The 51,980-nt window shown below is 39.3% G+C and overlaps 5 protein-coding genes and 1 long non-coding RNA gene across 7 annotated transcripts; 3 read left to right on the top strand and 3 right to left on the bottom strand.

Annotated features, from left to right (window-relative positions):
* The first annotated feature begins 2,122 nt into the window (after positions 1–2,122).
* Positions 2,123–6,689, top strand: LOC122664116 (RNA polymerase sigma factor sigE, chloroplastic/mitochondrial). The gene is made up of 6 exons (XM_043859820.1): positions 2,123–2,443; positions 2,936–3,700; positions 3,815–3,961; positions 4,391–4,627; positions 5,444–5,707; positions 6,288–6,689. The coding sequence occupies exons 2-6, from the start codon at positions 2,996–2,998 to the stop codon at positions 6,483–6,485; spliced, it is 1,551 nt and encodes a 516-aa protein (XP_043715755.1). The 5' UTR covers positions 2,123–2,443; positions 2,936–2,995; the 3' UTR covers positions 6,486–6,689.
* LOC122664118 lies at positions 5,737–6,383 on the bottom strand. Its single transcript, XR_006333291.1, has 2 exons — positions 6,248–6,383; positions 5,737–5,844 (listed from the first exon to the last, which is right to left on the bottom strand). It is a non-coding gene; the product is annotated as an uncharacterized LOC122664118 (long non-coding RNA).
* A 2,012-nt stretch (positions 6,690–8,701) lies between the features above and the next one.
* Positions 8,702–10,162, bottom strand: LOC122666068 (transcription factor TRY-like). The gene is made up of 3 exons (XM_043862179.1): positions 10,110–10,162; positions 9,868–9,955; positions 8,702–8,816 (listed from the first exon to the last, which is right to left on the bottom strand). The coding sequence occupies exons 1-3, from the start codon at positions 10,159–10,161 to the stop codon at positions 8,702–8,704; spliced, it is 255 nt and encodes an 84-aa protein (XP_043718114.1). The 5' UTR covers position 10,162.
* Positions 10,163–18,768: 8,606 nt separating this feature from the next.
* Positions 18,769–20,778, top strand: LOC122664834 (bidirectional sugar transporter SWEET3). Its single transcript, XM_043860839.1, has 6 exons — positions 18,769–18,827; positions 18,922–18,958; positions 19,051–19,273; positions 19,625–19,786; positions 20,079–20,198; positions 20,605–20,778. Exons 1-6 carry the CDS (start codon positions 18,791–18,793, stop codon positions 20,776–20,778), a joined length of 753 nt encoding a protein of 250 aa, XP_043716774.1. The 5' UTR covers positions 18,769–18,790.
* A 2,657-nt stretch (positions 20,779–23,435) lies between these two features.
* Positions 23,436–29,070, top strand: LOC122664193 (rhodanese-like domain-containing protein 4, chloroplastic). 2 transcript variants are annotated; one of them, XM_043859908.1, is made up of 8 exons: positions 23,436–24,267; positions 25,573–25,675; positions 25,786–25,872; positions 26,681–26,755; positions 26,843–26,917; positions 27,562–27,642; positions 28,142–28,209; positions 28,330–28,415. In XM_043859908.1, the coding sequence occupies exons 1-7, from the start codon at positions 23,615–23,617 to the stop codon at positions 28,172–28,174; spliced, it is 1,107 nt and encodes a 368-aa protein (XP_043715843.1). In that variant the 5' UTR covers positions 23,436–23,614; the 3' UTR covers positions 28,175–28,209; positions 28,330–28,415. The 2 variants fall into 2 exon arrangements, with proteins under 2 accessions (XP_043715843.1, XP_043715842.1); XM_043859907.1 differs by lacking the exon at positions 28,142–28,209 and adding an exon at positions 28,725–29,070 and having other exon boundaries at positions 23,437–24,267; positions 28,330–28,542.
* Positions 29,071–43,485: 14,415 nt separating this feature from the next.
* LOC122664264 (probable polygalacturonase) lies at positions 43,486–48,714 on the bottom strand. The gene is made up of 5 exons (XM_043860010.1): positions 48,259–48,714; positions 46,106–46,226; positions 45,477–45,651; positions 45,219–45,289; positions 43,486–44,171 (listed from the first exon to the last, which is right to left on the bottom strand). The coding sequence occupies exons 1-5, from the start codon at positions 48,592–48,594 to the stop codon at positions 43,531–43,533; spliced, it is 1,344 nt and encodes a 447-aa protein (XP_043715945.1). The 5' UTR covers positions 48,595–48,714; the 3' UTR covers positions 43,486–43,530.
* Positions 48,715–51,980: the final 3,266 nt, after the last annotated feature.

Genomic DNA, 51,980 nt, shown 5'->3' with positions numbered 1-51,980 from the left:
AACGGATGCGGTCCTTTTAAAGTACTAATAAACCCATTGCTAACTTTTCATTTCAAGGATCTGGCTTCTCTCCGGGAGCCCAATGGGGCATCCAAGGGCTGGGCTATGCCGCTCATATCCCGGCGTGCTTTGAGACCGCCATCGAAATGTGTGTGGCACACCCAATGGCTGGATGCCCCCCTAGGCATTCCCTAGGGAGGAGCTCAATCCTCATTTCACAACTAAACATTCTAATAAGGGCATCGAGCTCCTCTCTAGGGAGCCTAATGCCCAGAGAGCGCCTAGGGAAGCATCCAACGATTGGACTGTGCCGCACACATTCCGATGTGCCTGCTGTCACTCCCTGGGTGTTGGGTTCCTTGGAAAGGAGCCGGATCCCCAATAAGGTCTTACCTAGGGTTTCAAGAATGGAGATTCGGAAATCGTCCCACAACAATCACTGATTCCGATTTCTAACTATTTGATACATCCAATTATTGGATAAAAACAATAGAATCATTAGTATATTCCTCGAATTTATCGATTCTAAGGATTTTTCGGATCGATTCAGGCCAAATTGTCACTGACTATCTTTGTCATCGATTACGCATTTTAAAACTTGGGCTTACCCTCCATCTCAATTTTTTTAGACCAAAATGCTGCCAAGCGAGGTTTACAAATGCTACATCAACTATTTTGTCACATCAAGTGGGTGGTAGGGTTCTGTATACCCACTTCAATTGTAATGTGGTAGCTAATTTTGTACTAACTCCACACCTTGAAGAGCTGATCCGAAATGATGGTACTGAGATGGCATGAGTTGGCCTCCCCAGATCATCCCTAAATATCAAACCTATTTCTCTCTTGTTGCATCCTTGCTTTAGGGTTGTTGCATTACAATTTACCTTTATAAAACCCAAGATAAAAATAATCTACTGAACCCCACACATGGGGGAGAGGGAGCATAATAGAAGGGACTCTTTGCTAGGAGCTTAACAGTACTACAAGAATGCAGATTCAGCCACTGACATTATCTCCCCTGGAGACCAATCTTTAGTGCCAAAAACATAATCGTTTTGAGTGCGCCAGAGATACTAGCAAATGAATAAACTCAAGATAGGTTGTTTGGATGAATTTCTTATCTTTACAAAACAGACTATCACAGCTCTACAACCAACTGTAAAAAAGAAGGATTCTAATCTTATAGTGGAGAATAAGTCAAAATACTTTCAAATCATACCGCTCACATCCCATAAGAATATGATTCACGTTGCCACATCTTCTACAGTTTGCATCTTCTTAGATTCTTCTAGATTGGAGGCCCTCACCCGTTGGATAAGTTGAAGAATTGCCTTTCTCTTATCCGGCTGGATAAGAAGTTGAAGAAGATTCATACGCCAAGACCTATTCAATGGATTTGACTAATGACAGTTTACATCCAAATAGGTTTGCGAGTGCTGAATTTGTAATTGTGCAAAGATGGAATTGCCCAAGCCGATCTTAATTCTAGTCCATTCCCTTCCAAACACTAATATTACAAACAATATATATATTCAGACTCATGTATAGATCTTGCAGAATGATGCTTACGGTTTATTTTTATCATTTCCCGTCCCTTGTTTTAATATCATAGATACGATATCGATCATGTATCGATATCTATGTTGACCTCGATCAATTCAATACCAATACCTAAAACCATGGATATGTAGGCTGATTCTGACCAATTTGTCATTGATCTTGACTGATTTCGATCTCATCCAAATTGGAATCAACTAGGAACGATTCAAATCCCAATTCCGGGGTTTTTAAGCCATATTCTTTCCTCACCTCACCATACCATGGGCGAAGGAAAAATCTGGTCGCCTCTGTCTCTCTTCTTATTATTCCTCGGGGGTGAGGTCCTTTCTCAAACATTTATTCATGGATTTATTTGTAAAATTTGTCTTCCGAAGACGGAAACCACCCACGTGTGAATAACCTCTTCCACGAATTGTATTTTAAAAACAGAAAAAAAAGAAGACAAATATCTGTCCCACCACTCTGAACGCGCCACGATACGATTTGCGATTTTGTGAGGTGCGCGAGAGAGAGAAAAACACAGCGACGGCCAGATCGTTTCTGCTCCTCTGCTCGCCACGTTCTCCAGGCTTGCTGGTTACTGCAGTGACTGTACGAGGACTTACGTGTTCGCTCCTTAGCCCTTCTCTCTACAGTTCCAGAGTTCCCGAACCGTCGATTTCCAGGGAAGAGTGGTTGTGGACAACGTAATTCCTGAGTTTTATGAACTCTCTATAAATTTATTTTTTCTGTAACTTCTCCGAATTCTTTGTTCTTGCATCCAGATACTCTCTGTAATTTCCTCAATCAACTGCGAATCCATCCTGGACACCAGAACAGTTTAAAGCTCATCAACTAGAGCGTCAGATCGATTCGTTTTCCTCTCTCTCTTTCTCCCTAACAGGTAACCATCATCGCTTTTAATTTATACAATCTTTTGATGAAATAATATATAGTTTTGCAAACCGAGTTGTCGAACTGATTTCTGTCTATCTGGACAATCTAAATTCCAGATAATGGATTATACCACAGCATCAGTCATGGGTTTCTGACGATTTTAGGTTCTAATTGGTAGCTCTGGGTAGGTATAACAGAGTGATGGACTAAAGTGGTTTCACCCTGAATGTGGATGATAAAGTTCGATTTAAAATCCGAGTGTTTCCATCTTGTATTGATTCTTCATCTCTTTCCCTATTCTGAACAAGAAACTCAAATGACTTTGGACTGGATAATCCCCAATTCTAAACAAACCTAGAGGTGGTTGGCTCATGTTGGTCTTTCTTTCTCACACTGATGATGAAGGATTGTCAAATATTCAGTAGAAGAAATAAATTTACTGAACCTATTTTTGTCCAAACCTGACATTCAATGTCTGAATGAACAATGATGTTTGCAGGATTAGAACGGTCAGATAAACCCTCATCCTCCACTTTCACTTTTGCCTACACATCTTGGCATGGGAGTTGTGACTGTTTCCAGTTCAGCTTCTCGCACAACACTAGGCCTGAGCGCAAGTTTCTCAACCCACAGGACGCAATCAAATAGACCATTGTTCTTGGCCTTCAAAACTGATAAAACAAAGAACACAGCTTTGGTTGCACCACAGGAATCCATCCCAATTCCCATTGACACTCCGGGAAAGCAACAGAAGAGACGAAGAAGAAGCAACAAGCCTCCAAAGAGAGTAAAAGCTGTGTCTACTGACGAAGCTTCTCTTTGTACCATAGACTTGGATTACAATGAAGCCGCGGCCAAACTTGAAAATATATACAAGCTTACCGCCCCTGCCAGTGTTTCTGATGTAGAAGATATTGATCATGTGGTTCGGAGGCATCGTCAAACAAGGAAGAAGCTGGGAGAAGGTGATAAGAAAGATGGCAAGGAATCAAATAGTTATGTGGTGAGGAACACTAAAAAGAAGGAGAAGCGGTTGAGTCTTGATAAGAGGATCACATTGAGAAGAAAGAAGGAGGAAGAGTTAGTTCCTTTGAGCCAGGCAAAGAAAGATACTAAGGACAAGATTGGAGATGTTGAGAAACTTGTTAGGGAGTATTCTATCTCCACTGATTTCGTAAGCTTGGATTGGAAGAAGATGAAGATACCACCAGTTCTTCCTTCTTCTGAGCATGCTTGTCTGTTCAAGTTTATGCAACCTATGAAGGTGAGCTTTCCATTTTGTCCTCCTTTAAGTCCTATGGTAATGCAATATGTGTCTAGGTTCTGTAATTTGGTACTGAATCCTTTGTTGCTATTTATTTTTGCCTTATTATTGCAGGCACTCCTTCAATTGAAGGAGAGCATCCATGGAGATTTGGGAAGAGAATCTACTGATGCTGAATTAGCTGAGGCAACGAATATGACTGTAGCTAAAATGAGAAGATGCATTGAAGTCGGTCAAGCAGCCCGAAGCAAGCTCATCAAGGTAACCCTTGCTCTGTATCTCTTATTCCCTTTCTATATGCGATACTGAGTGCTATAAGTGTATAATAGACTTCTAGATCTTCTGGCATATTTCTTTCGTTCTTTTTTTTTTTTTTCTAAAGTAAATTAAAATTGTTAATGGGATGTATTCCCCATATGTGTTTGTGTGCATCTTGGTGTTGAACTAGTAGCTCAATTGGTCACTCTGTAGTTTCAGTTCAAATTATAGTATCCACACTACGTAAAAGAGGGATGGCCTATTTTGTTTCTTCAATGGATTGAAATACCATGAAGATTCCTTGTCTATTTTCTGATGCCTCAAACTGATATAGGACCTCTGGTTTAACATAATTACATTTTTTATTCGGGGCTTTGGTGGCAGAGATCATGTAACAGAAACATTAATAGTCAATATCAAAATTTGTTGCAGCACAATCTGCGCCTCGTTCTATTTGTAATTAACAAGTACTTTCAAGAGATAGCCGATGGGCCGAAATTTCAAGACCTCTGTCAAGCAGGAGTGAAGGGTCTCATCACTGCCATTGATCGCTTTGAACCGAAAAGGAGGTTTAGATTATCCACATATGCACTGTTCTGGATCAGGCATGCTATCATCCGTTCCATGACCATGTCAAGCTTCACACGTGTTCCTTTTGGACTTGAATCGGTATGCTTAATTTTACTCTGAATTTCTCTTTGCATAACTATTTCATTTTCTTTGCAACTGAACACCATATGTTAGCATGCATTCTTGGGGTTTTACCACTAGGTCCGTTTAGTTACAAATGCAGTAAATGAAAGTGATGTAAAATCAACAAACTTATTCCACTGTACTTCCAACTTTACACCCCATTGAAAAGTTTCCCTTTACCAATTTACCTTCTATGGCAAAGTTAATTTAATTTCACTTTAGGATGCAAATTTTATTCCACTTATCTTCTCTTCTAACCAGCAGGCATAGATAGTTGCCTGGAGTCATGTTTGAAGAATTTATCTCTAAATCTCTTAGACAAATCTAAATGCATTTAATCATAAATTATTTATATTAGTTTTTTGGTTTTCTTGAGAAAATATTTTGCTATGAACAGTATGTGTCCTATTTTCTTCTTAGTTTCTGTGCAAGCCTGTACCATATACATGAACTGGGAAGTTTTGTAGACTAATCTGTGACTTTGAGTAATGGTATGCTACATTATGATTTTCCCTGCCATTTGTTTAAACTGAAAGTATTTCAGAGGAATTGCCTTGAAGGAATAAGGGAACTGTAGAGGTCCCTAGAAACTATAAACTATTCTAAATGAAATGCAATACCAAATCTTGGAAAACAACTGCATTTTTATTTTTTTGGATAAATGGAGCCTAAAATTGTCCTTCAAAATCCAAACTGTATTGATATCTTTGCTTCTCATGAGACCTAGTCTTCATGAGATGGACAATTCTGGTGAACAGAGATAGAGGTAACATTAAATATTTATTCGTGCAGATTCGACTAGAGATTCAACGGGCCAAACTAGAATTGTTGTTTGAGCACGAGAGGCTTCCAACAGATGAAGAGGTAATAAAGAAAGTAGGAATCTCACCTGAGCGATATTATGAAGTCATGAAGGCTTCAAAACCCATCTACTCTCTCCATGCAAGGCATGTTACCACACAAGAAGAGTTCATCAATCGCATTACTGATATTGATGGGGTGGGAGGTGATAAACGGAGGCAACCTGCTCTTCTCAGGCTTGCTATTGATGATGTGGTAATTTTCTTTCTTATTAACCTTGTCTCTGATTTTGACAATAATTTTGTAGAAATCATTGCTTTTTGTTAGAGTAGTTTTTTCTTTCAATGTCATGGTTAGGAAATCCTAAAAACTAGACTGATGTCCAACCTCTCCTCTGCCTTGATTGGGTAATAACTGAAAGGCATATGATTTGGTCCATCCTGAGATTACCAACAGTCCATTCTCTTTGCTCTTAATCCATTTATCTTAGTAGCTACACCAAATTTTCTCATTTTGCTCTTGAATGGACAATTAAGATTGAAAACTGCTGACATTGTTGTCTGATGATCTACTTCATTCGTGAGTAGTACGTGGTTTCTTATGTTCGTGCTTGGTGCAGTAATATTCTGCTGCATCTCTGGCTTGCTTTTATTTGAAAACAAACATTTTGTGGGGGTGTAAAACCACACCTGGGAGTGTTTGTTTCCAGAAGGACCATTAGCTTGCATCTTAGGGTGTAGAATATTATGCTGCAGTATTTAAACAGTCACCGATTTTACTGTTTCTAATTCATACCTCTAACATAATGCATGCTTTCTGCTTATCCGTTTCCCAGCTTGATTCTCTCAAGCCCAAGGAGAGCTTGGTGATCAGGCAGAGATATGGTCTTGATGGGAAAGGTGATAGGACACTGGGAGAGATAGCAGGGAACCTGAATATTTCAAGAGAGATGGTCCGGAAGCATGAAGTAAAAGCTCTTATGAAGCTGAAGCACCCAGCTCGAATGGACTATCTTCGCAGATATATTTACTGAGAGTGACTGGAAACTAAGATTTTCCCTCTTTAAAGCATCGAACTGCATTACATTTTGCGTATCCTTGATGTTCTCTGCCCCATTCAGTTCCCAGTTCATCTCTCTTCTCCATTGTATAATTCCTGTATACCGAAGATTCTGTATCATAGTCCCATTCTCACATTTACTACATGAACAAATAGATCTGATACCATATAATATATAAGAACGAAAATGCTTGTACATGACCATATATATGATGCCTTGTTAATAAGGAAAATCTCATTATACACTTATATAATATAAGTGTACCCATTGACATCTTGAGACATCTTGCCATATCCTGTGCTGATTCTTAGGAAGTTTTCAATTTTTTAAATTCAATTTCATCCCCCTATGTCGAGCAGAGACTTGTGGGTCTTCCAACAATATTGATATGTAAAACAATGCTCCGATAAGCAGGGTTTTAAAAATCAAATTCGATCGGCCAGAATTCCCCCTTGATCCGGCTCAGGTCAATTCCAAATGGAAAAACCAAGATGCCTGGAAGGTATCGATTCCAGACCAATCCAGGTTGAAATCGACACCACACTGCCAGGCATGGTTTTTTTTCCTGTAAAATTTCATTTTGTTTTATCACTTTATATACATACTGATATGTCACAAAACTACTGCCCAATGGGAGGCCGATACGTGTATCAAGGACGAGCTGAGGTCATGGAGAATGAGCATGAGCTATCCCTATCTAAAAGGGCGAGACCAATGCGTACACCTGATCTCAAGGGTCATACGCACAAGGTCGGACATGGTCGAATAGTGAGAAGTCGTCAGGCCTAGCCTCCCTAAAAGTACCACCAGACCGGGACCATTACCACCCTATGCAGAGCAAGGACGACCTATTCAGGATGACCCGAATACTACACTCTACGAAGAAAGAACATGCCACGGGCCCTGGTGCCCCGCAATCATCGCTCATATGCCACCTAATAAGGCGCAAGAGGATCAAGGGATTAACCTTATCCTTAGAATTACTCCTAAATTCTCTCACTCCATGCCCAGGACTCTCCTTTCTTAATAGGACATGATTCTACCCGCAATGCTTTGGTCATCGCCTATAAATAACAGGGTAAATTCCTTTCATGATCATCTAATTTCTTTTATTCTTATCTGTTGCTAAGAGTTCTGACTTAGGCATCGGAGTGGAGAAACCGGCTGAGCCCGACCCTCTCTTGCTAATGCCATATTGCAGGAATAGCTCGCTCCAACACAGTTCTTGACGCAACACATACTATATTATTTTTTTCAGCCATTTCATGCCATGTCATCTCATTTCTTCCTTTCTTCTCTCCTGTTTTGCTTTTTTTTATATTAATGTTTGTCGTAAATCATATCAAGATAAGATATGGGTATAACACAAAATACCATGATAAGAAATTAAATGGGCCAGATGCACAAACCCATATACTAAAAAAAAAAAATTTTAAATTGTCTACCCAATGATAATAAAAGCAAAACAAAAGAGAAGAAACGATGAAGATAAAGGGTAATTTATTTGTTTTTTTTTTTTCCCTGAGAGAGAGAGGGAGAGCATTTCTCTCTTCTCTCTCCTCTCTCTTCTGCTACTTTGGCAAGTCAATTAATGTATGTCCTTGGAAAATCGTTCCTTTTCTTTTTTTTTGACAAATAGAGAGGATGGGTACGGGATCATTCTTATCACCCCTTAAGGCCTGAAATCCTTCCATTCTGGATATGATATCTGCTGGTAGAGCTAAGAACAATAAGCTCTAAATGCTGCCAACCAGAATGTGAAATGAATGTCACATCTCTAATATCCTGACTTGGGCTGGGCTGGGTATTATCCCTCACATCATTACTACTGATCATCAAGCTCACAACAATCAGTTTAGCTTTAGGGAGGAATTTTCTGGAAGAGCCGAAGAAGATAAACAGAACCCTACAAAGGATACGGATAACCCCTCCAACCCCAAAAAAAAAAAAAAAAAAAAAACCTATAAATCAAGAAGGTTGACTTGTCGGTTCAAGAAATTATACGAAGGGTTCACACACACACACACTAGAAAAGATAATGTGATTGCGAATATGCAATTTCCGCGTTCCACAGACAAGATTACAATGGGGCTCTTAAAACAAAACAAAACCAAAAAACAAGAAGGAAAAAAACTAAGAATGAATAGAAAGAAGCAAAGATAAGGAAAAATGAAGGAGGAGGGCCCAAATTAAGTAGCTTTTTGAAGTCTGAGACTCGCAAAACCTTCACCTTTTCTCATTATCCAAAATCTCTCTATTTCTTCGGCTGTCCGTCCTGGAATACGCCCTGCTATCAAATGCCACCTTCACCCAACCAAAACAAAACATTACCATTCAATCATACATTCATCTAATCTCTACTACTTCATTCAAACAACTTAAAACAAAGCTAGTTAGAGAGAGAGAGAGAGAGAGAGAGAGAGAGATGGCCCTGATGTTTTTTTGTGGATGGCTTCTGTTCCAAGTATTACACCATTACCTCTAAGGTCGGAATCGAATCCGATCATTATCCTCTTAGGATCCCTATCCGGTATGGTTGTCCGATTCTTCTCGTAGAGGAACGGAAATGATGATCTAACCCCCCCCCCCCCACCAAAACACACTGCCTGAGTGTGATTAAATCGTCATTTCCACCCCTGATGGCCTGATGGGTTTTTTCTTTTTATTTTTTTTGTTTTGTTTTGTTATTCACTTCTGGGTTTTCTGTTTTTTTCCAAGTATTAAATCATGACCTCTAAGGTCTGATCCAAAGGGTGTTAATAAAATTAGGTAGGTGAGGTATAGTTAGCCACGTGACAAACATAGCATCAACGAAATGACCATGTTCTTGTAAGTTACTATGTGCTGTCCTTATCTTCTATAATTAATTTCATAGTTCATATATATATATACTCCTCCTTCTAATGAGTACATTAAACCTAATTAACCCACTAGTAAGGAGGAAAATTATCTCTTTTAGTTCCCTCAGTCCCTCTAATAAGGGGGGTGGACCTCATCTGGGCAGGGGTAGAGTGGTCATTAAGCCCCTTTTTTAGGGGGACTGGAAACTGGAGGGGATAAAGATCAGGATTGGATGCCAGTGTTATCTCAGATCTTAATTTATCCCCTCCAGTTCCCTTCCTAGCCCAGTTTCCCAATAAATCTAACAAAGGGGGTACAATAACCACCCTACTCCACCCTACTTATTAGAGGCATTGGGAAACTGGAGGAGATAATTTTCCTGTGTTATCTCCTCTCTTTCAGGGTACTAGTGCGAACAAGTGCAGTCAAAGACTCATAACTGAACCCTTAAAAACAAAAATGTGAAAAATAATAGATTCAATATCAAAATTGTTTGGTCAGAAGTTGCTCTTACTTGTCTCCGACGAGTCTGTACATCCTATAGATGAGATCTTCTTCTTGTTCTGTCATTTTTATAACTTCCCACTCAATGCTACTCACTTCTGTCCCAATACAACCACAAAAAAAACACAGAGAAAGAACAGAAGGGGGAGAAAAAGAAACACGAAAACCCATTAAAGTTTAGCTCAGGAAATTAAAGCAAGAAAAGAAAAGGAATATAATTAAGAATGGCAGATTAGACTGGAAAAAACTGACCTTCAGAGTCATTGTCGACTGTCTTGGCTTGTTTTCGGCGACGTTTGTCCATGTATTTCGGCAGAGAGAAAGAGAGAGAGTAGAGATTGGAGAGTAGTCTGGTAGAAACTCTGGTAGAAATCCTAAGATGTGGATACTTGTAGGTGGAGTAGGGAGTACTGTGATTATTCCCTTTAAGGTTTCATGGTACAAGTCACAAGAGGATTTGTAAAGGTTGAGAATTGGGACTTAAGAGTTCTCCCAAATTGGCAAAACCCCTCAAAGAGAGGGTTGGAACTTGGAAGAGCTACAGAAACAACAAACAGAGGGAAGCTGCGTGGGAGTAGCAGTGGCCACAGACTGCTTCTGTCAAACCAAAAAGAGGTGAAATTTTGTCACTTCCATTTTAACTTATAATTATCCAAATCTGCCCATGAAATACTTCTTTGTTTTTTTCATTCTCAATAAATGCTCTCATTACTTCTTCTCACTAATTCTTTAATGATGTATTTTCATTATTATTTTTTTAACTTTATTTATCAAATAATTTAATTACATATTATTCGCCTAATTAATTTAACTTTTATATTTCATTTAGCATTCACATGGACACCTTCAATCATATAATGCACAATCTCTAAAATTTCTCATTAAAATACTGGATCAAATAGAGCATCAAATTATTTTAATACATAATTAGATTAAGGATAGAGGTTTCTTGCAATGCTAGAGTGAAGAACATCGTCAATGAGAGGGCGGGAGACGAACCATCCAATAGGAGTTCACATATTTATTGAGAGAGAGTGTGTGTGTCAATGTAGACTCCATGGGTTATCATGTAGTGTAAGGGCATGTGGATTCATTAGCCTTTAAGTATCTTGAATTTAGGGTTCTCTCATGAAATGACCTCTTTGCCCTTTATTTATGAAACCACTCCATCACCCTTCATGGATGCATTTCCCTATTTTTTTTCTTGGTAAAAAACGGTGCATTCTCCTTATGTGGCTTGCACAAGAACCCTCTCCCTAATATTAATATATGGTTAATTACATGGAGATTAATTCTATTAATAATCATGTAATATATACTTTAACAAGTATTTTAAAAGTATATTTAAACATAACAATAAGAGATAATTCATTACATTGTCTCTCACATCACACCAATTAAGATTAAAAAAAAAAAGATTTTATCAAAAGAGAGCTCACATAAAGAAGAGAGAGTGTGTCATTGTGCATCTCACGAGGTCAGAATGTGAGATAAGAACCCCATAATGTGGATATGGGGATTTTTTTAATAAACAAATTTAGAATAAAAAATGCCACCCATGTGATGTGGTGTGTACTTATGCCTAGACACAATCGGGAGCGAAATGATCACCTGACCCCATGGAAAGGGAAGGGTGTGTCGGTCATTCACACCTGGCTGTGTCTAGGCCCAAGTGCACGCCACAGCACACGATCAGGTGACATTCTTTTTTTCAAAAATTTATTTTTAAGAGTTTTTTTTTGGGGGAGGGGGGGGGGGGAGGGAAGGGTAAAGGACAAGACATTTAGGTACGAGAGAAATTTCCTTAGAGAGAAGGGATCTTTTAGAGTAACAGTTGAGAAGTATGGAACGACAGTTACTACCAAACAGGCACTAAAAAATTGGGTTGACTTGTAGTTGTCGTCATTTCCAATTTTCCATGTATAATATTATCCATATACTAAGTTCTTAAAATGCCCCCAAAAAAAATCCTTTGGATTTATTGATCCCTTACCCTACAAATAGTAAAGTTAGAAAGATAATTTATCCTCTTTTGTCTATATCTGTTATAATAATTTAATTTTCTCAGATTCTTAATGGAAATAATTAAATTTCAGATTTTAAAAAAAAGTACAACTTGTTTGAATGGAATAAAAAATTTTAATTTCAAGTGACTAGATTGTGGATTCCCATTAAGTCAGATTGAAGTCCCCTTTCCTGGAATCAAAACCCTTGAAAAAATAAAATAGTACTAACAAAAATTTAAGGAAGACAAAAAAAAAAAAAAAAGAAAAAGGAATTTGTGGGGTTCAGTGATGACTAAGGTGTATTCACCGTAATCATCTTGTGGAATTATTTAATTCTGCAAATTTGAAGTCCTGAATTAATGGCTCTTAGCCCTTGCAATCCATCTTTCTCCTTCACTCCCTGATGACCAGATCTGACTAAAACCCAATTGTGAATACTAAAATCCTGCTCATACCTAAATGCTGAATCCTTACTATGGAGGTTTTATACTTTTGAACATGTCACTTGTTGCAGATATGAGGCCATGAGGGTCTGAAACCTAGAGATTGTTGCTCTGTCCATGAGTTAGGTTCAGTTTTCTGTCTGGGGACGGTCTTCCTTCAGCCACGGTCAAAGGACCGAGGCCTTTGGATGGGCATGAGAAGGGATCGTACAAGACCTAAGGCGGTATTATCGACTTCGTCCAATAAGAAGATAGTAACTTCATAATTTTCTTACATTTCTTGCTCCTTTGTAAGATGTTTTTTAATCAGTCCTAATTGGCTTGGGTCTAAGTTGTGAGTATATCACTGAAATCCCAAAATACATAGACGTTAAAATGTCATTTTCTCTACTTTGTTTTGTTTGGATTCATATTAACCAATCCTATTAAGTTGGGATAAGGTTGAGTTTGTCTTATCCCTTTCTTGCATTCAAGCAAGTCTAAAATAATAAGTACAAACCTTTAATCTAAGGTTTTTTATCCTCTCAAGTGTACCTCACTTGAGAATCCAACCATACATTCAACACTTAAAAAGATAAAAAGACGTCATTGCCCATGTTATCACTCATAAGAGAATATGATAGAACTAAAGAATCTATCTAAAATTTGTAATTATCATATCTGACAAGATTTGAAGTTAGTTATACCATTATGACCAAGAAGTTTCCAATGTCCTTCTCCAGTACTTGTAAATTTCCAATTTCATTCCCCTCCCGCCTCCCCCCTTTATTCATCTTGCCTTGTATGCCGATTTTTCTGAAACTTTGTTCCAGCGTTAATAAATTCTTTTTATAAAAAAAAAATATTTGTAAAGGTGCATGGTAATTTTTCATCAACAAAAGGATAATTATTTACTGAAAATGTGAGCTGCAATTCAATGTTAATGCCCTGTGGTGTCCTTCACCACTTGAAGATATAGGGATTAATGAGACAGCAACTTTATAAGTCGGAATGAATACAAGTTGGATAAATTCATATATAGTTGCAATTCAGAAGAAGCCTGGTAGTAACTAGTAAGAGCACCCTTAATTTCCCTTAAGAGGACCTGCAATAAAGTTGCAGCAATTCTCTCAGCTCTTGTCCAATAATGATGAGAGATTACAGATTTATATGGGGCCAGACCTCTCCAATCCCCGCTCCCGCTCCCGCTCCCGCTCATCCTCATCTCTATTTTCTTCTCATTTAATATGGGTAGGTCATTGCATGGTTGGACAGACAGAAAAAGGTATGAAATATGATGGTGACCTCACATTAAGTGTGGATAGGACACATCACTCAAGCTCACCTAAATTTTGCCATAGTTGCCATAGTGAAAATTAAGATCACTCGTAGACGAGCTCAATTTAAAATTTAAAATTTAAAATCAAAAATGTCCGGTAACTATTTACCAATTATTGGATTGGTATAAAAACCACATGGCACTCAACCCCAAGCTGTAGAGGATCCTAAATTTATATTCTAGGTGTAGAATGCATTCTGAAACGACACAATAGAGAAGAATTTGATTTCAATATACATGTTGTTGACCCATAATTTATTTCGAGAATCCATACAAAACACAACCCAAATGCTATCAAACTGTATCAAATTAACATACTAAATAGGTGGAGATTGGATTAGATTTTATATCCTAATCTAACTCTTACTCTCTTTTCTTATTTGTATTAGATTCTTGGCTATCGGGGCATTGCATGTATAAATACATTATCAAAATTTCTCTAGGATTGTTAGGATTGATAGAGAGAGAGAGAGAGAGACAGAGAGAGAGAGCAATACAATTATATTTTATCTTCTCAAATCAGAGTTGAGTGAGTTTTCAAATGTAATTTCTGGATGTACAATTCTATATATGACCTAAGATAGTTAAAGCTCAAATCCGCACACTACATATGCAAGTGTCATTTTGGGGTTTCCAATCAGCCAAACTGAAACTTAGAACCACTCGATGGAAAGGTAGGTTAAGACTTTAGATAAGGTTAGCCAGTTAGTCTTCTTACTCAACCTAACTATTTAGTTGTGTGTGAGAGAGACAGAGAGACAGAGAGAAAGAGAGAACCCCCACGGAATGGGCTTTGGTCAAAACCGAAACTTCATTTGAAAGCCAGGAAGAAAGGTTGGTAGAACAGACGGCAATTAGGTTAGATTAGAGAGCTCCAGGTTCCAAGACAGTATTTCCTCGTCTCAGTAACTCAATTAGACTCATATAGATAGATAGGATAAGTCCGGATAAGGGTTTTGGTCATTTATGATTCATTAATGCTTGTTTTTGTTTTAATTTAATTTATGGGGAAACAGAGCGGATTAATTAATAAGACTCCGTCATATTTGACAAATAGAAGTTGGCGACCCCTAGCTTTTAAGGATTGGTAATAGTGTTTAATTTATTAATTATGACACTTTATCTCCCAAATTCTTTAGGCTTTTTCATTTTTTTTTAATATATATATATAATAATGTGGTTCATGACTAGCTTTGTGTTTTGGCAGATTTTTGTGGTTTCACCCCTTTCCAAACAACACACCATGGATCAAGGTATCGGTATCATACTACCCCTATCATCCGATACATATTGGTATCATCGGAGACTGATATTGATATCAATATCGATAGATAGATAGTATCATCCGATATGCAATTAATGACCCAGAAAAAAGGGCACCAGAATATAAATGAGGCAACCAAACATTTATGGGACAAAAACCCAAATCATTGTTATCTTCGTTCTACCAACAGTTTTCCCATCGGTTTCAGAGAATTTAAAAAAAAAAAAGGGTCATCACTCATCACTCACTCATCAGTGATGGGAACTGGATAATCCAGTCTGGCCCACTTATCGTATTGGGCCTCCAATGCGTCTACTTCATAGGCTTGGTCCAGGCATGGGAACTGGATAATCCAGTCTGGATCCAATATTGGGCTTGGGCCGCTATATAAAGCTTGGTTGCATTTTGTTAGGTACCAAGGCCCAACTCTAACCCAGCTAACCTTTATCTCACTCTAAACCCAGACCGTCTGGGTTGAGCTTAATTCTATGTTCCTAACCTGGCCGATGAACCCTATCCTTAAAAATCAAACCAGGCAAAATCAAGAAGAAATAGAAGGGCACTATAGTGTCTCCAATTCTCAATCTATGGACGCTCATTTTCGATTAGTTAGATTGGGGAAAATAACCATCAATTAGCTAATAGGGTAATAATGACATATTAAATGAGAAGAATAACAACAACAATATTTTTAGGACTGAATTTTCCTTAAGCCGCGATGAAGGAGGAATTCCTTCACCGCTATCATCATCGCCCCGCTTGCGGGGTATTTGATGCAAAAAATAAATAAAAATAAATGAGTGTGGGTGGGAATAGGATCCCCATATCCCATGACTCATCCATGTTACAAACCAGAAGGGTGTCACTTGGAAATTAACTATCCATTTCGATAGACAAACAGATTTAACATGGTTCGGTTTTACAAAACCTACGTCGTCTACTACGATGGTAAGATATATAATTGAGGAGTATAATTTACTCCATACATGAAATGAAGAGGAGTATCGCCTACCAAGCCTGCACTCTGCTTGGATATGTTGGCGATTGATATATGAATTTTTATCACCCCAAGTACAGTACACCTCAAGTGCACCAAAAAAAGTACATCTGACGGTGCACCTTAAAGTACTTTTGTTTAAAACACTCCCCAAGTGCATGTGCACCGTCAGATGTACCGTTTTGGTGAACTTGACAGTGTACTGTACTTGAGGGGATAAAGGTCCTTGATATATATATCTTCTTATACTTATAGAGATTATCTTGTGCCATTACTTTGGTGTCACTTGGACCAAAAAGAACTATTAATGGAGATTAACTTCGACCACTTTGCTTCCTAATTGAAAGCTTGATCATAACTCAGCTACAACCATTAATTCCATATCTAAAACTTTTAATAGAAAAGGAAAACTTGTTGATTGTTTACCAAAATCAGTTGTAACATAAGATTCCACTTTTTCATTTTTATTATATACGTGCATCTAAAAAAAAAATGATTTATTTACTTAAATAATATATATGGAAAAAACTATTTTACATGAATTTATTTGAGAAGGGCTTCGTAAATGAACCAGTTTTATTGTGCCATGTGGACGATTGATGTGCTATTCTAATTGTTGGATAGAGAGGGCATAGTTTAGATTAGTTCTTCAAAGCTCTACTTTCCCACTTGGCCAAGTCCATTTTGAGTCAAACTTGATATGTGGGAAGAATAATCTTCTTTTTTTTTTTTGATAATGGAATTTTATTAACGTTGGAACAATGTTCCAGACGAGTCACAGAACAACTACAACTGAAGGTGGGAAGAATAACCTCAAAATGTGGGCCTCCTTTAATTGATCACGTGGCAGCTTTTTAGGGTATTTTAACATTTTAATAATATTTATAGGAAAAGACTGGGTACACTGTCGGTTTACCTTAAGCTTGCACCCTTTGTTTCTATGTCCCCTTTCTCCTTTGAAATGACCTCTCTACCCCTCCTATATGATGCTCCATCCCGCACCCCTAAACAGCCCTAATATCTACCATTAGGTATATTTATTTTGTGGATTAGAATAGAACCATGCAAGGATCTCCTACTATAATATTAAACTTAGGTTTGATAGATTGGGCCATGAGCAATGTAAAGCTATGAAAACCAATTAAATTCAAATTTTAAAAACAAAATGGTTAATCAAATTTATAATCTATCGAATATAAAACAAAGTATCAATACAAGAAGGAATATATGATCATTCCATTAACAAAAAAAACAGGAATATATGATCAATCTAAAATCTGTCTAATCTATGAAACAATGGAAATTAACAAATCATCCTTCTGTGGTGCACAGCTAGATGACCAAAATCTAACTATGCAGAAAAACTTTTGCCTTCATATGTGACACACTAATCATCTATCCTTAAAAATCTCTTCTCATGTAACATATTTATCCCTGACAGTATCTTCCCACGAATCTAACTCCTCTCAGGTTTCCTGCCCGGCCAGGTTTGTAGGTTCCTTTCATAGGGAGGGCGAAAATGACGACTTCACCCCCTGCCCGAACACACTGCCCGGGTGGGGTGAGGTCGTCATTTCCGCCCTCCCTATGAGAGAAACTTATGAACCTGACCGGACATGGAACCTGAGAGGAGAAAAATTCCTTCCGCATATACCCAAATACACTTACTGTGTTCTTGACCAATACCAATCAAAAGACTTGCGGGTTAGACTGGTCTGACCCTACCTGATCAATCATAAATGTGCCCAGAATCTGTTCCAATGAGACAAATTCTAGCCAATCTTACACATCATAAAGGTAGAGAAACAGTAAACAAGAACTGGAGGAGATAATTTTCCCAAGCCGTCCATTGTGATATTGTAATATATATACTACTTCATCTTTTCATCTAATTTTACTCTGTTTGTGTAAGTGTGGGAAGAGATGTTTCTTTATACTCTATAGTAGAATAGTAGACTTAAGACTGGTTGGAGACTTTCCCTAATCCACCAAAATATCCATATATATATATTGAGAGAGAAGGGTTTTGCAAATTGCAATCCACTTGGACCATCACCATCACAGTATCATATTAATTATATTATCTATTATTTCTATCTTACAAGTCACAATAATTAGAGTTAGATAAGGCATCAGAAACCCTAAATGCTGGGAACAGATAAATACATAATTTTGTGAATATGGGAAAACCCAACAGCACAAGAAAGAGTTCCTCTTCCTTTTAGTTTTTTGATGTTTTAGTTAATTTTAAACCACAAAATAGCATTTTAGAGTGTGTTGGAAGCATATTTTGATTCCCAAGATGGAAAATGATTCTACTCTTGACTCCAAGTGTCACAGTCATTTATAAGAAAGAGAATAAAAAGAAGAATTGCACTATTCGGCTAAGAGATGTATCACAAGTGGATAGGATTAGTGGAAGTCTTCACAAGCTATGTGACATGTTCCACTAACCAAAGAACAAAAACAGTAAGGAATTCCTTATGTTTTGTGTCTCCCTCTTCTATCTTGTTTTGTCTTTTTTTTTATTAATGTTGAGTTAATAATCCCACATCAGCTGTGGGTGTTCTGACTATCAAGTATAAGAGCCACAAAAAGGCCATCCCACTTTGAATCAATTGGTTTTAAGATGGAAGCTTAATATGGTATCAGTTGGGCCTCTATCGATGATGGGTCCTACTCCACCCAGGAAGACAGAGCCCAGAAAAGGCCTGCAAGTAAAAATAATCTCACATCGGCTATAGATTGTTATTAAACCAAATGATTTCCTTCCACAAGTTAACCCTCTCTCTCTCTCTCATTTGCATTATTTATATGCATCCCTTCAACGGTTGTCCAACAGATCAACTGGAACATCACTAGTTAGATCCTCTCTCCTCGTCTCATTCACTAAGGGAGCAAAACCATGGGAGTTGCCTTGCGCTTGGCTGTTGGAATAATGGGTACTTTTGCCTTCTGGTTTTCTTTATTTCCTTACATCTCTGACCATTTTAGTAATGTGTCTTACTGAACATTCATCCATGGTACTTGTTGCAGGAAATGCGACTTCTTTGCTTCTATTTGCAGCACCCATGTAATTCCTTTCTTACATTCAAAGAAAGACCATTTGCTACTACTGTAAATTTAATGAGGTTATTATAAGCTTTCTGTTCTTTGTTTCAACAGATTAACTTTCAGAAGGGTGATAAGGAAGAGAAGCACTGAGGAGTACTCATGTATACCTTACATTGTTGCTTTGTTCAACTGTTTCCTATACACATGGTATGGTTTGCCTGTGGTAAGCTACAAGTGGGAAAATTTCCCACTTGTCACCATTAATGGCCTTGGAGTTCTTATGGAGTCCACCTTTATACTCATATACTTTTGGTTTGCTTCCGCAAAGGGCAAGGCAAGTAAAATTTTTTTTTTTTTTTTTTTTGTTGGTTCGGGTCATGCATTTGGATCTTCTTGGCCCAGTTCCGGCCAGTGCTTCTAATAAGGGGGGTAGACCCCACTTGAACAGAGTGTTCGGGTAAGGATAGGGTGATCATTGTGTCCCCCTTGTTAAAGAGCACGGGGAACTGGATCAGACAGAAAACTGGAGGGGATAAAGATCCCCACTGGTTTGGCTGGGTTGATCCTGCAGCTCCCGTGGCTTGAGGAGAGCCAGGTCCCACACTTGTGTGTAACTCTAAGTGGGAAACTATAATATGGGAAGAGAATGATTGTTAATGGATGTAATGGACGTGAGAGAGTGCAGAAGGTGGTTGCTTTGGTAGCGGTACCTGTGATAACGGGAATTTGCATCACCGCATTAGTATCAACATTTGCATTACATAGCCATCGTCAGCGCAAGGTGTTTGTTGGGAGTGTTGGACTTGTGGCCTCTGTTGCCATGTACGGCTCTCCACTGGTTGCTGTGGTTAGTGCTCATTTCCTTCTCTCTCTCTCTCATTTAGTTTCATCACACTTAAGTACGGTAGCTTATAAGGCAATTCGGGTGGCGGGAGGGGGCCTGTGAAATGATCAAACCACCCTGTTTTTGCTGGGTTGGATCCTCCAGCTCCCCATCATGGGCGGGAGGAAAGCCAGGTCCCTTATAAGGACCTTGTCACTCTCTCTTTAAAACTAACTTACATATTTTGTACTTTATTTTATGAGATTTTGTAAGCTTTCAATTCACCAAAAGGCATTTGTGTTATTGTCATTTACAGAAGCAAGTGATAAAGACGAAGAGTGTGGAATTCATGCCGTTCTCCTTATCCCTCTTCTCATTCCTGGCTAGCTCACTCTGGATGGCATATGGTCTACTAAGTCATGATCTTTTCCTTGCGGTCTGTATATATACCAACTATTTCGTACATTTTCTTTATTTCCTTAGGCATTAAGTGGAGACAACTCCTCAAATATATGAAGATACCAAGGACCTGAACAAATCGATACAAAACTACAATTCGACTCCTCTACGTACTTCCGCCTGCCCCTATTGTTGTGCGCGTGCTATACACAAGCAAGGTAGAATGTACCATCTTACCCCTGCCCAAGCACCTTGCTCGAGGGGGGTAAGGCGATACTTTCCACCGAAATTGTATGTTGGGGCGCACGACAGTACTAGGCAGGCGAAAGTAGAAGAGTCGAATGACTCTATAACCCTCAACATCTCCAACAACTGATGAGTTTTAACATTTTTATACCAAATTATTTGACATTAATTGTTGCTGTTTTTCTGATGGTGAGCAGTGTCCGAACCTCATTGGAAGCCCATTGGGTCTCTTCCAGTTGATACTTTACTGCATGTACCGTAAGAAAGGAATCATAGCAGAAGCAAGCAAGATGGACATAGAAACCAATGGAGTGGAAGTCAAAACTCTTCCCCAACCTGCAATCAATATTACCAAAAATGGAAAGGTCTAAGAGTACTATTTTCTCTGCTCCCCTAGCTACCAGGAAAGCACCAATGGAGACAGAGGCACACAGATAAGAGATATGCGCTATTACTTGCCTTTGTCCAAGGAAGAATAACGTGGGCCCGCATGCACTGTCTTCTTTTTTGGTGGCTGTGACCGGTGAATTTGAAAATCATCTTCGATTGATTTACCGGCCGAATCTCCATTAGTAGGAAACACGAAGCGAGCAACTAATTAAGAAGAAAAAATGTAAAAGGGCTTGGGGTGTAGTTTTAATTGAGCTTAGTTTGTACTGTTTTTTTGTTTCTTCTAGAGAGGACAAATGGAAATAATAGGTTATTTTCTGTTACACAAGATCATAAAGAGAGATATATGGAAGTTACGATTATAAAATCCAATCACAAAATCACATCACTAATCTCTATGACAAAAGAAAACTAATCATTGTGAAATTCTCGAATATTAAACGAAAACTATACAAATTAGATATTATCACTTTTATATAAGGGTAAGGTGGTAATTTTAGGTGTTTGGGATGCTTTTTGTGTCCACCATCCAGGCTACACAATTGGATACCATTCTTTTGAAAAAATATAAAATTGCTGCTATACATGTTTCTGCTACAAGGAGGCTGACAGCCAAGGAAATGGAATAATTCACTTTCCCTTTAGGTTCATAAATACCTTTTTACATTTTGATATTTTCTAAAATACCCTTTAAGATCTCATTTTCTTGGCTACTAGACTTGTAGCAGGAACATTCCTACTACAAGTGTGGCAGCAAAATTTCCTTTTACCCAACATTTAAACGTCTTAAAAATTTCAGGACACTTTAACTGTACTAACTTGTTACCTCACAAAGTAATTTGAAGATAATTAAATGGCCCTCCCCTGTATTTTGGTCTAATTACAAACACTCTCATGTTTTGAACAATTACATCCTTGACCCATAAGCTACGGAACCACCAATCTCATCATCTGCATCGACAACACCGACATGGGCATCTTCATTCTCACCTGGTGCCACAAGGTCATTAGCAAAGCTCTCCATATCGACCTCCACTTGGACACCATGATGAGGATGTCTCTTTTCGCCTCAACATCAAACCCTTTGTCTTCTGGGGTGGAAACAAGTATTACAAAAGTGAAAGTATTATCCTCAACTATTAATCAGTTGGTGCTTGAGCTTGACACATTTAGTAATCAATTGGACTGGTCTTAGGCTTCAACTGATCAATTCAGGTCTATGAATTTGGGCCAACTTTTGACACCCCTAGTCGAGGAGACCTGGATGACTGGACAGGTGGATGGACAGTTGGCATGGCTTGGCCTTCAGATTTGCATCCATATGAGTCAGATCCAAACCCAGACTGTATTTAATGGTTACCATGCCTCCGGTCAGGATTGGGCTTAGACTTAGGATCCCAATTTATACGCTTAGTTTCAGTTAAACCAACCCCGCTTGGTTACAGCCCAATGATCCTTATCAACCCTAGTCCCTAGGCCCACTTATAGTTTCCTCTCAAGTACACAAAGTACAACTTGGCTACTCTGCAACTATTCTCACAAATCCTTCCCAAATCCCAATCTTTTATGACTGGTGAATGGATTCCCACCATCTTAGGGTTCACAAATCCCTTCTAGGTTTTAGTATGTTTTACAAAATACCTTTGGACACCCCTTGCCCGCAGCTGAAACCGCCTCGGTGAATGGATTCTAATTCACCATGATTGAAGGAAAAGGGAAAGGGTGCGTTGATAGGGTTGCGGGAGGAAGAAGAAGAAGAAAGGGAAAGGGTGTGTGGGCTATAGGAAGATGATGCAAGAAGAGGGGGGAAAAATGCAAGGACCAGTGGCAGTAGGTTGCTGGTCATATGAGGAAGATGACTGATTTTGTGGTTTGTAGTTTCAAGGGTGAAATCGTAAATCAACACTGATCAAGGATAGTTAGGGACTTAAATTTATTTAATTGGCTGACATCATCACTTAACAACATAAAACTAACGGTAGGAACTAATTTATCATATTGGGGTCTAAGAGAAGGGGTGATTTGAGTTTCGTTTGAAAATCAGGGGAAGACATGTAATTTATCCTAAATAAAACCATTAATATAATTATGGGAAAGTGTTTCATGTGGGGGAGCGCCGCCCCTCACACGGGACCAATGATAGTGCATGTGGAAGCATCAAGTTGGGGTCATTTCACATTTCATGGGGGTAGGGTGGTCATTTTGCCCCCATGTGTGTGGGCACAATCGCAACGCTCCCTCAGGAAATCATTTTCCCTATAATTGTTAACAACATCTTAAAATAGTAATTAGCAGATAAGTATTAGTGTATAATTATACATAGAGAGGTTAAATCTACGTGATAAACTTGTTTCCTTCAAGAGTGTTCCTAATAAATACTAATTATTATTCATCAACAAAATCCTTGTTAACGCATAATGGTTGGGTTCTAGAAGTTTCACTATTGCATCATCTTTCTTTCTCTTCAAAAAAAGTGTATATTTCTGAGCCACACATTCTGACGAAACGCGAAGAATCCATCCTGCTTGAATCCCATATTGCCATGGGATCAACAATGTTCTCATCCTCATGTGCAACGTGTAATCCTTCTATTGGCCATATACCCATTTCCAATTCCATGTCAGCTCCTGTTCGTACTCCAAGCCTCTATCCAAATGTCCCAACCATCCCTGAAGCAAAGCTTTCCATCCTCCAACCTTGCAAGAAAAATTAGAGGAAACAACGAATTTCAAGACCTTCAATTCTCATAGGAATGGAAGCTTTTCTGTCAATATCTTGAGAGCCTGGATCACTTATCTTGTGGTATAGAATTATGCCATGGAGGCCCTGAATGCATCATATCTGACTCCAGTTTCAGTTCTTTCTGATAGAAGGACAGAACCAGGGAAGATTTTATCTCTTCCTCCAAGTTCGACAGCCAAATTCTCAAAATCTGTTAATTTGGGTTGTTCCCCATCAAATTTTTCTGAAGTTCTGTCAAGAAATTTCAGTGGGAGCCTAGTGGTTCTGTCTTCTGTTTTTAGCAGTGGACTTGCAAGAGCTCTCACATATGAAGAGGCTCTGGGGCAATCTACGGGAACATCTACATCAAGAGATGGTTCTGATTTTGATGTGGCTACGCTAGTTGACGGTGTTGTTAGTTTTGCAGTACAGAACCCAGCAATTATAGCTGGTGGAGCCACCATTTTAGCTCTTCCACTAGTTTTATCTCAGGTTCTGAAGAAACCCAAACCTTGGGGTGTTGAATCTGCAAAGAATGCTTATGGCAAATTGGCTGAGGATGTTGAAGCTCAATTGCTTGATATAAGGTCGCCAGTAGAATTTCGGAAAGTCGGCAGCCCAGATATCCGGGGATTGAAGAAGAAACCCGTGTCGATTGCATATAATGGTCAAGACAAGCTGGGGTTCTTGAAGAAGCTGAGCTTGAAGTTCAAAGGACCAGAGAATACTACATTGTTTATTCTAGACAAGTAAATTCTAAAACCCTGTAATTGTTTTTCTATCTTTTATTACAATTTTTTATATATATTATGTCTATACCTTGTATCGGAGAGATTCCACTCTCACTCTCTGGCAAGCTTTTGTTCTTTTAGAGTTCTAAAGAAACCGATAGCCTAATTGTGAATCTGAAAAGTGTAGCTGATTTCAGTTGTTGGGCTTCCTAAGCTTTATGGTATACTCTAGTTTATAACCACTCTGTTCTGGGGTTTAACAGTATCGAGCTTAATTGATATTTTGCTTCAATAGTCATCTAGTTCTCATCTACGCATATACCCATTTGTTGATAAGAGTTTTCCAACTATGCAATGACTACTATTGGGTCTCTACGAACAAGAACATAATGTATGAAAACCCAAAACCAAGGCATGTACTTGGGAACTCTAGAAAGGACCAACCACCATTGTCTCATTAGTTTCTCCTATGCATCACTCCATTCAGTACTTAAGTGTGTCCTTGTCATTTCCCCACCAAATCACTGCAGGAAGCTAAGCACATATGTGAAATATATACAGATCTATATCATGTTGGCACGGTATCTCAACTAAGTTCATGATGCATACTAGAGCGCATAACTGACAAGGGGAATTCGGTGTATCCTCAATGTAATGTAGGCAATATGGATTATTATTGTTTTGTATTGAGTTGGTGATAAATTATGAATTTGTGAAACTTGTCAGTTATGTTCCCACGTAGGGGGTAGCCATGGGACCAGTATCTCTTCCTTCTCAGGAGATCTATGGAGGAACTCCTATAATACTCATGAGTCATGATCCTTTAAACGTTTGGTAATGTTTTCAAGGCTTGAGAACCATGGTGTGGAATACTCTGCTATCATATGGATTGTGACAAGCAGCTTTATGAAGCCTGGCCAGGTTCATTGGGGGCCACGGTCCTAGGTCGAGTGATTTGATCCAGTCAACAAACCTCCAAACCCAGTGGGGCAAGGCAATCCCTAGTCTCAGAACAGTGATTAGAACAGTCCTGTTTATGACATAGTTGGATTCTGTGGTTTGCACATTTGAGTAGCTGATCTTCCATTTAATATGACCTCTTCATGAAACCTTAGATCAATGCATCTATAGTTTTGTGAGGAAATCAACAACACTGAATTTATTCCTTAAAATAAAGTCTGGCTACGTGATTTTTACTTGTATCTACTGTTACTATTTTTATATTAGATCATATAAGTATTTACCTTTAAAGTTAATTTCTTCTCTACTTCTCAAAAATCTAGCTTTCAGTTATAACTCTGCTGGAACTGTGATTAAAACCAGGTTTGATGGGAGTTCTGAATTGGTTGCCGAATTGGTCACTGCAAATGGTTTCAAATCTGCTTATGCAATTAAAGATGGTGCAGAAGGAACCCGAGGATGGATGGTCCTTCTTTTCATTCTAATCCTGCTTATATTTTTGCCTTCTTTTTACTTTTCTCTTCTGATTCAATGTTTTTGGTATTGAAAATCTTTAACATGAAGTCAGTGTTGCAGAATAGTGGACTACCTTGGATACCACCGAAGAGAACTCTGAGCCTTGATTTTGGCAACTTGACAGAGGCAATAAGTGATACACTTGGAGTAAGTGTCTCTACATTTTCATTGATTTTAAGTGTTAGAATCTCTCTAAGTTTACAAGGTTTTGGTGAAAATCTTAATGCTAATTTGACTTGTCGATCTCTTTGTCTCTAGAACAAAGAGACAAAGAGATTCCAAAGTGGTTCTGAACTGCAACTTGAAAGCATCCGCTGTTGTTTCTCAACTCGATCAAACTGATCACCTCGTCAGAACAAATAGATGCTTCCTCCTTTTCTTTGAATGGAACCCACTAGCCATCATCAATTTAGCCATGACGTATTGCTTCTCTCTCTCTCTCTCCCTTTTTTTTTTGGGAGGGTGTTGGGGGGTTAATAATTCCTTTCTTCCTTTCTTGAGAATCAGGAGCATTAGCATCTGACAAACTTCACATATTTCTGAAGACAACTGCTAGCGCAGTTGGTTGGTGCAGGTTCTCAGGTGGTCAAAGGTTCAACCCTCCTGTCTTCACCTTGTACCTTAAGGCACCCCCCCCTCTCCCCTTAATTCTCTAGTAGCTGTAGTTAAAGTCCCATGGGGCATTTTTAGATAGGTAGACCCCCCAAAAAAACACTTCACATATTTCTCTGTTTGATGTATCATCAACCTTTTGTCTGGATAAAAGAGAAGGTAATGAACTTCAACTTGATGTAAGTATCATAACTGTTCAGCGGTGTTTGTTTCTTGTAATTGTAGATCATCTATTTTTTTTAAAAAGTAGCACTGTTGGATTTCTAGGGTCTTTGTGGGATTTTTTTTTTTTGTTATAATTAATGTGCATTTCCTAATGCTAATGAAGATAGATCAATTGCAGGATAGTTCTGATGCTTTGCCCGTTACCTTTGGGATTGCAGCGGCAACTGGCTTAGGTTTATTGGCATTTACAGAGGTTTGGCTGCGAAATTTTCTCACTGCTTGGACTTGAATACTTTGTTGATGTCGATTAACTTTAATGACTTGAACTTGATTTTTGCAGATAGAAACACTGCTTCAACTTTTGGGTTCTGCTGCACTGGTTCAACTTGTTAGCAAGAAATTTCTATTTGCTGAAGTTAGTCATGAATGTCCTCTCAAACTATTCATTTAATCCTTTAAGGAAGTTGAGTTCTCCAAAAAATAATCCTTTAAAGAAGCTTATGTAGGCACAATGATCTGTGGCCAGAAGGGCAGGTCTTTTAGTCCGTATCCCATTCATACAGTCCGAGTATTATCTGTCTGGACAGTTACATTTGCCACCACATGGGCAGGCAACACCCTCTGAATTGTTAAGTTTCACAGTCCTAGGATTCTTTGTGTTACCCTTTAAGGCGACTAAAAACCACTTTTTCTTCTTTTTCTTTCACTTTATTTTCATCTTTTCTTCTAATTGGTCAGTCTTTAATATTTCTAAACTAAGATAGACCTATTAAGAAGGCTTCTTGATGTGATTCCCACAGTTAAGTCTGATACAGGGTATACTGTATGGTCTAGATTGTTGACTGGGAGGTGGAAGCCCAGCCCACATATAAGATCTCGCATTAATGAGCCTCTCTCTCTCTCTCTCTCTCTCTCTCTCTCTATCTATCTCTCTGTGGAGTGATGTAGGGTGGTTGTATCTCCCATGCACAAAAGCTCTATCCGTATTATATTGAATTTTCCTACTCAACTCAGTTCTACTATATTTGACATGATAATTAATTGACTTTCCGCTGACAGGATCGGAAGGAAACGCTGCAACAGGTTGAGGAGTTCTTGAACACTAAGGTTGCTCCCAAAGAGCTTGTTGGTGATATTACGGTAGGAAAAGCTAAGCTCCATCGTTATTTACTTGGGGTTAAATGTCTTCTTTTCTGACAGTTCACACTTTGAGACCTGCAATTCAGGGTTTTCAGCCACTTGAACTGCCTCCATTGCATGATAGACTATCTGATATGGCATCCTCTAGATTGCCCACTTGTATAATGTACTAGTCCACATCAGCCCACACCTCACTGTATATTTGCACTTTCACCATAGAAAATTGCCCTTTGAAGTTTTTGAATAGAAGCAATTATATGCTGAGTGCCCAAAGGATATGCAGTCATGACTTGTGATGTAGAAAGAAAGTGGGTTGGAGAAGCTTGTAAAATAGGGCATAAAACAGCCAACCCCATTTAGTTGGGATAAGGCTGAGTTGTTCTTGTCAATTAGGGCATAAAACAGGCTTTGTCTGTACAGTGTACATGAGCTCCTGATTTCATCTTAAAGGTCATTTTAGAAGCTTGTTTAATGATCCATCTGTTGCATATGCATTCAGTTTGCTAGTACAAAAGACTTCCAATATACTTGAAGATGATATGTTTGTAATCTACAGTAGACACTCAAGTACGTAGTGTTCTGTAAATTAAAATTTAATTTACATTTTTGGAGTCAACTATTTAATAGTAGGGCACTTGTCACCTATAATTTTAATAGTTCTCTGCTACCATTTTTCTGGAATTTCAGCAAATTGGGACGGCTCTTCTACCTTCTCCTTTGGATAAAAAGGCTTTACCAGCACCCGCAGAGGGAAGCCCAAATGCTGTCCCTGATTTGAATGCAGGGCCAAAAGTTGAAACTGCTGCAGATCCTATGCCGCAGATAAATTCAGTCCCCAAAACAGAAGTAAAAGCTGAATCAGTTCCAGGGCTAAGACAGGCATTGTCACCATATCCAACTGTAAAGCCTCTTAGTACTCTTAATATTCCTGCTTTCTTTTTCAATAAAACTTGCAGTTTCATATACTATTTCCATTTGCATTTCAATATGATACCATCAATGATCATCTGCCACACATAGACAAACTAGTTTCCCAAGTTGTGATGTGAACTGATGCGGTGGATTTATCTTTATGAATGCAGTATCCAGATTTCAAACCTCCAGCATCTCCTTCCCCGTCACAGCCATGAATCTCATCGTAGTGTGAGATCCACAGATTTATTTTTGCAACAGGGGACACTCACGCAGAAAACATGGAAAGCTACCCAGCAAATAATACCATTTACACTCTTGCTCTAGGAGTTCTTTTGGAGCTTATTGAAAATTGTAAACATGAGCAGGGAAAATTACAAGAGTATCGTGAGTTGATTAATTACTGGTTTGCAAGAATTTTTCCTGTTCTTTCATCGGCAATTTTACTGTTTCCAAACTTTATTTTGTTTTATTATTTCCTGTTGTTGTAAATGTAGGATGTTAATTGTGTATCAATGCCTGTAGAATCTTCAGCTTGTATGACTATGATTGGATGCTCTCTTTCTCTCTCTCTCTCTCTCTCTCTCTCTGTGTGTGGTTAGGAGGAATCAACCTTTGCAACCAATGCCTGTAGAATCTTCAGCTTGTATGACTATGATTGGATGCTCTCTCTCTCTCTCTCTCTCTCTCTGTGGTTAGGAGGAATCAACCTTTGCAACCAAGGAGGTTGCCGGAGCGGTAAATCTCAGAGAGCAAGATCTCTATGAAGGGTGTGATCACTGTTTTGAGTATTTCTGTAATACCCATGTTTGTGCTGTAGTCGTGGCTCCAACGCCTAGACACAGCAACCGCCTAACCGCCTTGCCCTCATGAAAAGGTGGAAATCACATGGAGCAAGGAGTTCATTTTCAAGGCGGTTAGGCGGTTATGTGTCTAGATGACGAAGACAGCAGACATTTCAGGCTATGAACAAATGTAAATCTAGGAATAAATGATTCTCTTTTGCTTCACATCTTGTGAGTGAAAATGCTCTCTCTGATCGGGTTGTAGGATAGGAGAGGTGAAATCGCAACACATCATGTGAAACACTGACCTGTGCGGGCACCTAGGTTGGGGTGTGGGTGTGGGTCTACTGGTTTAGGTGTGGCAGGCAGATGGGAAGAGATAATGGGAAGTTAGCAAATCAACGTTGATATTTTTTTGCAAAAGAAAGCTTGTAGAATTTAAGATTTTTTATTGTCTCGGGTGGATGATGATTTTTGAGTCAAACCACAATAAATTTCTTGTATTTTAATGTGTTTATTTACGTGATTTTTTTGTTGTTTTGCATTGAATTTAAGATTTTTTATTTATTTATTTATTTATTTATTTTTTGGTAAGAATGAATTTAAGATTCAAAAGGCTTCATTTCATACATAGTCTCCCACGTTTTTGGATGCTTAGTATTACTTATTGTGAATGTTTAATTAGTTGGCAGAAAATAATTTGTCGATCAGCCATCTTTGGGTTGAAGGCTGGAAGAAGTTTTTCAAGAGCATTGTTTTGATCATTAAGAGGAATTGGTCAACAATCTACCGGCTCGCCAAGTTAATCGATCAGCAACGGTTTTTTCTTGAAAAAAAACAAAAAAAAATCAGTTTAGGAGACGCATATTTTGGACTCTTGGACAGGTACGTCCAAGAGGCAGGCACCTCTCTATTCTATAAGTAGAGGATTTCCTAACCATCTGATGTGTCAATTATAACTATCATCTACTTGTTTTCAATTTTCATCTCTTTGTCACCCCTCACTGATTAAGGCCTATTCTCATATTATTTTGAGATGTATCTTTAAGTCTTCTTCTTTTCTTATTGAGCACAACTCTTAAGAGTCTCAATATATGTAGCCTAATAAGTAGGTGCAACATCTACTTGTGGAGCCTAGATCGGTTATTTTATATTATCCATCAATTTGCAAGAACCCATTATTAAACCGTAGGGGGCATCCATGATCTTAAGGAGAGTATCGATAGATGGTGGCATGATTCGGTCCCACCACATCTCTTGACGATATGAACTTGTAGTTGTAGTAGGTGGATCAAGAAGAAATCGATCCCATAACAGATAAGTTCATTTCCTACTATTTTAAGGTTATTTTTTGCTAAAAAATAAAATTCATGGCACTCGACCCAATAATTGAATCATAGCCAACATCATATTGTGTCATTTGAATTTGGCAGAAGTTTTTATGCACATGCACTGCCTACATTAACTATTGTCAGATGGGCATTTATGTCCATTGTTGATAAATTAGGGAAACCCAATCCCAATCACATTAGAGAAGTGGATAAACTAGGACACCTTAATCCTAGCATATCAGGAAACTTGGTAGAATCCAAGTCTTATCGTGATAAAGAGTCCGAATGTTATCATGAGACTCACTATGATTGCCCCAAAAAGATAGTTGAGTGGGGAGCTTGTACTGTGGACGTAGGCATCCATCTTGGGTGACCGAACCACGTTAAATTTCTGTTCTTCTCTTCTCTATTCTCTCATCTTTGTGATTGCCTTAGTTTAAACATGGTATCAAAGCGGGTGTAAGAGTCGATCAATTTGAAGATCCCATGATATGCCTACTGCTTCTTGCGTGACTGTCGTTTGCGCTACTACTTGCGTGACTACTGTTTGCGCGCCGCTTCTTCCGTGACTGCTGTTTGCGCTGCTGCTGTTTGCAACGTGCTCGTCACGGTCTGCACCTTGCCTGCTACTTGCGTTGCGGCTGCCTACGGCACTGTTGCATGTGCTTTGCTCGCTGCCGCTAGCGCCACTACTACTTGAACCGGTGTATTGCTGATTGCTTGCGACGTGATTGTCGCTGCATGCACTGTGTCTATTATTGCATACTACTACTCACTGTGCTATCGGATTTCAGATTCATCCTCTTCCAGATAAGTCTTAATATTTGAAGATTTTTTATTTAAACTTTATTGTTTATAATGGGTGATGCTGTTGTGACCTCCTCTGATGGAGGAAAATCTGATGGGGGAAAGTCGACCTCCATGGAAGGAAATTCACGGCTTACTACAATTTTGTTTAATGGGCGAAATTATTTGCTCTGGTCTAGGGCAGTAATGATTGCTCTTGGAGGCCGATCTAAGCAAGGCCATATTAATGGGACCATCAAAGCCCCTAACTGTGATTCTGCTGATCCGAAATTTGTTGAATGGATGGCAAATGATAACCTAGTTATGTCATGGATTTTTAATTCCATGGACCCCTCCATATATGAGATATTTGCTTACTCTGAGACCGCACAAACCCTTTGGGACTCTGTGAAAAGTATGTATGGACATGAGGATAATGCCTCACGTGTATTTGAATTACAGCAGGACATTGCTCATATGTCCCAAGGACCCGATCAATCCTTCACTATTCACCTGGGTAATTTAAAGAAAAAATGGGACGAACTACGGCAGTATCGTCCCCCTGCGCAAACTATTGAGATCTATACCCAGCGTGAAGAGCAAGACCGTATTTTTCAACTCTTGGCAAGTATTCGACCTGAATTTGAAGACCTTAAACGACAAATTCTTATGAGTTCAAGTCTTCCCTCCTTTGCTAATATTTGCGCTATTATTCAACGGGAAGAAACTCGTAAGCGGGTTATGAATCCAGATTTGAAATCTGAAATGGAACCTATTGAGAACTCGGCTAATGTTGTTCAGGCTAATATTAGTCATCAGGGTAACACCGGAAACCGAATTGGTACTGGGGGTCACTCCTCTGCAGGAAAAGGAAAATGGAAAACCCGACGTACAACATATCATTGTGATCATTGTGATAAGGATGGACACACTAAAGACCGGTGTTGGGTTTTAAACCCACATTTGCGACCCAACAAAGATGGTGTAATTGATGCTAAAGCAGCTGTTCAGAATTCCACAGATTTTCAGGTATCATTGGGAAAAATAGCTTCACAACTTCAACAGCTTATGCAAGCCACTGGGAAGGGTTCCTCATCTGTTGAATCTGGCAATGTTGCTCATTCTGGTAATGCCTTTGCACTCACTACTTGTCATTCAAATTATTTTGTTATTGATTCTGGTGTCACGGATCACGTGGTCTCCACATCACATTTTCTGAATAATTTTCATGCCATTGATGATAAGTCTCACTCCCCTATTACGGTTGCTAATGGAACCAACATACCAGTTAAGGGTCGTGGGACTGTTACTATTTTTTCCTCTCTTTGTGAGGTTTTATTTGTGCTAGCTCTCTTTTCAAATTTATTGTCTGTTAGCAAACTCACTAAAGATTTGAATTGTACTGCTGTTTTTTCTACACAAAAGGTGGTGTTTCAGGACAACAGCACAGGGAAGATGATTGGTGAAGGAAGATTCAGGCATGGACTTTATATTCTTGATGTTTCAGGAGATGCATTGATTGCAAATACTAATAAAGATACCACATCCTACTTATGGCATTGGCGCATGGGGCATCCATCTGATACTGTGCTGCGATGTTTGCACCCTAATTATTCTCTTGATTCTAAACTTTGTGAGACTTGTAGTTATTCTAAACACCATAGATTACCTTTTTCATCTAGTTCACATGTGTCAAAAAATTTATTTGACTTGGTTCACTCTGATGTGTGGGGACCAGCCCCTGTTATTTCCAGAAATGATTTTAGATATTTTGTGACTTTCATTGATAACAAGTCTCGCACTACCTGGTTATATTTGATGACTGCAAAAAGTGAGGTGTTTACAATTTTTCAAGAATTTTGTGATATGATTCAGACTCAATATGATACCTGCCTCAAAGTTTTACGTACTGACAATGGTACAGAATATACCAATTCCCCATTTGAATCTTTTCTTAAAAATCGAGGCATTATCCATCAGACCTCTTGTGTTGGTACTCCCCAACAAAATGGAGTTGCCGAACGCAAAAACCGTCATTTACTTGAAGTGACTCGTTCCCTACTGTTTCAGGGTCATTTTCCCAAAGTTTTTTGGTCAGATGCAGTGCTTACTAGCTGTTATTTGATTAATCGGCTTCCTAGTAAAGTCCTCCACTATCAGTCTCCCATGGAAATTCTCCTTGGTCGCCCTGTTTTTCTTTCTCACCTGCTTGTTTTTGGTAGTACTTGTTTTGTTCATTCACCTGGGGGAAAACTGGATCCACGAGCTAAAAAATGTGTTTTTATTGGCTACTCTTCTTTTAAAAAGGGCTACAAATGCTTTGATCCTGCAACACGGAAAGTTCTGATCTCTAGGGATGTTATTTTTGATGAAACTCACATGTTTTTCTCTAGTAGGGACCAAATTCAGGGGGAGACTGGAAAGGACCTTGATTACAGTGATTTTGACATGGAGGAGGAATTTGTTCCTCTACCGATTGGTTTACCTAGTCCAGTTGTTCCAACTCAGGGGGAGAGACACATTTTACAACATAATGAGGATGTTCATGATCATGGACAGCATGATGGGGACATTGGTCAACATGATGGGGAGGTTATTGCTGCCCCCACGCCTATACCTGTTCGCAGGTCCACACGGGTACCACAACCCTCAACGAGGCTCAAGGACTTCACTACCTATCACTCGGCCAGGTATCCCATACAGACTCACCTATGTTATGAAAATATATCACATAGGTTTCAAGGTTTCTTGTCCTCAATAGATGTGCACAAAGAACCTGTGAATTTTCTTGAAGCAAAACAATCTCCTATATGGGTGAAAGCTATGAATGAGGAACTTGATGCCCTTCATAAAAATCACACTGGGGATATTGTTCCCTTGTCTAATGGGAAGAAATCTGTTGGTTGTCGATGGGTGTACAAAATTAAATATAAGAATGACGGATCTATTGAGCATTATAAAGCTAGGCTTGTTGCCAAGGGGTACACTCAAACCTATGGAGAAGATTATAAGGAAACCTTTGCACCTGTGGCAAAAATGAATACTGTCAAAGTATTAATGTCAATTGCTGTTAATTGTGGCTGGCCATTATTTCAAATGGATGTCAAGAATGTCTTTTTACAAGGCGACCTTGAGGAAGAAGTCTATATGACCATTCCTCCTGGTCATGATATGGAGTATAAGGAAGGGATGGCATGCAAACTTAACAAAGCCATCTATGGTCTTAAGCAATCTCCACGGGCATGGTATGGTAAGTTAAGTTCGGCCCTTACCTCTTTTGGGTTCAAGAAGTGTGATTCTGATCATTCATTGTTTGTTAAACAAAGTGGCAGTAACATTGTGGCTGTACTTGTTTACGTTGATGCTATTGTTATCTCTGGGAATTGTTCACATGCAATTGAGACTCTCAAGCAACATCTGAACAAGAAATTTGATAGTAAGGACTTGGGAAGATTACAGTATTTTCTTGGAATAGAGGTAGCTCACTCTAGCAAAGGGCTCTTTATTTCTCAAAGGAAATATGTGTTGGATCTGTTAAAAGAAACAGGGAAGTTTGGTGTTTCACCAGCTGATACCCCTATGGCTTATGGTAGCAAGTTCAGCGACAATGATTGTCCTCTCCACGACATTGATCAATTTCAGAGATTGGTAGGACGATTAATTTATCTGACTATTACAAGGCCTGACATTACCTATGCTGTGAGTTATGTCAGTCAATTCATGCATGCTCCTATTGAGGCCCATATGAATATTGTAGATCAGATATTAAGATACCTAAAATCCTACCCAGGCCGAGGAATTTGGATGAAAAGAAATGGTCATACCAATATTGTGGGATATGCTGATGCTGACTGGGCTGGAAGCCCAACAGACAGAAAATCAACTACTGGATTCTGTACATTTGTTGGTGGAAATCTGGTTACCTGGAAGAGCAAGAAGCAAAGTGTTGTTGCCAGATCTAGTGCTGAAGTTGAGTACAGGGCGATGGCTTCTGCTACTAATGAATTAGTCTGGCTTCGTCTCTTGTTACAGGAAATGGGATTTGGAACAAGTTCACCTATGCAGTTATTTTTCGATAATCAGGTTGCAATTCACATTGTTTCCAACCCTGTGTTCCATGAAAGAACTAAGCACATCGAGGTTGATTGCCATTATGTTCGTGAAAAAGTGCAAGCCAAAATTATTGAGACACCCTACATACGTAGTAATGATCAACTGGCTGATGCGTTTACTAAAGCCTTGCCCAAGCAAGTATTTCAAGATATGATGTCCAAGTTGACCTCATATGATGTTTTCGCTCCAACTTGGAGGGGGAGTGTTGATAAATTAGGGAAACCCAATCCCAATCACATTAGAGAAGTGGATAAACTAGGACACCTTAATCCTAGCATATCAGGAAACTTGGTAGAATCCAAGTCTTATCGTGATAAAGAGTCTGAATGTTATCATGAGACTCACTATGATTGTTACTCTCACCTGTATACATCTTTATTTAAAGAGAATAAACTCTCCCCAAGAAGATAGTTGAGTGGGGAGCTTGTACTGTGGACGTAGGCATCCATCTTGGGTGACCGAACCACGTTAAATTTCTGTTCTTCTCTTCTCTATTCTCTCATCTTTTTGATTGCCTTAGTTTAAACATCCATCCAAACTGGACCATAAAACCAGCACACCAAGTCCATATTTAATGAATGATGCATGGCTGCACAAATTCCTTTCCCAATTTGGCTTTTGATCATGGGTTTTAGATATCGGTATCATATCAATCACATCGGTGGTATTGATATTGTCAGAGAGTAAAATGACCCAAAAATCAATGGTATCAATACTTTTTGGAGGAAAATGGTATGATCCAATATCATCAGTACCTGAAGTTCCAAATAATAAGAGGTGAGTTGTGCATGTAAATACGTGGTTTGTAGAAATGAAATCATATGCACGATGTCGGAAACAAATAATAAATAAATAGAAGAAACAATCAAAACAACTTCAATGTAAGGATTTATGTGATTTGGCAAATTGCCTATATTGACGGAGAGATAAAATTAAATTTTCACTAGCAATGGAGAAAGTGTTATAATCACTCTTCGTTATGTCTCTCTGTGTTTTACAAAGATTTCGTAACAATCCTAATAACTTTATCACAATAGTAAGGGAATATTTTTTCCTCATAAATACCACTTCTAAACCTTGCATAAACCCCAGCTCAAGCCTATGACTCTTCGGATACAACCACGGATCGTGATCCTTTGTTGCCGCCTACCTGTGCGGCCAGCATGCTCACATAGTCAAGGGCAAAATGATCGCCCTACCCCTCCCAAGTAGGGTGCTCAGGCAGTGGGTAGGGTGATCATTTTGCCCTTGCTTATGTGAGGTTGCACGTCAACCGCATAGGCAAACGTCAATAGAGGATCCAAATTATACAACCCAATCCTGATAACAATTCGAATCTTCTGTTGCCACCTACTCGTGCGACTAACGTGCAGCCCTACCCACTGCCCGAGAACCCTGTCTGGGTGGGATAGGACGGTCATTTCGCCCCTGCCGGCAGAGGATCACGATCCTCAGAATAAGCGGTTCTTTCATACGTCATACCTTTCGTGTACACAGTTGAATTTCACGACTTCGTCAATCTTACTCTTGCATCTGTTCACGGTTTTTTATTGGCCAACGGTTTTGAGTTTCGTTTGACCGTTCACGTCCTTGGTCCAAGCCTTCAACCCTTAATACTTAAGAAATGGATTTTCCTGAATTTACTATTTGAAAATTAAAACAATAACAATAATAATAAGGGAAGAGGTTTGTGCATGACGTACAACCATGCAGTCATGCACACAGTCATCGGATGGGATAAGAGGGTGCGTTGTACACCCTCATCCCCATCCAATGTGGGAAAATTATCTCAGGTAGCTAGTTTTTTGTTCGGTCCAGTTCTCCCAGTGCTTGTAATAAAGGGTGGATCCCACTCAAGCAAAGTATTTGAATAAAAGTAGGGTGGTCGTTGCCCCCCCCTTTCATTACAGCTAGTGGGGAACTAGGCCGGGTAAAGAACTCGAGGGGACAAAGATACATCCAACAACGGGTGTGCTTACAGCATAGCTGTGCACAAAACCTTTGGATTGGTAATAATTTTTCAAGAGATCTTGTAATTTTATCGATATTTCTTTTGCTTTCTTTATCATTGATATCGTGGCGTATGATTAAACTTTTAATTCATCATTGACTACACCACCGCTGATTGCATGAGGTCAAAAATATCCTTTTCTAGTCGAATGAGAATCGAATCCCATGTTTGAAGAGATTCTATATGAGTAAAAACAAATTGAATCCTAATTTTATTTTGACAAAATTTTCCTAACTCTATGCTATGACAATTATTAATTTATCACATGGTGAATTGTGAATAGAAAAGGATCCATTTTACAGAGAATTTTGCACCTAAATTTTGGCAGAGTATGAATAGTAATAGGGTCAAAACATAGTTCAAATTTGCTCAGAAGGACAAAACTTTTTAGGTAAAATATTTTTGGTTTTTTACATGACTATTTAGGATAAAATCTCCTTAGTCGGTATACCTTATTTTGCCATGTAAAAAAGTGATATAACAAATTTGACCTTAATATTTAGGGAATTGTCTTAATAAGCCATAGCCCAAGTTTAAGATTCAAAATCAATTATGTATCAATTCATGTGATGGAATTTTTTTTTCCATTTGTGTCTATGAACTCCCTTATAGTCCAATGTACTATCTTGGTAATACTCCATTTTTTGATGATTTATTTGTCATATGACCAATTTTATTTGATTAAAATTCAACACAAAAGCAAAGGAGTTTAGGGATCTACCTATCTATAAAAATTCAATCGCATCTAAGGTTTGAAAAATCGGATTGGAACTACTGATTCTGAACAATCCTTTAACAAAAACTAGGGTTTGTGGGGGGTTTTTTTTTTTTTTTTTTTGCCCTTTTTGCGGATTCGCACTAATTCTGATCGATTCTGATCATTCTGATCAGAATCGGCCTAAACAAATCCAGATCCCAATTCCTGTTTGGCCGGATCCCATCTTACCTACCACATGACAGAATTAGAAATTTGTAAAGAAGATTCCATCTTTGTTATTTTCCACCACTTTTGATGGACTTTCTAGCTCAGAGAATCATAGCATTATTTAATTTGCGATGAGATGAGTCAGCTCGAAATGTGGTCAACCATGAACTTGCAAAATTCACGAAAGTGTCGTGACAAATATCGGGACGGGACCTTTTTGTAAATGGAGTGCAAACGTGGGCCGCAGAACTCTTGTCCCAAATTCAAATCCAGCTGTTGTGGGCCGCTCCCACGCGGTGAAAACGACTGAGGTGAAAGCGACATTCCAGTGTTGCCGTGTTTTGGGCTCTGGGCTATGGAATGGACCATCCGTAGACTGCTACACCATCGAGCACGCGTCCACGAGGTGGGTCTCCTTGACCGGTTCAAACTCAACCCAACCATAGTAATAATCGAATTCCATTTTGATTCGATGTTGGTTTTGGTTTTTTTAAAACGGTCAAGAGATTTAAATTGATCTGGCCAACTAATAAGACTGGTCAGAATAAATAAAATAAAATAAAATAAAATGACAAAAATAAATGGACCCGATTTTTGGCCACGGGGCCGAGGGGGTATTAGGAGGGTATTTTGATAAACATACTAAAATCCTATTGGGATTGTAAACCCTAGAATGATGTGTTGAACTTTCCTGCCCAGGAGTTTAGTAATTAGGAATCGAATTGGTCTTGGCCAATATCGACTTGGATCATCCTGAATTGGGCTAGAATGGAAAGATTTTTTTTCTTATTTTTTAATAAAAATTGGTTTTTAATATCTTTTTATCTTTTGATCGTACCAGTGGATTGATATAAGATCGGTCAAGAATTAGGATTGCCTTCAACCAATATCGGTCTAAGACCGATTCTTTGACCATGTTTGTGCATGGTGGAGGAAAATTTTCTCCAAAAATCAATGAGCAAATGAATATTCTTCTCAAAAGAAGGGTTATCAAAAAGCTTTGCCTCCGTTAACAACGGAGCAATCATGGTTAGGCAACAAAATGTAGCTAGCTTATGCTCTATCGTATTGTCCAGTATTTCACCTGAAACCCTAAGAGTGATATGGAGAGATGAAAGTTCAATGATATTGCTTCAACAAATGATCTTACCAACGAGTAAGTACACTTAAGGTGATCGAAATAATTATTTTCTAGGAAAAGGACTCTGTCTAGGTCTCCGGGAGCATGGCTTATGCATCCAAACACATGAGAATCAGGATCCTCTCCAACGAGGGTGAGCACCCAATGGGGTATCCAACCGTTGTGTTGGATGTGTGCGCATCGGGATGCACGCAGGCACACATCATAACGTGCGCCCAATCAACCTAGTCCTTGAATGCTCATTGGGCTCTCCCCTCATTGGAGAGGATCCCAATCTAACATATGATGAGGCAAAATTACCACCTGCCCTCCATTAAAGGCAGAAATCCAACCCTTGTTGGTGCTTTTGACGCACTCCCATTGCTCCCCCCCCCCCAATTGGGGTAGCCGCACAAGGCCACGCTCCCAGACGGAAAACTCCCTTGTGTTTTTTATGTTTGAAAAACCAAAATTGGATTAATAACAGATCAATAATAGACCATTAAAAGAAACCAATAATGGACCAAAATCGATCAAATGATAACCATCAATTTCGATTTGGTTTTTTAAGACCTGACGCTGATCTAGCTGGATATACGCAAAAATTCAAAATTTAAACAAAAAATACCAAAACCAAAACTTGACCTAATAGGTTTGACACCATCTACCTAAACCTAAGGGTGTCAATATGGGATTGGAACCGGGAACCGTCCTGCTAAAACCTAGAACTAACCCGTCCCATAACGAAATGGGATGGTTTTGAGTGCTGATTTTGGGATCGATTATTAAATGGGACGGGTTTCCCAACGGGTCTAGAACTGGAACCGCTAGGACTTATTTAACATGCCTAAATTACTTATTTATGATTAGTTAATACTTAATAGTTATAACATATATAAGGGTTATATTGTAATTATTAAAAAAAAAAAAACTAGGGGTAATCAATTATTTTGGGTTGAGTATTTGTATTCTTAAGAAATGATGTTTGGTTATTTTATGCTTAGGAATATATTCAATTATTCGTATGCATAGAAAATTTATTTGTAAATTCAGAAATCTTATAATATTTGATTGTTTGAGATTTTGAATGCTTAGAGTCGTTAAAGAACCAAAACCGGACCATTCTATTATTAAATTGGACTGAATCCTAGTTTTAGAACCGTTCAGTAAACAGGACAATTTTGAGATTAACTTCTTTGGAACCGGAACCAAAAAAGAATCGAACCAAATAATCAGAACCGTTTCATTTTTTTAGGTAAAGAGGAACTTTTATATTAATAAAGAAATAAAAAAAACAGATTACAATGGAAAGTATTTTTTTCCATTAACATCATTCCGTATTAACACCGAAAGAGTCATCGGAAGATTTTCAGTACATAGATGGATCTCTTGGGGAGAGCGGATAAACCCCGCCAAGAAATCCGCACAAGAGTTGATCTCTATTCTTTCTTACATGGTGTCATGGTGAACAAGTCTTAACGCCCAAAAAGTCAAAGTCAACTTCCGTGTATGCTAAGCTATTAGCTATATCCTCTGGTCTAAAAACCCTCAAAAAAAATTGCGGTTTACCACACTACGCACGTCGCCCACGACTTCGGCAGCAGAACCGGCACCCGCAATGGTGTAAGTATAATAAAAAAATAAAATCTCCATATAAAAATAGTCAATAGAATAGACTAGGCAGTTCGTAAATTTCGTGCAAGATTCTCATCTGAGAGAGTAAAATCTTCTCTTTCTTTTCAGTTACCCAATCACGTGGTTGGTTGAAAATGTTGAATGGTATAATAGATAGGCTATAGTCTGTATATGGGTCCCATTCCCATCTATAAATATCTGAAGAGTTCCAAACCTTTATTCTATCCTCCTCCACAGGAGTCACCAAGTCTCAGGATACCCAACCAACTACCCTTGTTTTCTCCGTCGGAACAGTATGGCTAGCAGAATCGCCGTAGTTTTCACCATCGTCCTCTCTCTCTTCGTTCTCTCTCCGTCCCAGTCTCAGGCGAGGGTTCAATTCCAGGAACCCGAAAATCTCGCTACTGAATGGAATCCTTCCAACGATTTGCCTGATTCCGATGCCAAGTCAACCATCTCCTTACTCCTCCCCTCCGATGCAATCCAATCTTACTCTGAAGAAATCCCCAATGATAGGATCGTAGCATCTGAACCCAAGGATCTGCCTGAATCTGAAACCACCATTGACGTCAGGAGCATGAGACCTTACACGCTCTCGTTCGACGAGAGTTTCCGTCCGATCAACCACCACTTCCACCACATGCCCCTGAAGCACCACCAACCCTTCCACTTCCGCTTCCCGATCAGGTGCCGCCACCACCATCTCGGAAAGCCCTTGGGTAGAGGCATGGGCCCGCGCTTCACCGACGGGCGAGAGATCTCTTACGGCAACGACATGATCATGAGCGATGAAGCCAAGTTCGATCCCATGCCTCGCTTCCACCAGGGCAACATGCGTCATATCCCCGGGATGATGATTCCTCGCAGACCTGTTGGGGAAAACAATGGATTGCGTGAGGAAGACACGATGATGATGCGCCACCACCACCACCACCACCACCAGCAGGAAGAGAACCAGCATGAGGAGGAAGGAGGAGAGAGAGAGGAAGGGGGCAGTTTCATGTTCTTGAAGAACTTCCGCAAGTTCTTGAACGATTTGAAGCCATAGACCTAACATCCTCTTCCTGGGCTTTCTCTCTATCTATCTCTCTTAGTATCGTATACATAATAATAGAATCAGTATAGACAACTGCTTCCTACAGACAGATTATAGATAGGTAGGAAACTAGAAGAAGCCCATGGAATCTCATTTCATGTATGAGAGAGATTTCTCCTATCCATTCTTGTTTGTTTTACTTTTCCCTTTTCTTCTTCCTTCCTTGGGAGGTTGTACGCGTGTACAGTATTAGTATATACGTGGTTTTGTTATTCTGATCTGTGATATATACGTGGTTTTTTTATTTGTACTTACTACGTAGGAATGTCTTTATTTATCAGAGGGCCTCCAATCCCCATTATTGAGCTTAACACGCTATTAAATAATTAATCTGCAATCATAAGATGACTGGGTAGAAAGGGACACCCAGTGCTTATGACTTACGAAGGCTTGTCTCTTTGGCCCTACCCTCTCCCACTTAGTAGTTTTTTTTTTTTTTTTGGGTAAAAACTTAGTAGTTTGAACCTAATCCGACTCCACTTGTAACAGTAGAGACAGGAATATGGAGAAAAAAATAACACACACAAAAGCTTTAAAACACAGAATCTACTAGTCAACCTGCAAGCAAACCAAGAATGCTAACCAGCGTTTCAAAACACAGAATCGGTGATCCCAATCGATCCCACAGATTTGGAAACTCACCGATTCTAGGGTCTAGGGTTCCTTGGAATGGATCGACAGTATCGGGTCCGCAATCGTTTCTAATCTGAATCAGCAAATTAACCGAATGATGCTAACCAAAGACGTATAGACCCTGTGAGCTTATTCAAATCTAGAAGGTTTAGCAACTCTTATACAGCTTTCGTCAAGCTTCTACAAGGAATGAAGGCTGAATGGATATCCCTCAGAGGATCAGACTGGTCCATACAATCCATGGGTCATCTCTTACCAAGGCAGCCCTACGTATGATCATTTCCTTGATGAAGCATCCCATGTTGTTAAGCTTGAACACTTTTTATTAATGTTGTTACGCTTAACACAATGGCATGTAAATGACTTTGAATGATTCTCTTTATTCTTTGGTTAAATAAAATCTAGCGTTTGCACATTAAAAAAATGAAAAAACGAGGGAGGGGAGGTAGAAAACAAGAAAAGCTAAAAAAACCTGGGAAGCCATTCTGAGTTGCACATCGCCATTCAGGACCACCAGAATATTTGGCGAGTCAGACAAACCTCAGAAAGGGATTGCACAAGAACCACCACCATCGGTGCTGATCAGTTCTGAGCACGGCCAGGGAGTCACCCGTTGGGCGCCCCCACTTACATCAGAACACTGCCATGGGGTAGTTCTTAGCCCAGCCACGCCATTAAGGCTGATGTTGGAGAGACATATCCCAGTAAAAGGTGAGTTCTTAATGCCATGTATTAACCCCGGCTGCTGAACCTTCACGCCCCACACTTGGTTGATCCTGATCCCAGTGACTATTGGGAGAGCATTCGGATTGAATTTGTCATCTGGGTGGTCGCCAACATTACCTGAGATCTTGATTCCCATCCGAGCATTCTCCATGTACACATCTGACACTGTAATGTTTCTTATCACCCCTCCCCTACCAGTGTTTGTCTTCACATGGATGCCAATCCCCATGTTGTAGAGGTTTATGTTCTCAGCCAAGACGTTCTCCACACCACCAGAGCTTTCACTTCCTATTGCAATTCCGGCGAATGGGGATGAGCCTGTGATCCGCCGGATGGTGATATCAGAGCTAGGTCGTCCAAATGCAATACCATACTCATCCCACCCACTCTTCACTGCTACCAAATCATCCCCTGTAGAAATGTAGGAGTCCTCTATACAAACATTGGAGCTTGAATCTGCACAAGAAATGATCATGTTATTGACATGCATGTGGTAACATGGTCATAAGACTTCGATGCTCTGAAGTCCTCGTCATCTTTTCTTATTTATTTTCTTCTTCTTTTTGGGAGGGGGGGAGTGGGGAGGAAGGAATAGGTAGTTTATGAGGAGGGCGATGAAGCAGGATTCAATCCTAGACCTAAGGTAATCAACCCACCGTGCACCACTCTTGTACTTCAAAATTTTACTAAATCAAGGCTCTTTTGAAAAAGGATTTGAACCATGAACACTCGCTTGGGCTATATAACTACTCAATTTATCTTTTTTTTTTTATGAGCAAAGGTCGGCTGGATTGACCACCCACTTATGCTTGGCTGAGTGGCTCACCTAATTCTGCCATGTGGCACGTCAGGTGGGGTTGAAATTTGGCGGACATTTAGGCCCTAAGGCACTCTGCTCACATCAAATTTCAGCCCAAAAGAAGTTTGCCAAATGGCAAAAGAAAGCATTGAAAATTTTGGGACTACTGAAAGTATGTATGGGCCACCAGATAGGGTGCATGAACATACATGGGAGGCTATATACCATTATATGAGATGGTAAATGACAGAATTAGAGGCTGAAATATAACACATGGCCAATGCATACCATTCCTAAGATGAGTCCGGATCAGCTCCCCACATGGGGACAAGTGGAGACAGATCTGAACCCTCCATGGGGGTGTGGGACCCGTGCCCCATGAAGGGGTCAGATCTGTCCCCACCCGTCCCCATATGAGGAGCTGATCTGAACTCTCCTAAGATATCCATGGCATCCATTGTCGGAATTGCCACATTGTCCTCCTACATGGCACAATTAGATGAGCCATCCAGTCGAACATAGGTGGGTGGGCCACCCAGCCAATCTTTTGCCTTATTTTATTTGAACAATGTAGGACATTCATCAACTTCACAGATGGATGTGCATCTAGGCCGTAAGCATTATCTTTTTACATAGGACATTGTTGCATAAAGTTGTATACCAATCAGTTAAAGGACCTTCCTTGTACAGTTAAGAATATTCACCTGGATCAATTCCATCTGTATTGGGAGAATCATATGGAGCCAAAATGGTGACATTTCGAATAACAACATTGCTGCAAAGAGAGTGAGGGAGAAATAGAGATCAGAGCATGTGTCACTCATTTATCCTTGCATTTATTATTTCAACCTGTGTTTCAGATCATTATTTTCAAAAGCACCAGTTTTCACCAATCATAAAATTCTAAGAAAACATAAATAAACTGGGAATAAAGCAAAAGAACAAAATGTCCATATCATTACCTGCAATAAACAGGGTGAATGTTCCAGAAGGGAGAGTTTTGAAAGATCACATTGGTAATGATAATGTGTCTCGAATGCATGAACTCAATGAGATTTGGTCTCGTGAACTGAAGAGTTTTTTGCCTCCACATATTCCACCAAACATCACCTTGGCCATCAATAGTACCATTTTCACCTGTGAAAGCCCTCATCATTTAGCCGAAAGAGAGTACTAGAGAAATACTGTCGGGGAGGGGGGGAGTGGGAAACCCACATATTTCTGTGTTGAATTCACGCTTTGAGATCACTTTCTTAAAACTAAGATGACAAGAGAGTCACTCTAGAGATGCATTGAGAAAACACACAAAAAAAAAAAGAAATGAGTGGTTTTATACATCCACAAATGGACATGAAGAACAGTGTAAGTGCATGATGTGCCTGTCTGCACTCTGCAGAATCAACTTGAATCCGCCACAAGAAATTCAGGCCTAAAATTGGACTATATTGGATCAGGCTTCAGGCACTGTTCAACTAGCTCATTATGACATGGAGCCCTTCAAAATATTAGATGAGCTGAGCTGTGAAAAGTGACTCTCGTTATCAGATACATCATAATCACGACAGGGAAAGTCATTAAAGTCAGAAATCACCTGTAATTACCACATCACGAACCCCATCCGCATGGATAAAACTTAAATACCTCCCGCCAGGTAGTTCTCTGCCTCTTCCATAAGATGGTAAGGGAGCAATTAAGGGCCAGTTCCATGTGTTCTGCATCATAATGCAAAGCGAGTTAGTAAATCCAGCAATAGAACAATCCACCCAGGCATCGCACCACAAGGTATTCGATTAGATCAGACACCAATCTACCTTGATCACACACAAGAGATTTCTTGATCTTTAACAATAGAGATGCAACACGAGATCTTTTTAAAAGATGCAACTTAAAATGAACCACATAGAAAAGCTATAGGATTCAATTGAACTACAACCAAAACAACTTTAAAAAAAAAAAAAAAAAAGTCCTAATAAAGGAAATCTTGTATGTAATTTTACCATCCATGTTTTAGGCCCATGAAATTGACCCAATACATTAAAAACCTCCAATAGACCAAAGGCCCAACATGTATAGAACCAACCCTAGACTTATTCCTAATAAAACATGCTCATTTTGGTGAGGAATCTGCATCAGTTAGTTAACACAACTAAGGCTTTTGTTACAAAAGCAATTTTATTTCGTCACGATATTTATTAGGATCCAGAGAACAAAGAATATGAAGTTGCATCTGATCCTTCATTTATGCAAAGTATATTGAACCTGTCAACACTGACTGGACCCAGTCATGGGATTCCTGGTGTCAGAGAGGGGTTTCTTCACAGATGACAATCCAAAGTATAAGTGTTATGAGAAATCCAACCAATGCAGAAGATACCCAAGGTATGGGAGATTGGATATGACTCAAAAAAATCAGATGGCAAAGCTAAATGACAGATAAGCCTAATCATCAAATATGTCCTAATTATGCTTATCAATTTGAACCACAAGCCTTTGAAATGGAACGGCTAATATTAACATGACCCACTGTTCAAAGGTCCCACCAACCAGATTAACAAAAAACTGATCAGATTGGAATTACAATCCCAAAGACAAATTTGTTATGCTTTCAGTTGAATAGTCAACAGAATTTAGAAGTAGTAATTGAAGGAGGCAAAGGTTAAAAATCATCTAATCACCCTGATTTAAATTTTAGAGTGTATGCAACCTTTTATGACACAACAAACACCTCCATACCCAGTCTGGTAGCATGCCAGGCCACCAGGGTGTTCAGCATACCAGCAGAAGATTTTCAGCTAGCAAACAAACTGCAAGCAAGAGAAGAACAGATAGATTCCAAGTTTGAATGCAATAAAAGTAGGCTACAATGGTTTTGAACAAATCCAAAAGCTGCCTCTTTTCTTCTGTTCGGAAAATATTACCAAAAGTAATTAGACTCCTCACAACAAAATCTTAGAGTAATTGAAGTAGTGCCCTTCCCCCCTGCCCCAGATAGTAGCTTGGATCCAACAAACAAAAATATAAAAAGGAACTTTATATCAATTGCTATTAACCATATCAACACTTCGAATTTACATTAATACAATTGACGCTTTTTTAAGTATGTACACATTCTTCTTTCATAAATTGCTACTATATTTATGTAATATTCTAATCCAATGCCTATCAAAAAAATATTATAATCCAAGGCCCATATTCAAACTTACTTGAGTCACATGCTGGCCAAATGACCATAAGAAAAAAGTTACACAAATTCTGGCCAGAAACATTATAAAATACTACATTTGTCCACACACACAAACATAAAATAAGTAACAATGCAGCTAAATTAAACTAATGCTGCAATCTCTCACATTGATTGCAAACTAATATGCTAAACATGGGTCAAGATACTAGTACAACAAATCTAATCCAAAACCCAAAAATTATTCCATAAGCCACATGCAGATCAAAAGAATCCATAAACTTACACTACTGGCATTCTTGTGGAGGTCCAATAACCATATAACATACTAGAATATAAAAGTTGTCCACGGACAAAAATATAGGATAAGCTTTACTGAAGCTAAACCACACTAAGGCTGCAATTTCCTATCAATAAAGGGTGATAGCCTGGTCTTTGAGTGAATTGTAAGAACCGGATCCCCCTGCCTTTTCAGTCTTAATACTCTAAAATCAGATAAAAAGATTGCAGTTGCAAAGGAAATGGAAAATCAAAATTAAACAATGAATTGCAGAGTAGAGTACCTGAGTAGCCCTAATTACAGCACCCTTAGCCAGGTACAGAGTCATGTGGCTGGTAAGGTTAAAGCTCTCCGTGAGATAGACGCCAGGAGGTATGTAGAGAAGCGTACCACCTCTCCTCCTGAGATGTTCTATACGATATATCGCCGCCCGAAACGCTAGTGTGTTTACTGTACGGCCATCACCCACACCTCCGAAATCAGTTATCGAGATCTTGTCGCTCCGGTATCTCATAGTTACCGTCCCGGAACACGTTATCACGTCGGCAGCAGCAGACCAGGAATTCATGGACGGGGCCATGACAAGAAAGCAGAGTAAGGATAACAGAGATCCAAACATTTTTCTTTCTGTACTTGTCTGAGTGCTTAGGGAGGAACTCTGAGACTGTAAAAAGAGCCAGCAATAGCGCAAATAAGTCAAAAAAAAATTGTTCAGTGATGTATATAATCCATAATTACGTCTATTAGCAAATAACTTCCAAGTACAAGAAGGAATCATTAAAAAGCTTTTACTTCAATTAATGTAGAAGAATTTCCAAATGTCGGCAAGGAGTTTACTGAGATATTTAACGGATTTATGCGGTAACGAAACATCTAAATGGAAACTCATACAATATCGAAAAGAAAACTACTGAAGAAAAATCAACAGGCTACTTTAACGGACACTACAAGAAGAAGCAGACAAACTTGTACCAGAAGAAGAATTGTGTCGGTGATCTGCAAGCACTCCAAGGAGAAAGGTCCACCCGAGTTGCAGGAATTACCTTTTTAAGTCTACGAAATACGAGGGGCAAAGAAGCAGAGTTCAACAAGTTCTCAGGTATAAGACCGGAGAAGGTCGTCAATGGCAATCAATCTACAAGCGGGGAAAACGCGGTGTTAAGTCAGAGAAAGAGAGAGAAACTTCAAACATTCCCCAACTGGATTTTTTTTTTAAAAAAAAAAGAGGGATTTCGCAAAAGAGAATGTTCTTAGAGCTGCAATTTTTCACCTTGGGTACTCGAAGTCGAAGACTCGAAGTCGCAGTAGAGACGTAGAGGTTTGTCTACAAGCGATTGTCTCAGAGCCCCGGAGGAGCAGAGAAATTAGTAGAGAAACTGAGAGAGGAGAAGCACAGACGCAACCGACAGGAAGTATGAGCTAAAGAGCTGCTTTTCCTCCGGGGATTGGGCTTAAGAGCTGGCTTTTTTCCTCTGGATCTCCATTTTTCTATGGCTTCCACTATCTACTAATTTTCTCGCCAGAATTCTTATCTTCTTTTTTCATCCCAATTAATTATTACATCTACCGATAGTGGTAGTAGGTCCGTTACACTATTATGCTCTATGATCTGGATTTCTGGACTGACCTGGACGGCTGGACCCGATTCCCAACTCCCAATCTCGTATGGAGGGCGGGCCTCCGCATAGAAAGAGACCCATCAAAGATCCGTTTTCAAACATACCCCCGGATTTACCATTTTCTTTGCGTAGTGGGCCAGTAGGCAGGTTCATCATAGGTTTAAAAACCAGGCTGGGAGGCGAATCGAAAACTTCCTGGTTCTGGGTCGGACCAGTTATGACCAAATTTGAAAAGAAAAATGGAAAAATTAGTAGGAAATAAATTTTCAAGATATAATAATAAGTGTGTTGCGTATGTTGTGTCTGTCTCTCTCCTCCCACACAAAAGGGGGCAGATATGTCACTTCATAGGAGGGAGGAGAGAGAGACACTGGGAAATACTAGCATACACTACATGGATCTTTATCCTCTCCATTTTTCTGTCCGGCCCAATTCCCCAGTTCCTCTAATAAGGGGGGTGGAATGACCATCCTACCCTTGCCCAAACATTCTACCCAGGTGGGATCCACCATCCCCTATTAGAGGAACTAGGGAACTGGGTCGGGCAAGGAACTGGTCGGACAAGATAATTTTCCTACACTATACAGTCTTGGCAGTGTTCTTTTCCCATAATAATAATAAGGGAAGTAGTTTTCTGTCCGGGAGTGTGGCCTACTCCCACGTATCAATCTCTCTTCTCCTCAAACAAGGGGGTAGAGGTGTCTTTTCATAAGAGTTTGAACTTTGAAGTAGGATTGGGCTGGGTGAGGATAGGAACATAAAGAAACGGTCCAGTCTAATTGCAAAGAAGGAGGTAGAGGTGTCTTTTCACAAGAGTTTGAACTTTTGAAATTTTACACTTTCAAAAGTCTCTTTTTTTAATGAAAACTTTCAAAAGTCTTTAAAAGCTTAAAAATGTGCAAACCAGCTTGACAATGCGTTTATACCTCCAAGAAAAGACAACTCCCTAATCACATAAGATGCACTTCTAAATGAAATTACATAGGGAACCCGAAAACTACACTCAATATATTGATTTCAACAAATGGTATAGTAAGACTCAGAATACTACTATGAGTGCACTCAATCACTAATACACAGAGGAGGGAAGAATAGAGTAAGACTATTAGAGTACGAAAGAGACACTGACAGTATTCAAAAGATAGAAGCATGCACTCTTTATATTGTTAAAAGACTATGAAAATGTGCACGTATGCATGTGTGAAAAGACACCACAAACTCAACCCAGACATCCTCAATAAGGGATATTTTCCTATCGAACCCACATCCCTTATAAGATGGTCCTCAAACTTATTTGTGACTAAAGAAAGTTCCCTTACTTTTGGTCCTTAGTTTTTTTTGCTTAATAAGCAGCTTATTTACTCTTTTTACAAGCCCATATCATATACTTCATTCAGACCCCCTCTCTTCAGTTCCCCCAACAGGCCTTCCCATTGGTCCTCCTTCTTCTAACCCTCTTAACCACACTCCTTACCCAAACACCCCTGTCGACTTTCCAACCTTTGCTCCAAACCCTAATCTGATTTCAAACTCTTTTTCTTTTACAAACCCGCTCTACCACACGTATGACCATCTCAGGAATTTTGCTACTAATCAAACCATTCCTAACCTCTTTGTTCCATTCTCATCTTAGCCTGATTGTCCACCCATTACACATACTGCTTCTGAGGCTTCCCCCAGCCTTGCCACCCGGCCCATTGTAGTAAAGATTATGAACTGCTGCAAAAAACACAAGTCGCCAAAGCTGGTCCTCAAGCCTGGGGTCTCTGAACCCATTAAATCGATTAAGCATCAAGCCACTGATCGTACTGATTCTTCTGAGGTGTCTAAGCCTGCTTTGAGTTCCAAATCTCCTCACAAGATGACTAGTTCCTCTTCTTCTACTGCCTCTGGCTCAAGTTCCAGCCGAAGCAATGTCTCCAAGTCTAAATCTTAAGGGAAAAGGCCGGCTCACCCAAAGAGATGCAAATCCAAACGTAAAAGGAAGGACACACCCTTTGACTTCCTTGGTTCTGAAGATCAAGCCAATTTGGATATCATCCAAAAATTTTCATTAGCTATTATTAAACTGGTTGATTCACCTACGGAGTTGTCTTCTAAGCTCCGTTCTTGGCTCTGTGAATTAAAAACTGACAAGGAGTTCCACCTCAAGGCCCAAAAGAAGAGATCTATTCAAATTTCTGAAGCTGTTGATGGGCACCGAGTAGTATCCAGCCGTTCCTGTGGAGATCCTAACCAGCCATCTACTTCGGTCTTTTTTCTTTTCTATGTGTATTTACAGCTCTCTTGTTTCACTGCTGCCTTTCTCTTTCTTGGTTGAATGATAAGGTTGTACATAGTGGTAGGTAGCTGAATGTTAGAGGTTTGTAGACCAAATCTACTAGTT

The sequence above is a fragment of the Telopea speciosissima genome, chromosome 6 (assembly GCF_018873765.1).
Source record: "Telopea speciosissima isolate NSW1024214 ecotype Mountain lineage chromosome 6, Tspe_v1, whole genome shotgun sequence".
Taxonomy (NCBI): Eukaryota; Viridiplantae; Streptophyta; class Magnoliopsida; order Proteales; family Proteaceae; genus Telopea; species Telopea speciosissima.
This window is presented reverse-complemented; position numbering and strand designations above follow the sequence as displayed.

Excerpts from the sequence above, each read along its gene's own strand:
- LOC122664116 (XM_043859820.1), top strand. The coding sequence starts at position 2,996 with ATGGGAGTTGTGACTGTTTCCAGTTCAGCTTCTCGCACAACACTAGGC. Across the intron at positions 3,962-4,390 it reads CCCGAAGCAAGCTCATCAAG|CACAATCTGCGCCTCGTTCT; the intron begins GTAACCCTTGCT and ends AATTTGTTGCAG. Across the intron at positions 4,628-5,443 it reads TTCCTTTTGGACTTGAATCG|ATTCGACTAGAGATTCAACG; the intron begins GTATGCTTAATT and ends TTATTCGTGCAG.
- LOC122666068 (XM_043862179.1), bottom strand. The coding sequence starts at position 10,161 with ATGGACAAACGTCGCCGAAAACAAGCCAAGACAGTCGACAATGACTCT. Across the intron at positions 9,956-10,109 it reads AGTCGACAATGACTCTGAAG|AAGTGAGTAGCATTGAGTGG; the intron begins GTCAGTTTTTTC and ends GTATTGGGACAG. Across the intron at positions 8,817-9,867 it reads TACAGACTCGTCGGAGACAA|GTGGCATTTGATAGCAGGGC; the intron begins GTAAGAGCAACT and ends GGTTGGGTGAAG.
- LOC122664834 (XM_043860839.1), top strand. The coding sequence starts at position 18,791 with ATGGGAGTTGCCTTGCGCTTGGCTGTTGGAATAATGG. Across the intron at positions 18,828-18,921 it reads CTTGGCTGTTGGAATAATGG|GAAATGCGACTTCTTTGCTT; the intron begins GTACTTTTGCCT and ends TACTTGTTGCAG. Across the intron at positions 19,274-19,624 it reads TTGCTTCCGCAAAGGGCAAG|AAGGTGGTTGCTTTGGTAGC; the intron begins GCAAGTAAAATT and ends GAGAGAGTGCAG.
- LOC122664193 (XM_043859907.1), top strand. The coding sequence starts at position 23,615 with ATGGAGGCCCTGAATGCATCATATCTGACTCCAGTTTCAGTTCTTTCT. Across the intron at positions 25,873-26,680 it reads CAATAAGTGATACACTTGGA|GATAGTTCTGATGCTTTGCC; the intron begins GTAAGTGTCTCT and ends GATCAATTGCAG. Across the intron at positions 28,543-28,724 it reads CATTGTCACCATATCCAACT|TATCCAGATTTCAAACCTCC; the intron begins GTAAAGCCTCTT and ends TTATGAATGCAG.
- LOC122664264 (XM_043860010.1), bottom strand. The coding sequence starts at position 48,594 with ATGTTTGGATCTCTGTTATCCTTACTCTGCTTTCTTGTCATGGCCCCG. Across the intron at positions 45,652-46,105 it reads TCGTGATGTGGTAATTACAG|GTGAAAATGGTACTATTGAT; the intron begins GTGATTTCTGAC and ends GGGCTTTCACAG. Across the intron at positions 45,290-45,476 it reads ATTCACCCTGTTTATTGCAG|CAATGTTGTTATTCGAAATG; the intron begins GTAATGATATGG and ends CTCTCTTTGCAG.